The 72089-nt window shown below is 37.1% G+C and overlaps 1 protein-coding gene and 2 long non-coding RNA genes across 3 annotated transcripts; all 3 read right to left on the reverse strand.

Moving 5' to 3' along the window:
* Positions 1-22456: 22456 nt before the first annotated feature.
* Positions 22457-23841, reverse strand: LOC145012738 (uncharacterized). Its single transcript, XR_013664654.1, has 2 exons — positions 23568-23841; positions 22457-22619 (listed from the first exon to the last, which is right to left on the reverse strand). It is a non-coding gene; the product is annotated as an uncharacterized LOC145012738 (long non-coding RNA).
* A 5232-nt stretch (positions 23842-29073) lies between these two features.
* Positions 29074-30458, reverse strand: LOC145012737 (uncharacterized). The gene is made up of 2 exons (XR_013664653.1): positions 30185-30458; positions 29074-29236 (listed from the first exon to the last, which is right to left on the reverse strand). It is a non-coding gene; the product is annotated as an uncharacterized LOC145012737 (long non-coding RNA).
* An 8010-nt stretch (positions 30459-38468) lies between these two features.
* LOC145010342 (uncharacterized) lies at positions 38469-38819 on the reverse strand. The gene has a single exon (XM_078968899.1). The coding sequence runs from the start codon at positions 38817-38819 to the stop codon at positions 38469-38471; it is 351 nt and encodes a 116-aa protein (XP_078825025.1).
* Between the last annotated feature and the right edge of the window lie 33270 nt (positions 38820-72089).

Consider the following 72089-nt stretch of genomic DNA (forward strand, 5'->3'; position numbering starts at 1 on the left):
TAATAAGATTATTCAAACCATGCACAGTCGATCATACTTTAGAAGTAGGTATTGAGGCAAAACTGTCATGAATCCGTATGTAGATTGTTTAAAGGCGTTTAGACATAGCACAAGTTTGCTGCAGTATTCATGAGTACTTATGTAAGAAGATTAGAGTAATGGATTAAACTAATGCTCATCTGAGTCACTTCATGGATTTTAACGCTTCATGGATTATGAGACAATAATATCTTATATTCTTGAAACCAAGACATGTGAGCTATAGTTTACAAGTCGGTTGCACATTGACATATGTAAACGCACCGGTAACTTGGTGTTATAAAACATATTGTTGTATCTGATTTGATGACTAAATACAAGAAATCATTTGAGTCGAAGTTTATCCATTCCTTTTACCTAATATGGGATAAAATCAATATTTGTGGGCCCCTCGCTGATTTAGTTATGACACCCTAAGTGCTTGGCCAAGCCTGGACTGATTTTGATTTGTTCAAATTACCCAGTCATCATAAATCGAAATTCAGAAAGCAACATATAAACAGAGAGAATGATTATAATCCATGTCTCAGTTCATATATGATATCTAGAATGGAGAAATATATGATCCCTTACATAGTGGATGTGTCATATGACTAAGTTGGAGCTCGACAACGACTTTTTAGAACTATGATTGCTAGTCGGTATTCTGGAGTTGTATTTGAAATAATAGTTATTAGAATTATCCAAGTGGGAGATTATTGGATTAGGTGTCTAAGCCCATAACTATAATTGATATGTACTCGACCCGAGAGTAGCATGGTCCATTTGGGTTACCTTCACCAGAATAGTTTGATAGGATGGATATTTGAGAAAGAGATTATTTATGATTTATTAATATATTATACGTATAATATATTAATATGAAATCATAATATTTATTTAATATTGATCAAGAATTAACTTGGAATCAATTTAGTGATCAAAAGAGACTAATTAAATTAACCGGGATTGATTATGTAAATAAGTGACTACGTAAATCAACGGTATATATATAGTTTGGGCTATTTATCTATAATGGGATAAGTTTATGTAAGTATCCATAAGAGTTAACCCACATGAGATATGGACCATAACCCAAGTGTATAGATTAGGGTTTACCCATGACTCTTGGAATCCAACACTATATAAATGTTGCCCCTTAGCCAAAATCGCGACCCTATGTGTTTTAAGAGTTCATATAACCGATTTATGTGCTCCATATTATCTCTCAAATTCCTCCTTTGTTCATGGTGTTTGTGAACCATTTGAGGCATCACACATGAGGTGCTAATGTATTGAAAGGCCAAAACTACAACCTACAATAAAGAGGTATTATTCTAACTAGTTTTATGATTCATGTACCAAATTGTATCCTACATGTAGGCTTCATGCTTTGGAAATTTTATTGTATGTATAATTAGAGAAAACATGGATCCAAAGCATTTAGGGTTGCATGTGCACCATAGGAGTGTTATAGTGCTTAAACTCAACATAATGTGTATTAGATCCTTTATTCCTTCACTTGACTCACATACATCAATGAACAAGAAATTAGTCCCAATTTTCCCAAGTACAAAGATTTTGATACATCATATAATTCAAATCACATGATTCCAAGTTTTTGTCCAATTGAAACTTGGGCGATGAAAATCTTTCCTTACTTAGAAAATTACAACATTACCACAATCGATATAACTAAGAATCAAACCATTTTCAACATTGCTATTAATAGAAAGATACAAACAACAATTTTCACAAATGTCATTGCAAGGAAACGTAGATAAGATATTCATTTTATTTATTTATAAAATGCAGAAAACTTGTCCTTACAATGCAACTACAAATGAAAATCATGTTAATAATATTCCTAAGCAATCTATCATAACTCCTAAGGAGCAACTCAAAAATCTGATCATCGAACCATGCGATCGAAACCCATCTCTTCGCGATTACACTCAACTTAATCTTCCTTTAAGCTTCCTTTCTTTTCTTCGATCGTACAAGGAATCACAATGGAATCTTATCACATCATGTATTAAGAATATATAGATAAGAACTTAATAGAGTTAGATAGTAGATTTACCTGACATAGAGTCATACAATTTGAGTTTACTAGAAATTAGATCTTTCAGGTAGATACAGAAGCTCCGCATCCAATGCCCATTCTCTTGGAAATATAAACATATGGAATGTTTGGGAATGACACATAGGACTATCTTAGACTTGTCCTTTCTCTTATGATAAAACTTTTTGACCATGGTTGATTTCTCTCTTTTAGGAGAATAAACCATTTCTGGACTATCCCCTATGCCATTTCCTATGTCCATGGAATTTTTTGATGAAGATCTTTCAATCAATTTTGCTTTACCAGTTTGCCTAATCATTAATGATTCAGCAGCAATTAACAAACATGTTAGATCAATATAGGTCACGTCATGATCTGTCATATAGTAGTCTTTAACAAACTGACTATACGACACAAGTGATTGAAGAACCAAGTCAACAGCCAGCTGCCTCGGGAAAACGAAACCCAACATTCGTAGTCTATCAATGGATGACTTCATCTTCAAGACATGTGCACACACAGACCTTCCATGCTGGTGTTTGCTTGCCAATAGGGCTTGAGTGACCTTGAACTTTTCAAGTCAATGAAATTGTGGGTCAGGGAGAATTATTGGAGGAGGTGGAGGAAGGGAAGTATTATTTCCAGTTTCGCCTTTGCATGTAAAAAGGATTGATCTTTCACCTTGATCAACATGTGGATTATCATCTTCGAATGGAAAGCCTTTTCCAAAGGATTGGGGAAGACCATAGTTGTCAAAACTAGACATCTATAAAGGGGAGAAATTCAAGTTAGTTGATTAAGTCCTTAATATAACACCCAGATGAAATATTAAGGCTTGGACCCAACACAATATTCTACAAATCAAAAGAGGGATGTCATAATCCTATCACAAAATATTTGAAGGTAGGTAAATGATGATTTACCAATTTCCACCATAAAAAACAAAAAAAAAAATATACATGAGGTTTTAGATTAATTGAAATTCCTAGATTCTTTGAGATTCATTGAACTTTTCAATGGCATGTTTAATCTCGGTTATGCCCTTCTAGTTTGTCACTAGGATACCGATGATCACAAGCAAGGTGATAACAACCATGAAAATTAGATTGGTACTCTTGATGTCATTTATCACCTAATCAATGTGACGGTTAATCACCCACTCTCCATTGATCAACGATAATTTACGAGTTAACAATTGTCATCCTTCATTAGTCCTATATTAGTGAGCCGGTTAACCACACATGCTCCACTAACGACTAACAAGGTGCAATGAGCAATTTCATGGGTTAGTATCAAATTCACATTTTTTCTAAAGTAACTAAGATTGAGAATTTATAAAAGGTTCAGTTACTTTGTATTTCATTATACTTTTAATGAGAATGTCCTATCTTACATGTTCGGCTAACGACCCTCCACTAGTGAAGGGTGTAGTGGGTAAGAGTGGATACCTATTGGTGGTCATTTTACAGGCCGGTTCCTAAATTACCCCTTACAGACCAGCTTCGTGAATGAGGCCTACTAATGATAAGACTAACTTTTTACTTATACATATATTAAAAAATTTATTTTATATAGTATAAGGGTGTATTTTATATATTTAAAATACTAAGGTTTAATCTTTTAATAAATTAGACTTTTAATTCAATTCAACTTAAACTATGTATGGACTTATTACTTGTCCTTTAATTAAGACACTTAATTAATTAATTAACAAAATCCACGACGGTGTATTTTTTAAACTTTTAAGAACACAAGGGTTTTAGAATTTAACTTTTCAAAATTAAAACTTTTTAATCCAATTTTAAATTCCAAAACTTGAGTGCAGGTTTTGAAACTTTCAAATCCTTGTAGATTATATTTAAAATAATTAAAATAATCATATAATTTTACCATTATCTAAATCGGCCTAATATAATTTAATTTGGCAATATAAATACAATTCAAAATTTACAAATAATTAGTTTATCATATAATCTAGTAATTATCTTAAAATTTGACCATTATATTTAAATTAGATTAGGTTATCCATTACATATCAAAAAATCGAATTTTTAATTAGTAAAATAACTTATGGTAATTATCCAAAAATCATTTAAGCCAAAATCCCAAAAATTTGTGATCTAATTTGACTTCACATCATGAGAACCATCTGAATCACGTTGTGAGAGGCATTACGTCGTGGTCCAATATGACCACATCGTGATGATCATGCAGAACCAAAAAACAATTTTCTTTTTGCTTTGAATAATTCATTAGTACATCAAATATAGCAGAAAAACACCCTAGGCTATGATAGCACTGATGACTTTCGAGCACTACAACATTCCTATGGTGTACATGCAACCCTAATGCTTTGGATCTAGTTTTTTTCTCTAGTTATGCATGCAAATAATCATCCAAAGCATAAACCCAAAGTCTAGAATACATAATTTCGAAATTGATAACTAAAACCAAGTTACATAAATACCTTTCCTTGTAGGTAATTGATCTTGAGATTCAAGAGCTTAGTGCCTCAATTCCATCATCTCTAATGAGTCACAATCACCAACTAGTAATAGAGAATTATGAGAGAGAGGTTAGAGAGGCCTAAAATCGGCAAGGGTTTCTTCATGGAATCATAGGTACGAGTTTATGAGCCATGGGGTTCCTTTTACAGTTGAGGCTCATAGGGTTTTCAATATGGAAATCCTAATTTCCTTGCTAAGGCCGTAAACAACCTATGGATCCCCACACAGAAGCCTTGGATGAAATTCTACGGGCTCCCCATAGATTTTCATCCATCTTATGCCAGTAGGATCCATTACCCGAAATTACAACTATTTCTGATTTACATAAGTAGTCCCCATTAATTTTATCAGTCTCTTTTGATCACTAAATTAATTTCTGATCAATACTAATTAAATAATATGATTTCACAATTAATATATTATTCTTATAATATATTAATAAATCATAATCAACCTCCTTGTCCATAATTCATCTTATCAAATTGGTATGCTGAAGGCAACCCAAAAGGACCATGCTCGGAATCAAATCAAGTACATACCAAATATAGTTATGGACTTAGACACCTGATCCAACACACCCCTACATTGTATACCCCATAACATGACCAATTTCAATAAATTCGTTCATTTTTCAAGTATAGAGAAACCAACAGGTAGAACTTTAGACAAATGAAAAAATCAATGTACCAGAGGAAGCCGTTAATACTACAATAATGGCCACTGGAGGCTGATTTTTGGTTTTGTGCGTGAGTATGAGATTCACCTAAACCAAACCTAACATCATCAGGCATTTGAAGGTGAACAAGCATAGAATCTTCACCATCCTTCTGCGACACCTTATAAATCACAGCAACACCCGCCTCCTCGATATCCTGAACAATAGCCTCCTGATTGACATGAGGTATAAAACCAGGCAAAAAAAAGGAGTGACTTTGCGAGTGCTTTGTGGTTCACTAGTAGCACAAAATCCAACTTTACCCTTGGTATTTTCTATTAGATCTCTTAGCTAGAAAGGGTCATCAGAGAGAGATTTATTATCATCCTTCGTTGATTGGAAATTTTCATTCTCAACCACTTTAGCATACCAATCTAACTTTACCCCCGGTATTCCACATGTGCTTCTCCACCGAATCCTCTCCTTCACCTTTTGTTATTATGACAATCATCCTCATCAAACTTTGCCAAACTAGATTGCTCATAGATTTCATCATCATATAAAAAACTTAAATCCAATTTGTAACTTTCTTAGCCTGTAACATGAGTACACTCCATTCAATAACAATCTTCACAAGTGCAAAGATTAAAAAATAAATATTAGTTTTAATGCATAATCGCGTATTGTAAAGAATATAGCCCTTTACCTCCTCAATAAATGTCACACCCACGAACCAGACACCGGAAACATCTGAGGGCTCGCGTGACTTAAATTGAAGATCATCACAATGAATATACATGAATCATAACATAAACATCACCATGCATCAATACATTAAAACTGACATTGTTCACATCAAGTACATTGTTTAAACATTACATATCCATAACATAAATTGTTTGATAGTTTTCCAAAAGCATAATACCCTAACATAATTGGTATTACTCATCAGCTTACTTGTTACCTGAGAATATAAGTTATTTTGAAAAACAAAAAAAAAAAAAAAAACTTCAACATATTGAATGTTGGTGAGTTCATATGCATGGTTGTTATGAAAACGTTTTATGTAGTTTATAAAACCCAGAAAATCTGATATTTTCTGAAAAAGACAATTGTTTATACCAAAGTGTGAAGATCCATAGGTTTATGCATGAATGATTTCAAAGCGTGTATAAATGAAAACTTTTGCATTATAGTTATTGAAAAGTACAAATGAATGGTGTTGATTTCCTCGAAAAACCCGATGTTTTCCGATAAAAAAATATAATTGTTTCAAATTGTTATACTGTCACAATGAATGATTATGATTTTTCCTTGATTACTCAGATAACATTAGATTTGTTTATGTGTGTTGCTATAACCATGCATGATAATGACTAGTTCGTCTATCTTGACATTCTAACGAATGACGGAATTGATCTTAAGAATTTGTCACCCTAGACTCGCCGAGTCTAACTGTAGCGAACAGTTGAGGTGTAGGGGAGTCACCCCCGTATAGATCTATACACAAGCTCTCGCTCTCCCTCTAGAAGACTTTGATTATAACTATAGACTACAGACGACCCATAGAGGTTCCGCCCGCTATTACTCATTGAATCTAACATGAATTTGATTACCATTGATTAACGACCTGTATATGTTTACTGAATTGAAGGTAGGCCTAATAAACGAGGAGAAGAGGATTACAAAGTCCTACTAATCCCATGTATTATTTATGGCTATTAGGTATACAAAGGGCACGTTGGCCCATTTCACATTTGATTTACTTGAACCTTACTAGCAATACTAATGGGCCACTAAGTCCCAGTAGCACTTGAATGCCATTGAGGGTCCCTTAAATATGAAATTGGGTCATAGAAGGCCCAATAACATTTATTATTATCCTTTGGGCTCAAAAGTCATGTTAATGGGTCACAAAGGCCCAACAAGCATGATTGGAACTTTCAAGCCCAAAGATTTGAATATTTATTTGTTTTAGGTATTGTATAATTGTCGGAAAGGTTGATTTTTAGATTCGTAACGGCACGAGGCCGATCGGTTGTTTATAACGATATTTAGAATTATATGTATATTTGTGTTTCTATGTTCGTAAGTTGTAAGTTGGTGTTTTTGACTCAATATCTTAAAAATAAAGTATTTGACTCAAAAATATTGGTTTGAACCCTTTCAACCCTTCTTTAGTAAAAATGACAATTTTAGTCCTTTATAAAAAAAGATATTTTGAGCCCTTAAACCATTTTCTTGACACTTTTGACCCATAGACTTGTTCAAGTGACGTTTTTAGCTTAAAATTTATTCTTTGGCAGTTTCAGCCCCTCCAAAAATTTTTTTTTCAGCTAAAGCCCAAACTTTTTGCAACTTTTACATTTTTGGTCCAAAATCCAAAAACTTTACATTTTTTATCCTTGTTTCGAAAAATATCATTTTAACCCCTGAATTAGTTTTGTTTACCCTTTTTCCCCTTGTTTTGATAATTTTACCATTTCAACCCTTTGAAAAACACCTTTTTCACAATTTTGGGCATAAAGGCCGAAAAGCCCAAAGTGTAGACCATTAGGCTAAAATTTACACTTTTAGTCCTTTAAAATCAAGATTGTTATCTTAACTCGTATTTTAACTAATTTGACCTTTTTGACCCTTATAAATCCGTAAATGGCATTTATTTCCCATCTTTTGCTTATTTGTCAAAAATGGTTCATAATTTGGATTTGTGTTTTGTTTTGCATATTTTGAACTTGTATAATACTTTGGTCTTGATAATAACATGTTTTAAGATGTCTTACAACATATATTTCCTAATTATGGTTAAGGATTTTGGCTAGATCATGATTTTTCACACATATTTATCAAATACATTCAAGAAATCACACATATCATACAAAAACACATAGATCTACATATTTTACTTGTATTCTCCCCATAAATCTTGTAAAAACTGAAAATAGAGGGGTATAAACTCACCTTTTCTTGTGGATCTCGGTTTTGAAAAAGAAATGAAAGAAAATTGTGAGATCTTTCGGCCTAACTAGCTTCTTGGAAGACCTTTGGCTTAGATGTGTTCTAAGAAACAAGATCACAAATTTTGCATGAGTTAAGGGAGATTTTTGAGGTAATCAAGAAGTTAAAGTATAGATCAAACAACAACTTACCAAGGATTAGTGATATTATGAAAAGATCTTCTTGTAGCCCTTGTGATTCTCGAAATTTTGGAGCAAAAGTGAAGGAGTTCTAGAGAGAGTTTGAAGAAATTTTGCAATGGGGATGGTGTGTGTGTGTGTCTCGGCCGAAATAAAAGGAGGGGAGAGAGGAGAGAGTGATTTGAGTTGACATGTATGGGAAAATGAGAAGAGTGCATGGATACCCCATGTATAATTGTGAAGTGGTACCATTAAGTCAACTCTTTTCCCCTTTTTTGTAGTTGGGCCGAGAGAGGGAGAAGAAAGAAAAGAATTTGGGCCTTTTTGTGCTTAAGTCCATATTATGACCCATTTTGTTGATTTTTCGGCCCAATTGGTCTTTGGAGATGGTTCATGGCCCAAAATAAATTAAAGTATGAGTTTCATGGCCCGTTTGGGCTAGTTAGATTTGTTATGGCCCAATAAGGCTCATTAGAGATAAACTAGTCCCTTTTAGATCCATTATGGCCCAAAATGTTAAGTTTAATGAATATGGGTCCAATTAGGGCCCATTTAAGAGTTCTAAGCCTAAAATAGTCAAATTGGAAGCTTATTGGCCCATTAGGCCCAATAAGGAATTCGTAGTCCATAATGGACCTAAACCGGGATTTCTAGGGTTTCCAATTCTTTGTTTACTATTTGAAGTGTTTGTATAGAGTGGTTGATGAAATTTTCTTGTCATTGAATAAGAATCATACATGCTTTCAAATTTTTATCACCATGTTACCATTGTTCAATGTTTACAAAGCATCAAAATTCCTAGTTATGACAATAAACAATACATCGCCCCACGTCTAAGCAATGATGGAGAAGGTTTTCTTCATCCAGATAAAAGTCAGAACCCTTTCAAGTTCAATCCATTCCACACGCTCCTTTACAAAAAAAGTCACAAATCCAAGCAAGAACCTATGAGAACAAATATTTAACACCTCCATGAGAAATGAACTGATCATGTGCTTGCATGGTTGGAAATTCCAATGAAACCCAAAATCCACCAAGATAGCTTAGAGATACATCCCAGAAACCTTCACTTTGGCATAGTTTCTTCAAGTTAGGGAATGAACAAAATTCTCGAAAACAACCCAACAAAGTGAATGAGAAATCCTTAACCAATAAACAACTATCATCAATGATAAAGGCAGGAGAATCATGAGGACACGAATTTAGCGAAGGCACTAGAGCAGGTTGTTTTGTAACAGGAGCAGGTTTCTTGGATTGTTTATAAATAGAAGCATAAGAAACATTAGCAGCAACATGGGGTTGAGAGAAAGGATTAGACCTGGGTCGTTCACCTAAAGGCGTTGTCATCACATGCTTAGCATTAACCCTAACCCAATTTCCCACCTTGCGATTAAACCTAGTCGGGTTTGCACCCAACTTTAATCAACCAAACCAAATAGTATAAATGTTGTTAACCAAGTATTGTAGGAAATTCACTCGTATAAATCAAACAAATACAAAGGGCTTAAAATATTTAGATAATCGATTAGGTATGTAAACATCCACCACAGTTCCATATTTCCTACATGCATCATAAAGGTCACGAACAGTAGTGCGGCAAGGAAATTACAGATTAAAATTGACCGAGAAAGCCTCAGAATAAGGGTTGCGTTTGAGAAAGGACACCACCCACTCGTTGGTAAAAAGAACATAGCAACAAAAGGAATAGAGGACGCCAGTGTTTGAGCCCACCAGAGAAGAAACCTCGAGGGAATTGTTCACAAATTAGATTTTGTGGGAAAAATTTTATACAGTTTCAAATAAAAAATTGTCAACATAGAAAAAAAATTGAAAAAATGATGTTCGATTTGGAACAAAAAAAAAATGGAGTGTCAAAATTGAAAGAAAAAATCAAACATAGTGTCAAAATCGAAAAAAATGAAAACTTAGTATCTTTTATTGAAAAATAATTCAATTTTGACATGTCAGCATATCATATCAGCATTCCACATCATCAAAACTTACATGTCATCATCTCACGTCAGTAGTTAACAGGGTTGACTGGTCAAGCGATCAGAATTGTAAAAAAGTGGAAAATACAGTGTCAAATTGAGACGAAAAAAACATAGTGTTAAATTAGAATTTTAGTGTAAACTTAATGTCTGTTGTGTTATTTACCCATTAATTTAAAGTGACTTCATAAAGGGTTCAACTTTAGTACGAGTGATATCTGAAATTAAAAACAGTTTAAGAATATATTTATGGGAAATATGCGAAAAAGTCTCAATATTTTAGGTCAGTTTACGATTTAGTCCCAAACTAAATTTTGTTTACAAAATATGAAAGATTACTGACTAAAACTTCGGATTAACCCTTCATGGTCGGTTTCACAGATTTAGTCGATATCTCGTCTTTTTTCGTTAATTAATCCAAATGTTGGGGTCTTTTCATTAATTAAACAAAATTTTAGGGCTTTTTCATTATTTATTACCAATAAACCAAAATATTTGGATTTTTCTGAAGATTACCTTTAAACTAATATATATTATATGATCTAATTTAATATGTACTATTCCATGTCTTCTTTCTTATGCTCTTTTAGGCTCACCGTGTGTTTTTATCGGTGTCGTTAAACCCAACAACAAAAATTTTACTCACAAGCCTCGTTAACTCCATCAATTTTCCAAAATTATCCATTCACAACTCTAATGTCATCTTTCAATGTCCAAATAAAAACGGAAAAAATCCTTGTTGATTACGTGGATGTCCCTATTACCTAACCATGACTTAAGTAGTGGTTCCAACACTTGGATGTTCCTATTACCTAACCATAAATTGAACCCATACACTAATGACGTTGTCCATAGTGTTGTTAACAATAGAAGACAAATCTCACATGTTCAACCACTGATACATTGGCTCAAGTATTACTTGACCCTTGTTTCCTTATAACACTATAGAAGCCCCAACATAACACGAATCCCACATGGTTCATCTTTTATTGGTTTTTTTTTTTTTTGTCAAAAAGTAAAGCATTTTGGAAGCCTTAAATAGACTAAAGCGTAATAATGACAATTATTGTAATATCACACCAATTGTCATTATTACATTTTAGTCTATTTGGGGCTTCTAAAATGCATTAGTTTTTAGCAAGACAAAAACCAACAAATGATGAACTTTTTGATAAAGATCGGAATACAATCTTATTGATGGATCCAAGATCTCCTTCTCGTCCCAAGCCTTTTTCACCTCAATCTTCTTCCAAAAAATGCACTACAATATGCAATATTAGCCCCTCTTTCTCTCCTAGAAGCATATAGCTCAATTAGGGTTTCTCTCATAGTGTTAAGATGATAAGGGTGGCAGAAATGAAGGTTTAAGGTCCTTTAAATAAAACACAAATCCTGAAAATTAAGATTTTTACACTCAGCTACTACTCGTCGAGTTGGGATCCTCCAACTCATCGAGTAGACTCCAGAAATTACGCGACCATTAACACTATCTACTCGGCGAGTTGGGGCCTCCAACTCATCAAGTTGATCAGACAACAAGAATATAAATTAATTAAATATTATACCTGGGAGTCGGGATGTTACACCTATTGTAAGGAAACAAGGGTGAAGTAAGACTTGAGCCAAGGTATCAGTGGTTAAACCATGTGGGATTCGTATTTTGTTGTTAAGAAAACTATGGTTAATGCCATCAGTGTAGGGGTTCGGAATAAGGTTCGAGTCATAGTTAGGTAATAGGAACATCCGAGTGTTGGAACCGTAGCTCGTAGGTATACCAAATTAATATTTTAATAATTTATGATGGATAGCTTGTTGACATTTTTTTTACAATTAGAGTTAACATTCTTCATGGTTTTCAGTACATACTATCGAGTTGATTGTTATACCTATGTTGAGCTTTTTAAGCTAAATGGTTCATTCTTCATGGTTTTCAAGCCCTATTGTAAGGAAACAAGGGTCATGTAAGACTTGAGCCAAGGTATTAGTGGTTAAACCATGTAGGATTCTTATTTTGTTGTGAACAACACTATGGACAATGCGAGTAGTGTATGGGTTCGAAATAGGATTCAAGTCATAGTTAGGTAATAGGAACATCCAAGTGTTGGAACCACGATTTAAGTCATGGTTAAGTAATAGGGACATCCACGTAATCAACAAGGATTTTCTCCGTTCTTTATTTGGAGATTAAAAGATGATCATAGAGTTGTGAATGGATAATTTTGGAAAAGCGATGGAGTTAACGAGGCTTGTGAGTGAGATTTTTGTTGTTGTGTTTGACGACAGCGCTAAAAATACACAGTGAGTCTAGAAGTGCATAAGAAAGAAAACATGGAATAGTACATATTAAATTAGATCATATAATATATATTAGTTTAAAGGTAATCTTTAGAAAACTTCAAGTATTCTGGTTTATTGGTAATAAATAATGAAAAAACCCTAAAATTTTGATTAATTAATGAAAAAGTCCGAAAATTTGGATTAATTAATGATAGGGATGTCAAAAAGTCCCATGGGACCCCGATCCCATGGCGGCCCCGTCCCGTATGGGGGCATTTGTTGAAAAAAAATCAGGGGTGGAGACAAGGTTAAACCTCGTTTTAATTTCGGGGCGAGGGCGGGGGTTGGTAGTCTCGTCCTGAAACCCTCGTGTGTGCCCCGTTAATAAATAATATAAATTGACATATATTATTATATAAATATAATAAATAATAAAATGATTTTTACAAACAAAAATTTAATAAAAAAATGTTTTTAAGTTGTTTGTAACATGTAAAATTATGTTATAAATATGTATTTGTTACCCAATAAATAGTTTCTTTTAACCAAAAGAAGAACTTCTTTTAGCCCAAATAAGGTTGTCCAAAATCAATCGGGGCGGGGGAACGGGGGCGGGGAGCAGAAGGTGAATTTGGGGGTGGGGGCGGGGGTGGAAAGGATGGAGATTTCGGGGGCAAGGGCCGGAGCGGGGGAACGGGAAAATTTTAGGGACGGGGGCGGGGGAGGGGGATGCAATCCCCGTCCCGTTTGCCCCCGTTGACATCCCTAATTAACGTAAAAAGACGAGATACTGGCTAAATCTGTGAAACCGACCACGAAGGGTTAATCCGAAGTTTTAGCCGACAATCTGTCATTTTTTGTAAACAAAATTTAATTTGGGACTAAATCCTAAACTGACCTAAAATATTGAGATTTTTTCGCAGATTTCCCTACATTTAGTTTATGTTTTATAAAAATTAACTCAAAGTACATATAATATATACAATTTAGTACCTTTTGTAAAAACTAAGAAAGAAAGTGTTCATACATTGTTTTAATAACCGGTTTGAACGAACTGGATCGTAACCGGGATAGAGGTTCAACAAAAATCGGTTTGACGTTAAATTTTAAACCAATTGGAACGGGACAGTTTCTTCAAAATTCGGGTTGAACTGATAGTAAAAAACCGTTTGAACCGGTAGATATTAGACTTGTATAGTTGAAGTTCACACTTAACTTAAAAAGAAAACAACTCATTTCTAAAGCAAATTAAACTATGTTTATTGTGTATATAATTTGAAAGTCAACACGCCACCGTCATATGTAAAAGAAAAATCTGGTGGATTGGTGGTCGACCCGGTTCAACCGACGATCAAATCAGTTGAACCGAAACCGATTAATAGACCGAGTCAATTAAAAAAATAAACACATACAAGAAATAAATGACACAATAATATATGTTAAATTAATAAATATTACGAGTTAAAACTATACTTTATCCGTGTTTTGCTACCTCTATAAATGTGAAGTATATTCATAAACGGTTAATAAACAAATGCATGTTAAGATTCATAGTATATTTTCTAAACATACATCGGGACTTCACATGGATTGTCGATGAATATTAACCATAATTTGATAATACTAATGTCTGACGTGGCGCCACTTAATTAAACAACCACCAACCCTTTGTTATTGTGGAAATTGGAAAACTCCATAATCAAGTTTATAATTATAATAACATTATAAAAGCAAATCTGCGTAATTATAACATATCTTGTTGGGTTGCAAGCAAATACCAAAACAAAGATAAAAAAAACAAGAGTGGTTTGTTAAATGGATTTTCTAATATATGGTTAACAATATATATATATATATATATATATATATATATATATATATATATATATATATATATATATATATATATATATATATATATATATATATATATATATATATATATATATATATATATATGGAAAACGTGAACATACCCATAACGGTATTTAAGCTTAGGTACCCAAACACATCATTATACGTTGTTTTGTGTAATATATTCATTATAATGTTCTTAAACTTCAACCGTTAACTTGATTTAATTTCAAGATTTTTGAAATTTCACTATTATTTTTCTCTTATGTCACATCTTTTTGTCGAACACTTATTAAGTTATATTTATTGTAGTTAAAAATGAAAATTAAGTAAGAGTAAGATAAATGTGTAATAAATAAAAATAATTGAAGTAAATCAATTTAGAAATTAATTTATAAGAATATTGGACAATTATAATGTATTATATGATACAAAATGACGTAGTATGGTGAGTTTGGGTACCTAAGCTTATATACCCTTAAGGGTATATTCACTTTTCCCTATATATATATATATATATATATATATATATATATATATATATATATATATATATATATATATATATATATATATATATATATATATATATATAGGTAGGTTCAATTGAGAAAATAAAAAAGCTTGACATTGGGAGAATCATTCTCAGCCACTCATTTAATCTAAGCATAAAAGACACCGTGACAAACTTGTAAATATCGTAATAACTTTAAATCTCAAATACACATAACTATAGAGAATTCGATAATTGTTCGTTCATCATCAAAAATTTTCCTCCAACCTTCAATAATTATCCAGATTTCTTCAACTAAACCGGAATTTCTTCGTTGTTCATGAAATTGGAATCGGAGTTCTGGACTCGCAATCACAATCGACATTGAGGGACTTAGAATCGGTACTCACAGGTTCCCAATCAGATTTTCGGAAATCAAAATCAAATTGAGAAATCGATCAGAGATAGGATGTCGCATCTAAAGTCGGAATCGGAAGTATATGATGATTTGGAATTGATAACTTGATGTTTTTAACATTTTTAAAATAGTTAACTTTTTTGCACTCCAACTGTTTGATAAAATGCATAAACTAAATTACCAGGTTATATTCACATATGAATATGTTTTCTCACCTGAATCAGTATATGATTATTAAAAACACAAAACAAATATGCAAGTTTGTATGTTATTCATATGTGAATCACATAAAAAAATTCTATATATTTGTGAAAATACCTTCAATATTCATAAGTGAATATACCTTGTAATATTCATATGTGAATATACTATGTAATATTCATAACTGAATATATCATCTAATATTCACAAGTGAATATACTCTGTAATATTCACATGTGATATACCATTTAATACTATGTAATATTCACATATGAAATATCATTTAATACTCACAAGTGAATATACCATCTAATATTTACAAGTGAATATACTATGTTAATATTCACAAGTGAATTCATCGTCCAATATTAAAATATGAATATATTATGTTTATTATATGATATATTCATATATGAATGATACTTAAATTTAAAAAAAAAATCATACTTTATTCATAAGTAAATAACGAATGTACTGTAATAAAACTTGATGCATTGTTATTCATTTATGAATAACGATAGCTGAAAATATATAAAAAAAAAAAATTAAACTTTTTATTTTATCTTAAAACTATATCAATATAGATGTCTATTTGTAGAGAATAAAAAATCATGAATTTTGGTATATTTAAAATCATTTTTTTGATAAAAAATAGCTTATAAAAATTAAAAAAAAAACGAAAAAAACTATGTTTTTGTATATATTAAGCTAATGATTAGTATAATTTAAGGAAATATGTTATGTTGGAAAACACATGTGCATTCGTTTTCCATTTCCGCCGGTACGTTGGAGCCTTTTGCAGCAAAAAAAAATAATTGGCTGAGAATGATTCCCTCATTCTCAACCTTTTTTTTTTCACAATTGTATATATATATATATATATATATATATATATATATATATATATATATATATATATATATATATATAATTTAATGTGAAATATATTAGTTATAAAGAGTTTTTCCATACGTATTAAATTTAATTTTTTCAATGAGACATATTTCTATTATTAACACATTTTATATTTAATTATGATATTATTTTTTATAATTAATATTTGTTATGTATATCATTTGTTAAGTATATTAATGGTTTACCTGAAACTAGTAATTAAAACGAGGACTATTGTAGTCATTTCTCAATTATTAATGAAAGTGACATGTAATTAATAAAACATGAAAGAAAGGTTTGGATGTAAGTTTGTATTGAAATGTTAACGTTCGACTTGCTTGTTGGTGTAATCATGAATGATTCCATCATAATCACCACAAACAAGGATTAATTCCATCGATATATAGATTTATAACTTAAAGCGTGTGATGGCCCATGGTGCTTACTTTGTGGATGTTAGTGTAAAAGTTGACAGTGTCGTCTTTCATGAGCTCTTCGCATCCGAGAGGGAATGGCTTGGCACAACCCCTCGACACCAATACATGGATCAACATACACACTCGTCAAGCTCCACATGTTAAACTCGACACACCAACTTGGTATTTCTTTAAGTCACTCACCCCACTCACCCATACTTTTCCCATATTTTCTTCTTCTTTCTCCCTATTTCTTGTTGTTTCGCATTCAAGTTGTTTGGCCTCACACCTTGAAAAAGTGAGTTGAAGGTGGAGTAGAATGAGGTGGAGCTTAGACATGTCGACATGAATCCACCTTCTTTAAGAATATGTGTGATTCAACAAGCTAACAGGATCACAGGTTTGTATGAACCACTCATACCATTAAATGGTTTAACTTCAAGTATTCGTTTCCCAATTAGTTAACATTTATATACGTCCTTCTAGGTAAGTCCCTACTAGAAAACAGGTTGTTGCGGTATCCCCAAAATTTCAGAACCGATTAAAACCTTTTCTTTACGATTTAAGTTATTATGTTGCGGGAAATCCCAGTTTATTTAAAAGATTTTGAGATAGCGAAAGTTATTTCATTTTATTAAAATACCAATGATGTCACGCTCAATATCCGAACATAATTTACATCATAAATACTAAAAGGGTCCTGAAATACCATTACATGCTCATCTCTTATTTCAGTCAACATCCTAATTAGTTTCTAATAGCCTTAGTTCTGCTACATATAACACAAATAAATTTTGTGAGTCATGTTTGGAAAACAGCTGGAAATGTGTAGGGTTTTCAAGCCAAAAATATTTAAATTAAATTAAATAATAATAACATTCCTTCAATACTTATTTCCACAAAATATGGATATATATATATATATATATATATATATATATATTGTATGATGTAAGACAATCTACTATGCCCACCTGATTCTCACAAATCCTAATTCGACGATCATCTGGAAGAATCACATTACCTGATGAATTGCCTGAACAACTGTTTACCTATACAGCTAGAGGAGTCCTTGGCCGGTGTAAGTCATATTACGATGACCAATATTTAGAGTATTTTATAAATATGGTATCCTATTTTATCTACGTCTGTAGGTTATAAGTCCATACTAGCAATATAATTCACTAAACCACCAAGAATATTCATGTGTTATCATGTACTCTAGTCGATGACCTAGTCACATCTACCAGTTGTCTGATCTGGACCCACCATTTATCATGGAATTTACATCTTCTTATTTTGTTTGCTTCTTTGTAGCTTTCAAATTCGAGGAGCTTGTTCCCGTTGCCGAGGATTCTGAAGAGAAAATTGAGAAGTTCTTTGCTTTGTCAAAAGTTGAGAGATCCTTCCGATTCAATCAAACCATCCCGCAGGAAAGCTCCTTTACCACTGACGTCATGTCGACAGGTAAGGATCCTTGGCTTTTTCTTCTTTGTGGTGAATATCATAATGATCCTCTATATATATATATATATATATATATATATATATATATATATATATATATGTATATATGTATGTATGTATGTATATATATATATATCTATATATATATATATATATATATATATATATATATATATATATATATATATATATATATATATATATAGGATCCAAAGCCACACGCTCCAGTGCTCGCTTCACTCTTGCTGATCTTGATACAACCATGTCGGAGGACCAGCTGGTGGTGAAGAAGGAGAAGAGTTCGTCTTCTCTTCCTCTTAAAAGATCAAATGTTGACTTGACAATGAAGACGCTAGGATCCTAGAAAAAGAAAAAATACTGAGTCCACCTGTTTATCTTTAGAGAGCCTTGGAGCTAAGGAAGCACTCCGGAAGTTGGTCTCTTTCTCCCAAGTAGTAAGTGTTAACTCCATTCTTGTTTCATGTTTCATTTTTTTTTGCTGACTCACTACATCTTTGTTATAGGTCTCTGATCATGATTCCACGGATCTAAGGATCCGGGCGGAGAGGGCTGAGCAAGCCCTTCAGGGATAGTAGAAGATGTGGAAGGCGGCCAATGAGGATTTTTTGAGGAGGGTGGAGTTGCTCAGCAACGAGAAGGATAAGAGCGAGAGGAGAAACATGTACACGAAATGGAGGAAGTGATTTCCGATGTGAAGGTCAGTGTTGCAGTGGCCGTTTAGGAGGCCAAGATCCGTCTTGCGGAGGATCTTGAAAATGCAGGTTCCTGGGAGGTGGACGGTTGGTGCAAGGCACATGCCAAATTGAATGGCAAGCCTGCTATTACCAGCCAGGATCATGTACTGCTGATGACCGGGGGGGAGGAGAAGAAGGTCGATGATGACCATGTTGGATAAGGTGTCTAAGTCCGTAACTATATTTGGTATGAACTTGACCCAACCCGGCATGGTCCATTTGGGTTGCACTTCATCTAGCAATTTGTATGGATATACTTTTGAGAATAAGATGTTTATGATCTATTAATATATTATAAGTTATAATATATTAATATGAAATCATATTATTTAATTAGTGTTGATCAATAATTGATTTTGGAATTAATTTATTGATCAAAAGAGGCTAATTAAATATGGTCTCTTACATATATATGGATTGGGCTAAAATTTATTTGGGATGGTCTAAGAGTATATGGAAGTCCATGGATAGTCCATGGAGCTTTTAACCCATGGATCCTAGGTAAATAAAGATTCATGGGTATTAGGGGGTAACTCTAATCCTCCATACTATATGAAGAGGTCCTTGATTTAGAATTGGTACTAGAGAGTGAGTGAGAAACAAGAGTGGGCCGATTTTAGTGAGCATCATATTCTCTCAAGTATTTCCATGTTTTTTTGGGTGATTTGTGACACCACTTGAGGCATCCACACTATTGGTGCTAGGCTCTAAAACTCCAAGCAATCAACTACAAAAGAAAGGTATGTTATTCTACTTAAAGTTTTGTATTACAAGTACCCCATAACATGCTAGTTAGATTGTAAACCTTGGAAATCAAATTTGCATGTATTTTAGAGATAACATAGATCCAAGATTTCTAGGGTTGCATGTACACCATAGGAGTGTTAGAATTCTCAAAACCCAACAGTGGTATCAGAGGCTAGGTTTGTTTTCTTGATACCTGATGCAAACTTGTTGAAAAACCTCAAAAATCTGCTATCTGTTGAGTGAACTCACCGAACCTATGGGGGGACGCGATGATTCCATGAGTTAATTCATCCTACTCGTCGAGCAGGTTCTTGCACTCGAGGAGTAGGAGGTTCTGAATGTGGTTTTTCGAGTTTTGCTGCTTGAAATAGACTAGAACCATTACCCTCAACTATTTTGGTGTTTTAAAACTTGTTTTAGATGGTGTAATGGTTATGCTAATCCATTTACAATGGGCAATATCAAAATTCCATGCTTTATATGTAAATATGATTATTGAAATTTTGATATGAATGTTCATGTTCTTATGAGTTATTGCTAGATCATAGGAATTCTTTGCTGAATTGTTTAATGATAAGTTCTTGATCAATTATGTGTTTTAATGGAGTCCTTAATTTGTCCTCAAGTTATGGATTACCAAAAGTCACTCTTTTAAATTCTATTTATAAACACATAGGTTACATAAAATGAAAAGTCTCTCCTTTTAATAAACCTTTAACTCATAAGTTATGAAGTTCAAAAGTCTTGAATATTTTCAAAACTTGTCCTCAAGTTTTGAAATTTGTAAAGTCTCACACTTAAATACTTTAATTCCAAATTGAACCTTAGAATTTTAAAAGTTTAAAATTTGACCCTTAGACTTCTATAATATTAAAAGTTTAATTATCATATATATATATATATATATATATATATATATATATATATATATATATATATATATTATATGAATAAGTCATTCTTACCATTACTGGCCTCATTCACGAAGCCGGTCTATAAGGGGGTATAAGGTTACGGCCTATAAAATGTGAGTTTAATGAGTGTCTACTCTTACCCACCGCTTCCTTGACTAGTGAAGGGTCGTTAGCCGAATGGGTAGGATAGCACTTTAATCCTCATTAAAAGTATAATGAAATTATAAAGTAACTAAACCTTTATAAATCCTAATCGTCGTTACTTGAGGAAAATGTGAAATAGGCGCTAACACATGAAATCACACCTTTGTACCTTACCAAGTCGTTAGTGGAGCATGTGTGGTTAACCGGAACACTAACAAGGACTAGTAAGAGTGGCAAAGGGTCACTTAAGTTTTATCATAAATTGGTGGAGCGCATGTGGTTAACCGACACATCGATTGGGTGATAAAATTAAGGGTACCAAGTCAATTTGCATGGTTATTCACACCTTGTTTGTGATCCTCGGCATCCCAGTCACAAACTTGAGAGGGCACAATCGGGATTTAAACATGCTATTGAAAATTCAATGTATCTCAAACGATCTAGGAGTTTCAGATCTAATTGAAACTTAATAATTTATTTTGTTTATAATGGTGGAAATTGGTAAATCATCATTTACCTACCTTTAAATTTTTAATAGCTTGGATTACAACATCCCTATTCCAAGTCATGAAAATACTTTGTAGGGTCCTAGCCTTAATATTTCATTTGGGTGAATTATTAAGGACTCTTTATCGAATTAAAACTTGTCTTTCTTTCAGATGTCTTCCAAAACTATTGCTAGCTCAAACCCTACAGGCTCCGTTTCCCTCATGAACTTGTGAGGGAAAGTTATTTTTGATGGTTCTAATTTCAATAAATGGATTCGGAACATCAGAATGATTACTCGATATGAGGACAAGGAATATGTCCTTGACAAGGATCTTAAGGTTATCAATGAGTCCACTGCTACTCCTAAGGAGATTGTGGAGTTTGTTGCATATGAGAGGGATGCCACTAAAGTGTCCTGCATTATGTTGGCTACTATGACACCCGAACTCCAAAAATCCTATGAAGATTTCTACCCCTATGAGATACACCAGGATCTGATGGAAAGGTACCATTAGAGTGCGTGTCAAGAGAGGTATGAAATCATCTCCTCCATGATAACAGCCGGGATGAAGGATAGTGAACCCATCATCGGTCACTTGCAGAAAATGAAAAGGTTCGTGGACTGATTGCTGAAGCTTAATGTGGACTTCCATGAGGACATGGTGATTGATATCATTCTCCATTCCTTACAAACAAGTTATGATTAGTTTCATATGACTTATCATATGAACAAGGAGGAATTCACACTTAGCAAACTTCAAGGACTTTTAAGGACCAGTGAAAGTGGCCTTAAAGGTAAATCGGTTGTTACTTCTACTCCTACTCCTACAACAGCCCTTGTTCTGGCAATTGGGCAGGGAAAGGGGATGAAGAGGAACACCCCTTTGAAGGGTACTAAGGGAAATTCTCTTGATGGATCCTCTTCAAGTGGGACAAAGTGTCACACCCCCAAACCAGAACGGCGGAAACGTTCGGGGGCGGAGGACGTCATGTTCAATATCATAACAGTTCATAGAAAGGAAAGTACACACCACCATATATAATAAGTTGCTAAATGTTTACATAGTTGTATTCATTACATGTTAAAAATAAAGGTACATAAACTTCAATTAGAATGAAGTAATTAATGCCAGCGCGTTAATCCCAAAAGTTGAATCCCAACCTGCTTAGCGATTTCCTGAGAATACAAGTTATTTCAAAGAAAAAGTGTCAACAATTAAGTTGGTGAGTCCATAAGTTGTTTAGAAAAATTGGATGCCATTCCAAAATAGGTGTATGTTTTCCAGTAAACGTAGTGCTTCAACATGTAAAGAGTTGTGATTTGTGGTGTTGAAAATGAATGCATTAGTTCCAGAAAATCCCATATATGTTTATAAGTTGTAAATGATTGCACCGGAAAAATCCCTTCTTTTCCTATTTTGTTTGTATGCAGGAAACACTTTTATTTTTCCTCGCACATAATACCAGTCTCTAAGACCGAAAATTGTAAGAAACCACGTTTCTCGTAAATGTGTCATAGTTTTATATATAATAAAACTACGTGAAGATCGAACCGGTTGGATGAAGAATAGTTTTAATAACCACTCGTTCATCATAACTTAATATCATAATAATTGTATATCCGATGAGTTTTTATAACCATACTAAACATAATATGCCTGTAACGACGTTCTTCAGGCGTCGCATTGCTATGACAACTGTCACCCCAAAAGACGGACTGTAGCTAACAGTCAGGGTGCGGGATCATGACTTCCCGTATAGATCTATACACATTTGACACGTTCTCGTCGCGGGAGATTCTGGTTATAAACAGGCCTTACTGCAGTACTTTCTAATAAAGAAAAGTAAAGTTGGAAGATGTGCGCGTCTCATGGATTCTCAATTTAGTATATATTAACATGATAGTTTTGTATGCAAAGTTTAACCTTTCACACAATGATTTGATAAACCGAAATCATAAGTTTTTAGAATGTATAAAATGTTTTAACAACGAAGATCATTATACTCCTCGTATAAGTCTAATGCACGATAATAACCGTATGTTTACTTGTATTCCCCCCCTAAAAGAGTTGTAAAAGTATTTAAAGATGTATTTAAAGTGTGTTAAAAAGGGGTATGAACTCACTTGACAACTTGAAGATAGCGAGATGGAAAAACGGTAGAGTTTCGTCTCGGGAAATGGATTTTTCCTCGGAAATCTCGGGATTTCTCGGGAGAAAATCGACCTTCAGATCTTGCACGAAGTGACCAGGGCTTCGTGGTAGTACGAGCACGGAAAATGAGGAAATACGCAAGAAAAATGAGAGAGAATGAGCCCCCTTTTCGGAAGCCTTCGCATGCCCTTTTATAGGGAGGCTGGTCAGCCTTGGTACGCGAGTCTGATGGGACGGGTTCCTGGGTTCGCGGGTCGGATGGGACGTGTCGCTGGCACGCGGGTCGGATGGGACGTGTCGCTGGCACGCGGGTCGGATGGGACGTGTCCCTGGGTTCGTGCACTTCGCATTTTCATTCTTACACCCTTCGCATCCCTTCGCATTTATCACCTTCGCATTTATCACCTTCGCATTTATCTCTTTAGAATTTCTACAATTTCATCATTTATGACTCCCATTTGCGAAGTTGAGTATTGATTTCCAAAAATGCGAAACTTCAGGGACAATATTTGAAATCTTATGTTTTCTTCCCCAATTCGCATTCTACTGTGAAATACTTCGCATCTTCATTCTTACACCCTTCGCATCCCTTCGCATTTATCACTTTCGCATTTATCACCTTCGCATTTATCACTTCGCATTTATCTCTTTAGAATTTCTACAATTTCATCATTTATGACTCCCATTTGCGAAGTTGAGTATTGATTTCCAAAAATGCGAAACTTCAGGGACAATATTTGAAATCTTCTGTTTTCTTCCCCAATTCGCATTCTACTGTGAAATACTTCGCATCTTCATTCTTACACCCTTCGCATCCCTTCGCATTTATCACTTTCGCATTTATCACCTTCGCATTTATCACCTTCGCATTTATCTCTTTAGAATTTCTACAATTTCATCATTTATGACTCCCATTTGCGAATATTAACCCAATTGACTTCAAATGATGTCCGACTTGAGCGTTCTTTTCATGTATGGTTACGGTTTGACGATATCTATGACTTTCATTTAGACACCTAAGGTCAAAAAGTGTTTTGTTGAAACTTTGCGTTTTTACGTAACTTCGTATTGCCGGTTTTTGTCGGGAAACTTAGAATGGTCATAACTTCTTCGTTATAACTCGGATTTTAGTGTTCTTTATATGTATGAAAACCTTGTTACAATATCTACCACTTAGTATACTTAATTATGGTTTTATAAAATTTTAAATTTTGACCTAATTTTTGCTGTTGTTACATTATCCCCTCGTTAGAGAGAATTTCGTCCCGAAATTCGCATTTTGACTGGGACTCCAATTTTTGCAGGCAGGCGTGAGTGCTTATGGTCCATTTGTTCCTCTTGTTCCTTTATGAATCTAGATCCTAATGTGTGTATTTCAGCGGACTTTCATTACTCCACCTATCACTTCGACCGATCGGGATCGTGCGGTTTTGGTTTTATTTACTTATGTTCTTCTAACTGTTAGCATATTCACTCGATGAATTAGGGCAGCTATGTTTTGAAATTCATGGTTGGATTCACTGCTAGTTTTTGAGCTTGGATTTGACTTGTTGTAAGCGTGGTATTTCTAAATGATATGTTGGGTGTTTTGTGGACTGTGAAATTAATACACCTTGTACCCTACAAGTAGTGCCTCCAGATCTTCAGAGCGATTATCATTGCTCCTGACTCAAGATCATGTGTTGTATAGTTAGCTCCCTGTGTCTTAAGTTGTTTTGAGGTATAGGTAGTGACCTTTCCTCTTGTATAAGAACAAAACCAATTCGTACTGATTATGAAGTCAAAACCTTGTGGTTGATTAGGTGACGTGAAGATCTAAACTAAAGTATGATTGCTCATGACCTAAGGAAAAATGGTAGGTACTTTTGTTCTATCTGACTTTCTTGTCCCAATCGACAGAAAGGATACGCATTGGGCTTCTAAGTTTACTCGCATGGCAGCATGATCACTCGTAGTCTTCTTAAGTAGTCTCCATCTTGAAGTTCATCTTAGAACTCATACCTGGTTCATCAATTTCAGTTTTGCGTATACGAGTCGTATATAATTAAGATTGAAAAGGTAGTCGAATAAATGATTCTTCTTTAAGCTCACATCCCAACGAGGAAAAGAAGTTAGAGTGGAATCATCAATTCTAAACCTGTAGAACCTTGATTATATACTACCCTTATGTATACATTCTTCAACAATAGATCAACCGTATGGGTCTTTGGATTGAACTTGACGTGTTGTACGAGTGGTACTTCGGGGCGGTTTGTTGAATTTTTCTTCGGAAAGGATGAGAAACAATAACTAAGAGGTACTCCTGGAAAAGTGATCTAGAAGATAGGGACGTACGTGTGAAGTTGTTTTCGCGTCGATCAAATGGAATCTGATTGTATGATAATGTCGGAATCATACAAAAACTTTATAGACATTAGAATTAAACATAAGACGTTTACAGACAAAACACAACCGTGCAACCACGAACAGAGTTACAGTACTTTAGGTTTACCACTAGACTATTGCTGCGAATAAGATATACTACAAAAGACAAGTATACGCAGCACGAGAATTCATTTACTGACAGGATCTCGCAAAAGGTAAGACTCTAGTTGCACTAGTCCTAGATAGTTTATACGTCTGTTACAACGAAACACCTTAATTATATTAACGTGGTTCTTGAGCAGGCTCTCCTGCAGCTGTGATTCTGAGAATCTTCCCGTCTGCGCCAGAGTTCTGCGTTATCGGGCAATCCTTCTGGAGGTGTCCAATTTCACCGCATTGGTGACATATATGGACAGTACCCATATTGGTGGTGGAAGTGAAACGTCGGGTAGGAGTTATGGGAACGTAGGTTCTTTCCTTTTTCGAGCAATCTCTTTTATAGTGCCCATACTCACCACAGTGATGGCAAGTCGGATTTCCATCGGCGTTGGGCGGGTTGTTGATCGGTTTTGATAGACTCTTGCGGTAACGTTTGGTGTGCCTCTTTTTGTTGCAGTTTGAGCACTGCTTCCCCCGACAAGGTCCAAAGTGGTGATAATTACATTTGATGCAATTTGGGAGGTTTCCAGCATATTTTCGGGCTGGGTTAGGGACAACTGGTGTTTCTGAAGGGACGGTAGTAGGAGGTATAGATACCGTAGTTGTGGAGGTCGTTACTCGTGGTTGTTTCTTGTTCGTCCCTTTACGCGATTTGTCCTTCATCCTATCCCAAAACTTTCGTTTGTTTCTCTTTGTCTTGGAAATTGGGGTGTCATGGTAGCTTGTCGTTCGCTGTGGTACTTGATTGTTACTTGGATTGGAACTGTTGTTACTAATCCCGCTACCATTCGCATTGTTAGCATGAAGGTGGGTCAGAAAAGCTGACACAGCAGCCGAGACTGCAGCTTGAACGGTAGTTGCATCGATCTGGAGGGTTGGTGCTTGGTTGATGGGTTGTTCGTTTTTCTTTGGCGACATGATTCTGTAACATAAAAGGGTAAAGATTTGTAAGCGATTCTGGTTGACCCTGATGTACTTAGATTGTTCATGTTAAGAGTACCACGATGTTCTCAAAAGTTTGACCTACATCTCTATGATGCAGTCCTAGTACAGAATGAGAGTATGTTCGCGAAGGTTTGACCTACATCCCTATGATGCAGTCCTAGTAATGAATAGAGGTAAGTTCGTAGAATGTTCTCAAGACGTTTGTTGTACAAGTTGAGGTATCGTGGGTTGGTGAATAACGAGATCCAACCACTGAAAGAGACTTGGAAGTGTCTCTTGAAATAAATTACCTTAGTCCAATGACTTGACTAAAGTATGATTCAGATAGACTCCAATGAAAGTAAGATAAAAGTACTTGTATGAGGAATGATGCCAAAAGTTAGCCGGCTGTCAATATTTTTGATATTCACGATGTTAAAGATTCGGGAAAATGACCTTGTAAAGGTCTTACATCATATCCATAGAAGATAGTTCCTGACAGCATAAAGACCTAGCTAAAGTACTTACGGAACAAGATAATTTCATAGAAAATGCCACATCGGGCATAAACAGAAGAACACGATTTCTTTTTATAAGGGAAATAAAGTAAAGCGTCCACTACGGCGACGGTCATCCCTCTGGTGAACTCTTAGTTCAACCAATTGACGTTCCATGTCAAGTAGGTGTCTTTCGCACACCATCTGGCGTACTTGGAGCTCTTAGCCTTCGGCTCGTGATCCAGCTAGTGTTTGCAACAGGATTTCATGGTTTCTCTCTGATCTCTCGTGGGCATCTTCTAGATGAATGGTGTGGAGGGTATGCATCCTCGCATCGGTGACAACTTCGGCAATCTGATGTTGGGCTGACCTGCCTTGAATCTCATTTTGGGCCACTCTGCGGACCAAGATTGGCAAGACTATATCTGCTAAGTCCTCATTGCTCAAGTCGTAAAAACTTCGGTCGCCATTAAATAGCATAGGCTGATCTTGTCCTTGGCTCTATGGTTCCAAGCATTCCACCGAATCAGGCGTCGGGCCATGAAGAGTCGGACGAGGGTTAGGAATTGGAAAGGGAGCTGCTCGGGGTAGGTTCTCAAACTCTAGTTCGGATTTAGCATCGTAAGAAAAGCCTTCATCACGGTGGTCATCCCATAGGATGATCGTTCTATGGTTCTTCTCCAAACCAACCAGCTATAACTTCATTCGAAAGATACTGGTTGTCAAGGGGATGGAGTCCAACTGTGATTTCTATGCGAGAATTTAGGGTAAGTGGAAAATTATTAGACGAACTATCTAGATAATTATGTAGAAAACCTTCATCAGTTACATCGCTATTTGTGAAGTGCATACCAGCTATGTGTAATCTAAATATGATAGACCTTCGAATAAGTAACCTTAATTCCAAATTCACACAGAATAGGGGTAAGGCAAAATTATCATAGATTCTAAGTCTATAACATCCTAATTACATGCAGCCTTAGTGTATCCACTTAGCAACTATCAATTTAGTAATGAAGATCCCGTTTTAATTCTCAAGTATAAAGTAATCATAGTAACACCAAAATACACCTATAGTATTTTTAAATTTATTGTTAGGTTCTATTGTTCTCTTTGTGGTAGGGTTGGTAAGGTTTTAGCATTGTTGCAACCACACACTTAAACTTAGGCACATGCTAGTCAACTCTCGGATAATATAGGCGATCAGGCTATATCTTCCCAGTTTTGACCATATGTCTCTAAGCCCACTTGTGTTGTCCAACAATCGTAATTCTTTTGTATTGTCCTAGTGACACTGATTTTAGTATGAATGCAGCACGTATACCTACTTAAATATTTTACTATTTAAAGTATAGACTCTTGGTCAGAGTATTTTTAATCCCTTATGTATTTATAGTTAGTATATCTTTTATGGGTTGATATACTTAATTCACTATAAACAATGCTCTGATACCAATCTGTCACACCCCCAAACCAGAACGGCGGAAACGTTCGGGGGCGAAGGACGTCATGTTCAATATCATAACAGTTCATAGAAAGGAAAGTACACACCACCATATATAATAAGTTGCTAAATGTTTACATAGTTGTATTCATTACATGTTAAAAATAAAGGTACATAAACTTCAATTAGAATGAAGTAATTAATGCCAGCGCGTTAATCCCAAAAGTTGAATCCCAACCTGCTTAGCGATTTCCTGAGAATACAAGTTATTTCAAAGAAAAAGTGTCAACAATTAAGTTGGTGAGTCCATAAGTTGTTTAGAAAAATTGGATGCCATTCCAAAATAGGTGTATGTTTTCCAGTAAACGTAGTGCTTCAACATGTAAAGAGTTGTGATTTGTGGTGTTGAAAATGAATGCATTAGTTCCAGAAAATCCCATATATGTTTATAAGTTGTAAATGATTGCACCGGAAAAATCCCTTCTTTTCCTATTTTGTTTGTATGCAGGAAACACTTTTATTTTTCCTCGCACATAATACCAGTCTCTAAGACCGAAAATTGTAAGAAACCACGTTTCTCGTAAATGTGTCATAGTTTTATATATAATAAAACTACGTGAAGATCGAACCGGTTGGATGAAGAATAGTTTTAATAACCACTCGTTCATCATAACTTAATATCATAATAATTGTATATCCGATGAGTTTTTATAACCATACTAAACATAATATGCCTGTAACGACGTTCTTCAGGCGTCGCATTGCTATGACAACTGTCACCCCAAAAGACGGACTGTAGCTAACAGTCAGGGTGCGGGATCATGACTTCCCGTATAGATCTATACACATTTGACACGTTCTCGTCGCGGGAGATTCTGGTTATAAACAGGCCTTACTGCAGTACTTTCTAATAAAGAAAAGTAAAGTTGGAAGATGTGCGCGTCTCATGGATTCTCAATTTAGTATATATTAACATGATAGTTTTGTATGCAAAGTTTAACCTTTCACACAATGATTTGATAAACCGAAATCATAAGTTTTTAGAATGTATAAAATGTTTTAACAACGAAGATCATTATACTCCTCGTATAAGTCTAATGCACGATAATAACCGTATGTTTACTTGTATTCCCCCCCTAAAAGAGTTGTAAAAGTATTTAAAGATGTATTTAAAGTGTGTTAAAAAGGGGTATGAACTCACTTGACAACTTGAAGATAGCGAGATGGAAAAACGGTAGAGTTTCGTCTCGGGAAATGGATTTTTCCTCGGAAATCTCGGGATTTCTCGGGAGAAAATCGACCTTCAGATCTTGCACGAAGTGACCAGGGCTTCGTGGTAGTACGAGCACGGAAAATGAGGAAATACGCAAGAAAAATGAGAGAGAATGAGCCCCCTTTTCGGAAGCCTTCGCATGCCCTTTTATAGGGAGGCTGGTCAGCCTTGGTACGCGAGTCTGATGGGACGGGTTCCTGGGTTCGCGGGTCGGATGGGACGTGTCGCTGGCACGCGGGTCGGATGGGACGTGTCGCTGGCACGCGGGTCGGATGGGACGTGTCCCTGGGTTCGTGCACTTCGCATTTTCATTCTTACACCCTTCGCATCCCTTCGCATTTATCACCTTCGCATTTATCACCTTCGCATTTATCTCTTTAGAATTTCTACAATTTCATCATTTATGACTCCCATTTGCGAAGTTGAGTATTGATTTCCAAAAATGCGAAACTTCAGGGACAATATTTGAAATCTTATGTTTTCTTCCCCAATTCGCATTCTACTGTGAAATACTTCGCATCTTCATTCTTACACCCTTCGCATCCCTTCGCATTTATCACTTTCGCATTTATCACCTTCGCATTTATCACTTCGCATTTATCTCTTTAGAATTTCTACAATTTCATCATTTATGACTCCCATTTGCGAAGTTGAGTATTGATTTCCAAAAATGCGAAACTTCAGGGACAATATTTGAAATCTTCTGTTTTCTTCCCCAATTCGCATTCTACTGTGAAATACTTCGCATCTTCATTCTTACACCCTTCGCATCCCTTCGCATTTATCACTTTCGCATTTATCACCTTCGCATTTATCACCTTCGCATTTATCTCTTTAGAATTTCTACAATTTCATCATTTATGACTCCCATTTGCGAATATTAACCCAATTGACTTCAAATGATGTCCGACTTGAGCGTTCTTTTCATGTATGGTTACGGTTTGACGATATCTATGACTTTCATTTAGACACCTAAGGTCAAAAAGTGTTTTGTTGAAACTTTGCGTTTTTACGTAACTTCGTATTGCCGGTTTTTGTCGGGAAACTTAGAATGGTCATAACTTCTTCGTTATAACTCGGATTTTAGTGTTCTTTATATGTATGAAAACCTTGTTACAATATCTACCACTTAGTATACTTAATTATGGTTTTATAAAATTTTAAATTTTGACCTAATTTTTGCTGTTGTTACACAAAGCAAGGTCCCATTCCTCCTTATTTAAACCCAAAGGAAGCACAATGCTTCTATTTCTACGAAAAGGGGCAGTGGAAGCGAAGCTACCCTAAGTACTTGCAGGATGTAAAGGATGGGAAAGTTAAACCCACCCATATAGGTATCTATACCATATTGTCTAAAAACTCATTGCATACTAACTCTTTGGTGCTTGATACATGTTGTGGTATTCACATTTGTACAGATTTGTAGGGCCTAAGAAGTAGTGAAGAAGTGGAGCACGAGAAGATCAACTTAATCATGGGCAATAGGAAAGCATCACATGTGACCAAGATTGGAGTTTATTCTTTAATGCTTAATAATGGTTTAACTTTAGATTTGAATAAATGTTGTTATTCGTCAGAAATGCCGAGAAATATTATTTCCCTTCATAGTTTGTACAAGCAAGGATTCACATTTTCATTCGATAATAAAATTGGTGCTATTGATGCTTTTTATAATGATGTGTTTTATTTTAAAGCATTACATTGTGATGGTGTATATGAAACTGTGTCGATTGTAGATAACTTAGGAAATTGTGTATTTCATATTGATTATTTGATTACCTTGGATAAAGCATCCTTGTGGCATTATCATCTTGGACATGTCAACAAGAAGGGCATATGATAACTCCAAAAGGATGGAGTTTTGGAATTATTTGACCAAAAATCAGACGATAGTTGCGAGTCTTGTTTACTTTTAAAAATGACAAAGTCACCCTTCACTAGTACTTGTGAGAGGGGTGAAGGTTTGTCGGACCTCATACACATAGATGTGTGTGGACCCTTCAAAACCGCCACTAGGGATTCTAATAGCTACTATGTGACTTTTACTGATGATTATAGTAGATATGGATACATCTACTTAATCAAGCACAAGTCAGAAACCTTTGAAAAGTTCAAAGAGTTTAAGCAGGAAGTGGTGAATCAACTGGGCAGGAACATCAAGATGCTCCGATTCGATCATGGAGGAAAGTATCTTAGTATTGAGTTCCTTGACTATCTTAAGGAATGTGGGATTGTCTCACAATTGACACCTCCTAGGTCACCACAGTTGAATAGTATGGCTGAGAGGCGCAATCAAACCTTGTTGGACATGGTTCATTCCATGATGAGTCAATCTTCTTTACAAATATCATTATGGGGGTATGCCTTAGAGACTGCCGCCCATATCCTTAATCTAGTCCCTTCCAAAAAGGTTTCCAGAATACCTCATGATATGTTGACTGGGAAAGTTCCCAATCTAGACCACATCAAGATTTGGGGTTGCGAGGCTATCGTGAGGTGCGAGTCTCACGACAAGCTCGAACCTCGAAGTGAGACGTGTATTTTCATCGGCTACACACAGAATTCCTTTGGATACCTCTTCTACAGACCCAATGAGAATGTGGTCTTTATGGCAAGGAGAGGAGTCTTTCATGAGAAAAAATTTATAAACCAAGGAGACGGTGGTAGGCAACTTGAACTTAAAGAGATTCAAGAGTCAAGCAGTGAAGGAACTTCAAACATTAGTGACCAACTTGAGGAGGAAACTCCTGTTGAGCCAATAGATGAATCCGTACCTCCAAGGTGTTCCATTAGAGTTAGGAATACACCTAATTTTTATGATGGTTATCACATCACTAATGAAGGTGATACATTTATCAGTAACAGTACACTGATACATTTGGATGAACCTAATAATTACAAGGAAGCCATGGCAGGCCCCGAGAGTACTAAATGGAAGGAGGCTATGGACAGCAAGATTCAGTACCTATATGCCAATCAAGTTTGGAACTTGGTTGACAATGTACCAGGTCGTAAGACAGTTTGGTGCAAATGGATCTTTAAGAAGAAGACCGACATGGATGGGAAGGTTCACACTTAAAAAGCGCGAATGGTGGCGAAGGGCTTTCCTCAAACTTTAGGAGTTGACTATGATGAGACCTTCTCACCAGTAGCGAAGATTAAGTCTATTAGGATTATGCTAGCCATAGTTGCATTTCATGATTAAGAAATATGGAAAATGGATGTCAAAACCGCTTTCCTTAATGGAAAGTTGGCTAAGGATGTTTACATGAATCAACCAGAGGGATTTGTCGATGTAAAGTAACCTAATAGAGTGTGTAAGCTTGAGAAATCCCTTTATGGATTGAAACAAGCATCTCACTGACAATATCTTTGCTTCAATGATAAAGTCAAAGAGTTTGGCTTTTCGAGGAGCGAGGATGAGTCTTGTGTATATGTTAGGGATAGTGGGAGTATAGTTAGTTTTTGGTAGTGTATGTGGATGACATACTACTCATAGGAAATGATATCCCAATTTTGTAGGAGGTTAAATTTTGGCTTCAGAAGAGTTTTGATATGAAGGACCTTGGAGAAGCTACCTATATCCTAGGGATTAGAATACTGAGAGACAGGAGTAAAAGACTAATTGGACTTAGTCGGAGTACCTACTTGGATAAGGTGTTGAAGAAGTTCAACATGGAGAATTCCAAGAAAGGAGACTTACCAATCTAGCACAATGCTAGGCTGAGTAAGACTTAGAGTCCGAATATAGAGGTTGAGATATTTGATATGAATCGATTACTATATGCTTCCGCTGTTGGCTCGATCATGTATGTTATGACTTGTACTTGTCTTGATGTATCCTTTGCTTTGAGCATGGTCAGCAGATATCAAGGAAACCCTGGAAAGGCTCATTGGGCTGCGGTAAAGAATATTATCAAGTACCTATGGAGGACTAAGGACTGGGTTCTTATCCTCAGTGGGAATAATAACTTGAGAGGAGTAGGGTATAACGATGCTAGTGTTCATATTGATAGGGATAATTTCCGCTCTCAGTCATGCAAGGTCTTTACCCTAAATGGAGGAGCAATTACTTGGAAAAGTTCCAAGAAGGAGACAATAGCTGATTCTACTTGTGAATAAGAGTACATAGCAGCAAGTGAAGCGGCAAAGGAGGCGATATGGCTGAAGAACTTCATTGGAGACCTTGGAGTTGTTCCACCTATAGAGGATCATATGGAGATTTTATGTGACAGAAATAGTTCGTTTGCCTTAGCTAAGGAACCAAGAAATCATGGTAGATCCAGACACATTGACAGTAAATATAACTTCATAAGACACAACATATAAGAAGGACTCCTCGTAGCAAAGAGGGTATTATTAGAAGAGAACCTTGCAGATCCCCTCACCAAGGGACTGACTAGGGTTAGAAATTTGCATCATGCGACGAGCATCAGGGTGAGAGACGATATTAGTTTTAATAATTAGATAGCTATTTCTGAAACTTGTAGAATGTAATTGACATTTTATGATTAAATTAAATTTGTCATTTATTTATAAGAAAGGTGTTACTATCTTATGTTAATCGTTTACTATTGTTTCAATTTTGCATGTTTTGACTTCCATAATAATTATTTTATTCAAAACTCTCCACAGTCGGTCATATATTGGAAATAGGTATTGAATTAAGACTATCATGAATTTGGCTTTTAAGATTTGTCTAAGGTGCATTAGACATGACATTCATTGCTACAACATTCAAGAGTGCTCATAAGGCCTGAGGATAGGATGAAACCCATGCTCACTTGTATCAGTTCATGGAATTTATCTCGAGTGATCTTGAGACGGTAATATTATATATATGTTCAAACCTAGAAATATATGTTGTTGAAAGACCCTGTACAGTGGTTTGGTCTAGGCATCGTAGTTGATAGTAGTGGGTGTGTAGAAAGATTATTTTGTTTTGAGTTTACGGTCAAGGTGTGTTTACGGCCGTAAACACATTCCGGTTGTAAGTTGAGTCTATAAATAGCACATTGTGTCAGACTTTATTGGTTGTTGATGCCTTCGTATTTTCCCAAGTTGTATCAGACGTTTTATAGGTTTAAAGCGTATGCAAGATTGGTTTTTGTTTTATATTTACTTATTAATTCGTGTTTGCATCTGTGATTCTCTTTGATCATTGGTAGATCTGTTTTTCGGGACTTTACAATTGTTAACTATGAGTTGGTTATCCATTGATTGCATTTAAACACATCAGTAACTTGATATCATAAAACGTGCTTTTGTGCATAATTTAACAAGTAGTTAGTACAAGCATATGAGTCAAAGTTTATCTATTCCTTCTAGAAATAGATGCGATATCTGGGCCCCTCGATGATTTGGTTATGACTCATGTGTCGGGCCCAGTCAGAACCTAATTGATGTGTTCAATTTAGGATTATATCAAACAGATCAGAGATCAGGAAACAACTGTTGGACAATAAGTACACCATTGTTCGATGTATTTGTTCGGCTAATATCTTGAGAACAGATGATTATATGATCACTTATCTAAAATGGCGCTTCATAGTTTAACAAAGTTTTAAAGAACTACGATTGTTGGTTGGTTCCTGAAGTAATACTTGCAACTATTGTTATCAGACTTATCCATGTGGCAGACTATTGGATAAAGTGTCTATGTCCGTAACTATATTTGGTATGAACTTGACCCGACCCTTCATGGTCCATTTGGGTTACGCTTCATTTAACAATTTGTATGAATATACTTTTGAGAATAAGATGTCTATGATCTATTAATATATTATAAGTTATAATATATTAATAAGAAATCATATTATTTAATTAGTGTGGATCAAGAATTGATTTTAGAATTAATTTAGTGATTAAAAGAGGCTAATTAAAGATGGACTCTTACATATATATGGATTAGGCTAAGATATTTTTGGGATGGGCTAATAGTATACGCAAGTCCATCGATAGTCCATGGAGCTTTTAACCCATGGATCCTAGGTAAATGAAGAGTCATAGATATTACGGGGTAACCCTAATCCTCCATAATATATAAAGTGGTCCTTGGTTCAAGAATTGGCACTAGAGAGTGTGTGAGAAACAAGAGTAGGCCGATTTTAGTGAGCATCATATTCTCTTAATTGTTTCCAAGTTGTTTTGGGTGATTTGTGACACCACTTGAGGCATCTACCCTATTGGTGCTTGGCTCTAAAACTCCAAGCAATCAACTACAAAAGAAAGGTATGTTATTCTACTTAAAGTTTTGTATTACAAGTACCATAACCTGCTAGTTAGGTTGTATTCCTTGGAAATCAAATTTGCATGTATTTTAGAGAAAACATAGATCCAAGGTTTTTAGGGTTGCATGACACCATAGGAGTGTTAGAATGCTCAAAACCCAATAGACTAGGCTCAGTTCTAGGCCTTTTAGGTGATTAGGGTAGTGTAGTTTTTTGATGTAACCATTTGACTCGTGTAGGGTTGTAAGCCGTTTATTTTAAATACAATGGTTAATCTTTCCTTTATCTTTCTATGCTTACTGTACACTATGATACTAAGATCTTTACATAGCTAGGATCCTAAAACAATGAATAATTTTCAAGATAAAGTTCTCTAGATAAAATGTTTTGATAAGGATTGAATTAGTCAAACAACTAAAAATAATTAGAACTAACTTTGTTAATTAATTTAAAAGCTTCTTTAGATGTTTGATGACTGACTTGTAACACATAAGAGTTTCAAATAATAATATAAAAGAATTTGTTAAGAACTAATTTTGGTAAATCAAAATGTTTTAAAACTTATTTAAAGATATCAACATAAAATAGTAGATGACTCCAAAGTGATGACATTAATCAACAATTCATTTAGGATCCTAAAAAGTTTAGGATCCTTATTTTTACTTAAAAATTTTCAATGTTAAGAATACGGAAAGATGGAGCATGATTGTCTTCGAGTTTTTCCTTAAGCTTCATAAATCTTTCAATCTTAGAGTTTACTGAGGGTAAATCTCAACTTAGGAAGAACTTAGGATCGTTGTTGACTTCTAATCATAGGATTCTTCACTGATGAGGATCCTTATCGACGAGGATCCTTAATGATGAGCATCCTTAATGATGAGGATCCTTAAGGACGAGGACCTTAATGATGAGATTATACGGGGGTGTTCCCTTCTTAGGATAACATGTTTAGGTTATAGACATTAACAAAATTATTTTGCAACACTATAGGTTCAATGGATAAGATTTTAATGTTATATACTGGAAGGATCCCAACTACTTATATAATTCATGGGAAAGACCCTTACTTATGATAACATGAAAATGCTATGGTTCGTGTGTTCTCTGGGGAAAATTCCCAACGTGTGATAACATGAAGATGTTATAGACCATATGTGGTTTCTAGGGTAGGATCCTAATATTTGACTACATGAAAATGTTATAAACGTTAAGGATCTTAACTTATGCTCAAAGATAAGAGGGTTGACAAGTCACTGAATCGTGAAATGATCCATTATCTGTATCCCATAGTTAGATATTGTGCGTCCAACCGAGGTGTATAAAACTTAGTTCGTGTGAAATAGGTAATTAGCTCTTTAAACCTTAGAGGGGATTAAGTACCCTTAATCGTAAGAAAGATGATTAGTATTTAGCTTGTGTATATGGTAGTTTAAAGATCACATCGCTAAATATAATGGACTTTCTCAAGTGTTAATATGTTGATATCTTCGTATGTCAAGATCCTTATGTTTCAAGATCTTCAACCTTGATGATCCTTATATTTCAGGATCATTGCTTATGGAGATCCTTAGTTGTACGTTGTTCTGCATAGCAAACGTAAGATAGGGGTGGGCGTTGGTCTTACTAACTTCCCTTTGATGCTTAAGTTAGTAAAGTATTCATGGAGAAAATAAGTAATCACGAAAAGTTTAAGGTAACGAATATGTGTACGTTGGTTTTGTTGTGGATGAATCGACCCTACTTACATGTAGTATGTTTTGAGGTGTATAGCATTCTAGGATCTTGGCAGAACGTCTCTTTCGACTGTTGCTAGCTAATATGCTCCTTTTCCTGCTTCAGCATCTATGAGATATGGTCCTTCCCATTTAGGAGCTAATTTTCCTGAACTATGATCCTTGGAGTTTTGGAATTTTTTCTTAATACCATGTCTCCTATTTGAAACTTTTGATTTTTATGTTCTTATTGTAAGCCATCGTGATCCTTTATTTTTGAGCAGCAATGTGTAATTTGGAAAGATCTCTGAGTTCGTCAATAGTGTCAAGATCCTGTGCTAAGATCTTGTCATTATTTTCTTGATCTTGCAGTAAGTATCTTGCCATCAGGATCACTACTTCGGTGGGGATCATTGTTTCCATCCCAAACACCAAAGAGTGAGGGGTCTGACATGTGGCTATTTTAGAATTAGTCATATATGCTTGTAAGACCAAAGGAAGCTCTTCTTCCCATCTTTCCTTCTTCTTATCCAATCTTTTCTTTAACTTGTTTACTATGAATTTATTGTTGGATTCTGCTTGACCAATCGCTTGGGGATGAACAGGAATGGAAGTTATCATTTTGATTCCCTAACTTGTGTAGAAGGCTATTGTTCTTCTACTTATGAATTGGGATCCATTGTCGCATATAATTTCATCCAAGATCTCGAACCTGGTCAAGATATTACATTTAATAAATGTGACTACTTCTTTGTCTCTTACCTGAATGAAGGCTTCAGCTTCGATCCACTTGGAGAAGTAATTGATCATCACTAGCATCAAGACATTTCCACTTAGGGCTACATGTAATTTTCCGACTGTATCCATTCCCCATTTCATGAATGGCCATGGAGAGATAATAGGATGTAGAGGTTCTTCCGGTTGATGCAGGATGCTGCTATGTATCTTGCAAGCATAACACTTTCGAGCATGTAGAAAAGAATCTCTCTTCATGGTTGGATAGTAGTATCCTATCATCTAAGGTACTGACCTACCATAGACTTTTTATAGAGTTTAACTTGAATATCACGAATCTTGAGACTCTTGTTCTCAATGTTGTTTTGCTTTTTTTCTTTTGCTAGGATCGTGCAATTTTGGAGATACCCCATAATGGGTTAGGTCCATGATCGTGGACTCCTTTGAGGATCCTATTCGCTGAGGTCCCTTTAATGAGGGATCCTAGGTTCAGGATCTTCGTGTGACAACCTGAAATTTCTAGCTTTCATTCTTGACTGTTATTAGAGTTAACTTCGTTTTGCTATTTTATAATGAAGTTTTGGGTCTAAAAGAGTGCTTAAAGCTTAGTAGAATTGAGATACGTGTCGGAGGATGGGTTAGTTTGGTTGTAGCATTGGCAAAACGGGCCAAACACACCAAAACTAGTGTGTGCGGCCGCACACTAGTGTGTACGTCCAGCCAGCTGCACACAGGCCAACCACACACACCATCCTATATATACTATCATTGGTCATTTTGATCATTTCTTACACTTCTACAAAGCTAGGACTCGAAAATCCTCTCAAGTATCATCCGGAAAGGTAACATCCTTCACCAAGAAGACCAAGAAGACCAAGAACACCATGTTTTCTGGCAGCACACGCCTTCTGGCAGTACACCTGGCCGCACACAAGGCTGCACACACATGATGGCAGCACACCTGGCCGTACACATGGCCGCACACACACATATAATGTGTATTTTGGCCACACACATTCTTGTATAGGCTTATAACCCGTTATACAATCATATATGGTTGTAACACTTCAAAATAAGTTTTTACTAGTCCCTAAAGTGGTCCCAATTCGTTAATTAGTTGTTCATAACACTAATTATGTTCATATATGTATCAATATATGCTAAATAGGATTCGCGTGTGTACTCAAGTCACCACTTGATACTGAGCAATAGATCCAACATTGTCATCAGAACCACTCACTACAAGTGAGTTCATACCCCTAAATTAACCTTTGAAATGTTTTAAATTCTTTTATGAGGGGGGGGGGTACAAGTTGAACAATTACAGTTATTATATCAAACACATGTGATTAATGACTACCAAGCAAATGGTTTTTCTTACTTTCCAGACTATTTATCAAACTGTTTAACCTCAAATTGTCTTACAAACTCCTTTAATTGTCAAATACTTTTACTTCAACTCTTTTAAACTTATATTCTGTGTATCTGTATAAATATAGTTTTATAAGTAGGATTGAAAGGACTTAAGACTGCTAGCCTACCCTACTTCCTGTTCTTGTTTGATGTGGTCTTAGGGTATCAAGGTAAGTTATCCAAAGGTCGTTTGAATCCTAGTTATATATTATGTATATGTATATAGATATAATAGGTTATTTCTTTCATTCAATTCCATGCCCTTGGATAGCAAGGGTATACAGACATGTTCATACTTTACTAGTAAGCTACCATAGGGGTAGTTTAGGAAGATACTATTACTAGAACAATGAAACATAGAAAGAGTCAGTTCATCCATGAGTCAGTACATACTATCATGAGAATCAAACATGAAATAGAGTGAAGAGAAACAAACAATAGACACTATGGCGAGAAACAAACATACAGGCTAGACAGAGAAAGAACGCACAATACAGCTAACACACATAGACATTACATATACATTAACACAGTTATGTGGGCCATTAAATAGGGTGTGGCACTACCTGCCATGACTGGTTTTATATCAGAATCTCCTTCATTGGGGAGCGTATGAGTTTGTGTATAGATCTACACTGGATTGACTATTCTACACCTTGTTGGTCGCTTCAATGGGACTTGCAAGTCTATGGGTGCCAAACGTCATTTTACGGCATCTTACATTGTCGTTTTACTATTGAATCGGTAGAAAGATACAGGCCGATCACATGTTACCTTAAAATTTACAATTGCTTAAGGTACTTAGTACAGTAGTAGTTACTTAATACAATACTACAGTACTATAATATTTCCCCATTGCATTCACTTCGTGAACTTGCACACGATGCACGGTGATGTAAAAACTATATTTTTGGTTAATGATAGTCGGTGCTGGGAAAATACACACTCTTACATGAGACACACACATAGATACTAGATGCCTTGGTAGAAGGCTACTTTTAGTAGAAAACATAGGGTTTTCTAGGAGAGTTCAAACAAATACAAACAATACAAAACTTAACAGAACATATACATTACAAAAAATCTTTCAAAGGATTTCATACAAACTCAGAAACTAATATGCTTATGATCTCACCAGCTTTAAAGCTGATACTCACTTTCAAAATAACTTGTATTCTTAGGTCACCATTGGACAGGTACAGGTGCCGGATTTGGAGAAGAAGGAGCTTATTCAAGACTCCTCTTTTATTTTGATGTGTATAATTTTTGGTGTCTATATAACTTGTCAGAACACACTTGTATAAAATTATACTATTAATGCAATGGATGATGTTGTTACTTGTTTACTACTTTACATTGTTGTGATACTGTACATGACATCCTCCACCCTAGAACGTTTCCGCTGTTCACCGGTTTTGGGGGTATGACAGATTGGTATCAGAGCATTGTTTATAGTGAATCAAGTGTATCAACCCATAAAAGATATACGAACTATAAACACAAGCGGGATTAAAATACTCTGATAAAGAGTTTATACTTTTAAATAATAAAATATTTAATTAAGTATACATACTTGCATTCATACTAAAATCAGTGTCACTAGCAGCACGAGAGTATTACGATTGTTGGACATCACAAGTAGACTTAGAGACATATGGTCAACCCTAGGAAGATGTAGCCTGATCAACTACATTATCCGAGGAGTGATTAGCATGTGCCTAAGAATGGTTGTGAAGTTGCAACAAGTCTAAAAACTTACCAACACTACTACAACGAGAACAGTAGAACAGAACGCTAAACTTAAAATACTATAGTAGTATTTTGTGTTACAATAATCACTTATCTGAGAATTAAATATCTTTATTTGTATGTCAATAGTTTCTTAGTGGATACATTACGGGTATATTTTCCTAGGATGTCATAGCCTTAGAATCTGTAAATCTTTTCTTTACTTCCTATTCTTGTTTGATTGTGGGCTTAAAGTTAGGATTCACTTATTCGAAGGGCTATCCTGTCATGAGTACATATAGCTGGTATGCGCTAAACAAGTATTGGAGTAACTGATAAAGATCATCTAATAATTATTGAGTTAGTTTGTCTATTACTTATTTCCTTATCCCTATTCTCGCATAGATTAAATGGTTGGATTCTATATCCCCGGAGACTCGTACTTCCCCAACCACGACAATGCAAGATGGTTAGAGGATGAACCAGAAGATGACCACCCAATTCCTTTGGACGATCATGAAGCTGAAGGCTTTTCTGATGGTTCTGACTCGGAGCCCGAAGTCAACAACCTACCTCAAGTAGGCCAAGCCCCGAATAGTAATCCCTGACCTGCATTTCAAGACCCACACCTCTGTGGGCAAACAACTTGAATACTTGGAGCCATGAACATGGTCAACCCATTCCATACAATGGAGACAGAAGTTTCTACAACCTCACTGATGGAGGTTCTGCTAACAAAGTCCTACCCATCATAGTTAGAAGGATGTCTCGGAACACGATACTGGGCCAATCATCTATTAATCGAATCTTGGAGATTGATGCCAACACTGGTGTTAACACTGTACACATTCACCAACTAGAGTCTACACAAGAAAGGGCTCAGGTCAGCAATGCAATGCTTTAGAGGGAGCTTGCTGAAACACGAGCAGAAGTCAGGGAACTTCGAACTCAGCAGGTAAGATCGGATAGGCGTATAAGGGACATCGAGCGTCTTCTATCGGATTCGAGAACTCACTCTAATAGTTCTCGTTGCCGATAGAATCTTATTAACTTTTCTTTTGGATATAACCTTGTTATGTAAAAACTTTAGGCTAATTTCCTATCCTTGTAAATCTTAGACCCGATAGGTCTTGATTAGGTCGTAGTTTGTCAAAATTTTCCCATTATGGTTGATGTAAGGCCTCTTTATCTTGGTCGTTTTTCACAAACTTGTTACATCTACAATTCCAGTAATATTGATAGATACCTAATCGTATTGGAATTATTATCCAAATGTGATCATCTATTTAGTTCCAGATCTATATTCAATCGTATTGTTGATCTATGTAGAGTTAGTCCATGAGTCATGCTCATAAATTCTTCCATTAAATTCTTATCAATGTTTGCATCTTCATAAACTTATAGATCAAAGATGCCGCCTCACAGAAATCCAAGGAGAAACCCTAATAACGAAACACCACCTCCTCAGCCACCTACTCCTCAGTTCGACACGACAACCTTGAATGCTGTTGTAGCTGCACTTGTGGCTACATCCATGGCTAAATACCATTCATCAGGTTCCGCTGGATGAGGAACCCCTGTTCAGTCTATTCAGGTTGAAGCTCCTGTGAACTTGAGAGAGTGCTCCTATAAGGACTTCACGAACTACAAACTGGCACACCCCAAAACCAAGAACGGCGGAAACGTTCTGGGGAGGAGGACGTCATGTAAAGTATCACAACACAGTAAATGTAAATAAGCAAACAACATCATCCATTGTATTAAATATATAATTTTAATACAAGCATGTTCTGTACAGTTTTAGACACCAAAAATATAATGTGAATCAAAATAATATGATGAGTCTTGAATGCGCTCCATCTTCTCAAAAGCTGGCATCGGTACCTGTCTACTGATGACCTGAGAATACAAGTTATTTTGAAAGAGTTTATCAACATTAAGCTGGTGAGTTCATAAGCGTTTTAGTGTCGGTGTTTGTTATTAAAAACGTTTCAACCTGTCGCTAGTACAAGTTGTAAAATGTATGTAAGTGTTTGTAAAAGTTTGAATCTCTCAGAAAAACCTATATTTTCTATTAAAGTAGCCTTCTACCAAGGCTTAACTGTTTTGTATGCTCGTTTGATGTAAAAGTGTGTAATTTCCCAAGTGTAACTATCTTTTAACAAAATATAGTTTGTACATTAAAGTTTAAGTGAGGTTATCACTAAAAATGTAATGGGTAAATCATTGTAGTACTGTAGTTTTGTTTTATAGGAACTACTGCTGTACTAACTACCTTAAACCGGATTTATATTAAGGTATAATGTAATAATTGCACCATACTATCGACTGATAAAAACGACATAATGAACGGTCGTAATAACGGAATGACGTTTGGCACCCGCAGACCTGCAGGTCCGGCTGTAGCTAGCAGCAAGTTGTAGGATAGTCAATCCAGTATAGATCTATACGCAAACTCACGCTCTCCCTCCAAGAGAATTCTGGCTACAACTCGGGCCATGACATTTAAGGCATGCTCCGATACAGTGGATCACAATTGTTATCGTATTCTTGTATATGTAATGAAATGTTTCTCGTTCTAGTATAGTTGTATATGTTCTCATAGTATAGTTGTATATGTTCTCTTCCTAGTATAGTTGTATATGTTCTCATAGTATAGTTGTATATGTTCTCTTCCTAGTATAGACTCATTGATATAGCAGTTGTAATAGTATGATCCTGTGTTACCCTGATGGTAACTTACTAATGGTGTGTCTAGTACGTATGAATATGGAAGTACTTTTATGTCTATATATGTATATTTGATATATAATTAATATGGAAACGACCTTCGGATGGTCACCCGAAATTCCACTAGACCACATCCAAATTGAGGAAAAGGAACTAGGGCAGGTGGCTTTCCTAAGCCCTTTAAACATTATTTATACATCTATACATATATGGGCATGCAATTTATAAGTAGTAAAACAAAGTTTAAATAAAAGCATTTGATAAGTAAAAGAGTTTGTAAAACATTTTGAAGTAAAACAGTTTGAACAGTGATAAAATCATTGGTTTCCTAGTTACTAATCACATGTGATTGAAGCAATAACTATAAGTATTTAACTTGTATGCCCCCCCCCCCCCCCCATAAAGTATTTAAACATTTAAAATCATTTCAAAGGTTGATTTAAGGGGTATGAACTCACTTGAAAGTTTTAACATAGCGAGATGGAAAACCGGGCAGAGTTTCGTCTTGGGAAACGGATTTTTTTCTCGGGATTCTCGGGAGTAAAATCGACCCTCGGGACTTGAGCAAAAAGACCAGAGCTTCGGGTTTGAACAGGCACTGAAATCGAGGCAAGATCATGAGAGAAAGAGAGAGAATGAGCAAAATTTCCGGAAAGCCTCGCATCCCGTTTATAGGGGTGCTGAACCGCCTTGTTACGCTGGGCATACGAGGGTACGCAGCGCGTACTGGGACGTCATCGCTTACGTACTTCGGATGGGAGGGCGGGTCGGATAGCTTCGCATAGGGGCGACGTGGACGGGCCGAGACCAAGGCCCTCGGGTACGCAGGGCGTACGGGGTTACGCGGCGCATACCTCGGATGAGGATGCCGACTCTTCCTTCGGATATTACGGGATTTTTGAATTATATATATATATATATATATATATATATATATATATATATATATATATATATATATATATATAATTTATTTAATAAACTTCAAAAAAAATCATATCTTCTTCATACAAACTCCGTTTTCGATGGTCTTTATATCCACGCGTAGGTGAGACTACACTCTACAACTATCATTTAGACTCCGTTGGCAAATTCCGAAATTATTTTTATTATTTATTTATAAAATGACGTGATTAAGGAATTTCTTTAAAAATTCATAACTTCTTTATCTGTCATCGGTTTTTGCCAGACTTTTTACCGCTGAAATACCATTGACGAGACCTTCGATTCTCGTTTAGGTCATTCCGGCCAAAAGTCGCTCGATCTCCGATTCGAGTTTTTAGCTGTCTGTTGCTAAGCTGAACTTGGAAAAATCATAACTTCAATATACGAAGTCGGATTTGGGCGTTCTTTTTACGTACGATCATGGTTTGATGACATTTAAACATAGAAGAAATTTAAATAGGAACTTTTTGGACTTTTTAATATCGAAGTTAATTTTATTAACTCAAAAGTGGTTACAATACTTGACTTTTTAGGTCACTACAAAGAGTTGAAATATCGGGTTGTCACATCATCACCCTGTTAGAGGGAATTTCATCTCGAAATTTAAAGTAAGAAAACACTTGTGGATTAGGGAAACAGATGTGGGTACATGCGTTGCATCTGATCTTCGCGTTCCATGGTGAATTCAGGTCCTCGCTTTGCATTCCAGCGGAGCTTCATGATAGGGATGCGACTTTGCTTGGTTTGCTTGACCTCTCGGTCCATGATTTCTACTGGTTCCTCCACGAAGTTGAGGCTCTCGTTGATCTCGATCTCGTCGAGTGGGATTACAAGAGTCTCTTCGGATAGACACTTTTTCGAGTTAGATATGTGGAATGTAGGATGTACGTTACGAAGTGCGCCTGGTAGGTCGAGTTTGTAAGCTACGGGGCCGACTCTTGCAAGAATCTCGAAAGGCCCTATGTACCTCGGATTAAGCTTCCCACGCTCGCCGAAGCGTATCAAGCCCTTCCAGGGTGAGACTTTGAGAAGGACTCGGTCTCCCACCTGAAATTCCAAAGGTTTCCTTCGTTTATCAGTGTAGCTCTTCTGTCGGTCTCTAGAGGCTTTCAATCATTCACGGATCTGAATGATTTTCTCTATCGTTTCCCAAATGATCTCCAGACCGGTGAGAGTACTGTCGGAAGCTTGCCCCCTGGCTAATTGGGTATCACCCATCTCAGCCCAGCACAGAGGGGATCTGCACTTTCGGTCGTAGAGAGGTTCAAATGGAACAGCCTTGATGCTCGTGTGATAACTGTTATTATAGGAAAACTCGACAAGGGGTAAATGAGTATCCCATGCCTTCCCAAAGTCAATCACGCAGGCTCGCAACATATCTTCCAGTGTTTGGATGGTCCTTTCACTCTGTCCGTCGGTCTGAGGATGGTAGGTTGTGCTCATGTCCAGCCTTGTTCCTAGGGAATGTTGTAGTGATCGCCAAAATCTTGAGGTGAACCTACTATCTCTATCGGAGATAATGGACATAGGTACACCATGTAGCCGTACGATTTCCCTAATGTATGTTCTCGTAAGTTTCTCCATCTTGTCGGTTTCTTTGATAGGCAGGAAGTATGCAGACTTGGTCAATCTATCAACGATGACCCATATGGTGTCAAGTCCACTCGTTGTCTTGGGCAACTTGATTATGAAATCCATAGTGATCCGCTCCCACTTCCATTCCGGGATCTCTGGTTGTTGCAATAAACCAGAGGGCTTCTGGTACTCGACCTTAACCTTTGCGCAAGTAAGGCATTTACTCACGAAGGTAGCAATCTCTGCTTTCATATTAGGCCACCAGTATAGCTTTTTAAGATCCGGATACATCTTATCTGAACCTGGGTGGACGGAATACCGAGTGTTGAGCGCCTCGGTCATGACCAAGTCTCAGAAACCACCGTGTTTCGGTGTCCAGATCCGGTTCATGAAATATAATGCTCCGTCACCCTTGGCTTCTAAATTCTTGTCCATTCCTCTAAGGCATTCATTCGTCACATTTTCAGGTTTCATGGCTTCAAGTTGAGCCTCCTGAATTTGCTTAGACAAGTGTGAATGGATGGTTATTGACAATGACTTGACTTTGCGACCAGAATATTCCTTCCGACTTAGGGCGTCTGCTACTACGTTGGCTTTACCCGGATGAAAACGAATATCGCATTCGTAATCACTGAGTAGCTCGACCCACCGTCGTTGTCTCATGTTGAGCTCCTTTTGATCGAAAATGCGTTGTAAACTCTTGTGGTCGGTAAAGATAGTGCTCTTCGTTCCATACAAGTAATGTCTCCAGATCTTCAGAGCAAACACCATTGCCCCTAGTTCAAGATCGTGGGTCATGTAGTTAACCTCGTGTGTCTTCAACTGTCTCGAGGCGTAGGCGATGACCATACCTCGCTGCATCAGGACACATCCGAGCCCTTGATTCAATGCATCGCAATAGATTACGAAGTCTTCTATTCCTTCGGGAAGGGATAGTATTGGTGCGGTGCACAAGGCTCGTTTGAGCGTTTGAAACGCTCTTTCTTGTTTCTCTTCCCAGTCAAAGGCCATGCCTTTCTGGGTTAGGGTTGTAAGAGGTTTCGCTATTCGAGAGAAGTTCTGAATGAATCTGCGGTAGTAGCCAGCGAGACCTAGAAATTGACGAATTTCTGTAGGCGTCTTAGGTGCTGACCAGTTCTCAATGGCTTTAATTTTGGATGGGTCCACGTGGATTCCCTCTTCACTTACCACGTGTCCTAAGAATTCGACTCTCCGGATCCAAAATTCACATTTCGAGAACTTCGCATAAAGATTCTCTTTTCGTAATGTCTCTAGAACTTGTCGTAGGTGATCGCCATGCTCTTTCTTACTTCGGGAGTAGATCAGGATGTCGTCAATGAAAACGATGATGAACTGATCCAAGTAAGGTCGGCATACTCTATTCATTAGATCCATGAAGACTGTGGGCGCATTGGTTAATCCGAATGGCATCACCATGAAATCGTAATGTCCGTAATGAGTTCGGAAGGCTATCTTCGGCACATCCTCCTCTAGCACTCGTAACTGGTGATATCCGGATCTCAGATCAATCTTAGAAAAATAGTTCGCCCCTTGCAGTTGGTCGAATAGATCATCTATGCGAGGCAGAGGGTAACGATTCTTGACCGTCAGTTTGTTGAGTTCTCTGTAGTCAATACACATACGGAATGATCCGTCTTTCTTCTTAACGAACAAAACCGGTGCTCCCCAAGGTGAGAAACTCGGTTTTATAAAGCCCTTGCTGAGCAGTTCGTTAAGTTGACCAGAGAGTTCCTGCATCTCAACTGGTGCTAAGCGGTAGGGCAACTTGGCTACTGGGGTAGCTCCTGGGACTAAGTCGATTCTGAACTCGACCTGTCGTTGCGGAGGTAACCCGAGTAGTTCTTCTGGGAAAATGTCGGGGAAGTCGCTCACTACAGGGATGTTCTTTAGTTCTTTCGTTTCGAGGCTCGTGTCGACGATGTGAGCAAGGAATGCATGGTATTCCTTACACAGATACTTCTGTGCTTGAATACTTGATATGATGCGAAGATTTGCACCGGGTTTGTCGCCATAGACTATAAGAGTTTCGTTAGACAGAAGGTTTAGACGGACTGCTTTCTCGTAGCACATGATGTCGGCGCGATGAAGGCTTAACCAATCCATGCCAATGATAACGTCGAAACTTTTTATTGAGACTGGCATTAGGTCGATTGGGAATGAATGGTTATCTAGAGTTAGGGTACAACCTAAGTATATGCTACACGTACATTTAGTTTTTCCATTAGCCATTTCTACTGTGAATAGTTCTTTGAGTGCGTGCGATGGTTGATTAAGCATGCGAGCAAATTTCTAGTTTACGAAGCTTTGTTCCGCTCCACTATCGAATAGAATGCATGCATAGGAGTTATCGAGGAGGAACGTACCAGTCACCACTGTCGGGTCAGCAATTGCTTCCCCGTGGCCTATAGCTAGTACCCTTCCTGCTCCACAGCATTCTTTGCTTTGGGGCAGTCCCTCTTATAGTGGCCTGCTTCGCCACATCCATAGCAGGTCGGGCTCACGCCAGAGCCAGGGACTTGGTTGATAGGTCGTGCCGGGAACTTACAGAAACGGACGGTGTGTCCTTTCCTGTTGCAGTTAGTGTTGGGTTATGAGCATTCTAACACTCCTAAGTGTACATGCAACCCTAAATACCTTGGATCTATGTTTTCTCTATTATACATGCAAATATGAACATCCAAGGTATTATCCTAATCTAGCATACAAAAATATCAATATAACAAGATAGAATACATACCTCTTTAATGGTGCTTGTCTTCATGAAGCTTGAGTGCTTAGTGCCTCAAGTGTGACACCTCAAATGGTTCACACAACACCAAATACACTTGGAATAACTTGAGAGGATTCTACACTTCATAAAATCGGTTAGCCCTCTCTAGAATAATCTAGTCACCAATTTTGGGAAGAATAATATCTTTATATAGTGTTACAATTAGGGTAAACCCTAATTGTCATGACTTTCCATTTCCTTGGATCCATGGGTTCAAATACACCATGGAGCATCCATGGAGCATCATATGGGTTTTGGCCCAACTAGATAATCCATGGAGCATTAGCCCACTATATAAGTATGGATGATTTACACAATCAACCCATATATTTAATTAGTCTTCTTTTGATCACTTAATTAATCCTAGATTAATTCTTGATCAATACTAATTAAATAATCTTATTATTCTTATTATTAATATACTAGAACTTATAATATATTAATAACCATAAGCGTCTTATTTCTCTCATTATAGTCTATCCAAGTGCATGATGCCATGCAACCCAAATGGACCATGCCGGGTCGGGTCAAGTCTTACCAATTATAGTTATGGACTTAGACATTAATCCAACAGTCTCCCACTTGGATAAGTCTAAAACTATTATTGCGTATGACTTCAGGAACCAACTAGCAATCGTAGCTCTCAAAAGCTTCTGTCGAACTCTGACCTTGTAGATGAACTCTGATTTTTTGTCAACGACTTGTCCATTAGATAAGGGATCATATATTCCTCCATTCTAGATATCATATAGACTGAGACATGGATTATAATCATTCTCTCTGTCCATTTTTTGTTTCCCGATTTCCGATTTATGACGACTGACTAATTGAACAAATCAAATCAGTCCTGGCCCGGCCGAGCACTTCCAATTGTCATCATCAAATCATCGAGGGGCCCACAGATATCGCTTTCATCCCGAAGGTAAAAGGAATGGATAAACTTCGACCCATATGGCTTGTTCTACTACTTGTTGAATCATACACAAAGGCACGTTTTATAGCACCGAGTTACCAAATGCAGTTTCGTGCAATCAATGTACAACCAACTCATAGTAACAACTCATATCTCTAGGTTTGAAGAATATAAGATATTATCGTCTCATGATCACTCGTGATAAAATCCATGAAGTGATTCCAATGAGCGCGGGTTGAATCCAATACTCAGAACTTATGAGCACTCATGAGTGTTGTAGCCCTTTGTCCAACGACTTAGACCTCTACAAGCCAACCCATGACAGTCTTAATTCATATCTACTTCCAACATATGACCGACTGTGGATGGTTTGAATAACTTATTCATTCCGGAAGAATAACCTAGTTTATTCGGGAAGTCAAAACATGCAAAGTGAAACACAATAATAATTGAATCCAATATGGTCTCACAACTTATGAATATAAATAAAACTCCTTTTATTTATCACCATATGATTACACATTATTCATTGTATATTGTTTCAGCTATCAACATTATTCTTGAATTTAAAACAATAGTTGTCCCATGCTCCAAGCACGCACACTATGTTTTCTAAACAATACACCAAGTATGCATAATATGTTTGTCTATGATCTTTATTTTGTGAACTAGATCAATTGAACATAACTTCAATGATTCTCTTTTCACACTCCCAAATCGTTACTGTAAATGCAAGAATTCCAAATTCATGGCATTTACTGAAATCTGTTAGATTCTAAACTTATATGCATTGATCCTCTTGTAATGATTATGCACAAAGTTAGAAAGACTTGGCAAAAATCATTACAGAGTATTCCAAAGGAGATCAAATCCTTGGAAACATTCTTCTTGCATTAAGTTTCCTTAATCTTACACAGATTGAAAATTCTAACTTTGAAACATTTCCAGATTCCATTTCGACTATTACTTCTGAACAAGAGTTGCATCCTTACAGATTATGTCAATATGGTCCTTCCAGAATTATCACTATACTTCCAATTGTCCTTGAGAAACCAATCTTTGGTAAACCTTAGATTGTCCTCGACAATTGTTTAATCCTTTTTAGTCATATCCAGTTCTAAACCTTTTCCATTCTTAACGCCCCAGGCATTTGGAAAATTTTAGAAAGGATGAAAATAGCACATGTAATCGATCCTATATCCGAAGCATATGGGACACGATTCATGATGTCTTACATAAAGACTAAACCAGTCTTTTGCTATAACATTTCCATTTTCTATTTGCCAAGTTCTCATAATTCAGATTATGAAAAGGAATGCCGTAATCATAATCGAATTTAAGAACGCAAATAATGGACCCATATACAGAATTTCCTTATGTTGAGCCATTCCAACATGAAATTCATATATATCCTTGACTAAATGATTAAAACCTCACGATCTAAGCTTATAGATTTGAGATGAAGTATAATTTCCTCTCCCTTAATTATAGCAAAACAACTTTTTCCCAATTGAAACCTTTTGTTTTCTATAATTAACATTGCTAGCTTGCAATACTTATCGTAATTATCATGCTCCCACTAACATGATGATTATTAGCATAACAGTTATGCTCCCACTAGCTTTGACATGTACTCAGAAATCACTGGACTTCTAGAAATCAATACTTTATTGACTTTCTTACCAAAGTTCAGATTTCTGATACTAGATTGTTTTGATAAGACTTTATCAAAAACATACACCTTCTCTTAGATAGCTCATGGGTGTGTCAAAACAATTTTAAGAACTATGAAAAGGGATGCCGTAATCATAGTCTTGATCGTTTTGACCTTTGCCATTTCTCACAAGTCCAAGTTAGTGTGCCGGTAAACCACACATACTCCACTAACGACTTTGAGATCACAATTGTTATCTAGCTAAAATCTACTTAGTGGAAGTGTTTCCTCACCATCATTTTCATGAATCGGAGAGAAACCTTATGACACTTAGATTTAATGGTGTATGAGTTCCTACCCATATGAATTTGTCAAAACCATAATCACAAGACAAGGATAATGACAAATCCAAAACCATATGGATTGAACTCAATCTTAATTTCTTGCCACCTGGTAGCTCAAGGGCCTACCATTGCTTCCAAGTTGTTGTGCAACACATTGAGAACTCTAAGAACTCATATGCAAAGTCCACTTTAACTGGAATGGGCACATAATATGTCAACACGATAGGTTATAAACCTTAAGTCGTGTGCTAGTGAAGAACTTTAGGTTTTATTCTTGATTAGTTCTTGAGACTTTCAAGACCTTTAAGACTCCCACTGTCCTCTTGACCTATAAGACTTCCTTATCAAACATCCAAGAGATAGTGTGGATTCTAATCAAGACAAACACTTCACACAATTGGCCTTAGTTGGTCTTTGTTTTATCCAAAACATCACAACTTACCAATTTCAAATGTACAAGAGTAGAAACTTTTACTCTTACATTTGATAAGTGTTTTAAACCTTCTTAAAGACATGTCACTCAAATTACAATCTTGGAGTATGACTCTAAGACTTGTATTGGAACGAAGTATGACTCATCTTCTTGATTTAACCATTTCAACAATTCAAGATCCCTTCTTCTTAGTCATAAGAATGCACTAAGACTTCCTTAGAGAACTAATTTTGATATGGTTTCTTAATCATTAAGATGATCACAAAGCTGATACTAAAGTACTCTCCCATCTTTTCAGATTTGAGAAACTTTTATCCTTCTGCCTAATTTGATTCTTCTTATTCGCTCTGCCTTACATTTGGAACCTTTTCCAATGTCTCAGAGTTACACTTAAGCTTGTAAGTATAATCATATTTACTGAGCTTTAGTAAACTATGACGAATAGGCTTACATCTTTTGTGGTGGACTTAATCAGTGCTCATGACTATGTGCTCGATCCCTTAGTCCATTACTTGACTCACACATCCATGTGAACAAGTAATTAGTCTTAATTTTTCCAATACTTGAAAGTTCTCATTCATCATGCTATACAACTTGCATGATTCCAAGTCCCGGTCCAATTGAGACTTTGGATGATGAGAATCTTTCCTTGTTTGGTAAATTTAGACATTACCACAAATGAAGGAATCAATTTCATACTTCCACTCTTGCTATTCATGGAATCATATAAGCAACAATTTTTCCTCAAATGCCATTGTAAGGATATTTTTTTAAAATAAATAAAATCAAAAACTTTCTTTTATTTTAAAACTATGCGGAAAAACTTATCCTTACAACCCATATGAAAAACTTGTTGTTATCTATTCCTTAGCAATATCTCATAACTCCTAAGAAGTAGCTCAAGAATCCGATCTTCAAACTACGCGATAGAAATCCATCTATGCGATCAGATTCAGCATATTCTTTCTTTAAGTTCCTTTACTTTTCTTTGATTCTTAAAACATCACCATGTGACCCAGTCACATCATGTATAAAGAATCTCAGAATAGAAACTTAACAGAGTTAGAGTAGTGGACTTTTACCTGAAGTAGAGTCAATCTTATTGACTTTAACATCCTTAGGTAAACTTGGCAGCTTCGCAACTAATGACCCTTCCTTTGGCAATATAAACATATGGACCCTTTGATAATGGTACACGGGACTATCACAGACTTAGCTTTTCTCTTTACCATTTGTTCAACCGAGTTGACTATGGCCGATCCCTTTCCATTGGGAAGAGAATGCTTTTCCTGTATTTCCTGTGTCACATTGTCAATGTCCATCAAGTTTCAGGAAGTTGATCTTAACAATAGATAAGATCATTAAGGGTCTTGTCATAGTCTATTTCATAGGTGTCCCAAAGGAACTCACTATGTGACTTAGAAAGTAATTGAACCACCAACTTTCTCAAGACTTTGACACCCAACTCTCCCGGCTAGTCAATATGTGACTACATCTCCAAGATATGATCACACCTAGACCTTTACTTGCCAATAGGGCTCGAGTGACTTTAAACTTTTAAAGAACTTGTGGGGTAGGGAGAATAATTGGAGGAGGAGAAAGAAGTATGATATCCATAGGACATCATCTTCATTTAGGAAAGCTTGTTTCAAGAGATTTGGGAAGATCATAAATGTCTAAAACAGACATGTTATGGGAGATATTCAAGATAGTTGATCTTTGAGTCCTTAATATGACACCCAATATGAAAATATTAAGGCTAGGACCCAACAAACTATTTAATAACTTAGAAGAGGTATGCCGTAATCCAAGCTATAAAACAATTTGAAGGTGGGTGAATGACGATTCACCAATTTCCACCAAGATAAACGAAATGTATTATTAGGTTTTAATTGGTTTTTGAAACTCCTAGATCTTTTGAGATTCATTGAATTGTTCAATGGCATGTTTCAATCTCGAGTGTGCCCTTCAGGTTTTGTGACTGGGATGCCGAGGATCACAAAACAAGGTGAGAAGTAACCATGCAAATTACTGGGTACCCTTAAGTGTTTATCCCTCAATCGATGTGCCGGTTAACCACACACACTCCATCGATACTATGATAAACATTAAGTTACCCTTTGCCTACCTTGTTAAATACGAGTTAGTGTGCCGGTTAACCACACACGCTCCACTAACCGACTTAAACAAAGTGCAAAGTGTAATTTCATGGATTAGCACCTTATTCACATTTTCCTAAGTAACTAAGATTGGGAATTATTAAGAGTTTAGTTACTTAGTATTTATCATTAATACTTTTAATGAAGGGAGAATTATAGTCATGTCAAACCCGTTCGGCTAATGACCCTCCACCAGTCAAGCAAGCGGTGGGTGAGAGTAGACACCCATTAAGTTGCCATTTTATAGGCAACAACCTTATACCCACCTTATAGACCGGCTTCGTGAATGAGGCGTACTAGCGGTAAGACCGACTTTACTCTTATACATATAAATATTATTAACTTATAATATTATAAAGTATAAGGGTTGAATTTTAACTTTTAAAATTCTAAGGGCTAACTTGGAATTAAAGTATTCATAAGAGAAAACTTTACAAATTCCAAAACTTGAGGGCAAGTTTTGAAACTATTCAAAACTAATTAATTCCATAACTTATGTATTTAAAGTAGTTTTAATCCAAAAACTCTTCAAGTTCCATAACTTGTGGACAAATTATGGAAGACTTTAAACTAATAAAGAATTAATCTTTTCTTTATTTTATAACTTATGGAATTAATTAAGGTTACATATTTTATTTATTTATTTATTAATGAAGTGACTCTTGAACCTCCATAACTTAAGGACAAGACTCTTCATCTTTTTTTGTAACCTTTGCCAACATTATGAGTTTTATGAGTCTTTAATGTGACTCTTCATGTAACTTAAGGATAAGTTACACAAACACATTTTATACTCAACTCTTAGATTAATTTGGATTGAAAACAACTTTTTCACTCAACTTTTTCTATTAATCTAAGCAACTCATAAGAACAAGATAATTCAAATCAAACTTTTTCATGTAATTAGTCTAACCTTTAAACTAATACAAAACATGAATCTATTGACAATTATCTTTGAAAATGGATTAGCATGAACATTACCACATTAAAAAAACAAGTTTATAAGTTAAAAACAACTTAGGGTAATGTTCCTAGTCCATTTCTAGCCAAAAACCTCGAAGATCTGCTGTCTGGGGTCCAACTCGTCAAGTGCATGAACTCAACTCGGCGAGTTGGATGCATTTTGCCTTGGACTCGTCGAGTCCCTTTATGGACTCGGCGAGTCAGCTGGGCTGACAGCATCAAAACTCGATTTTTCAGCTTCTATTGCAGGTATAACAAGAAAACAAGCCTAGGCTCTGATACCACTGTTGGGTTATGAGCATTCTAACACTCCTAAGTGTACATGCAACCCTAAATACCTTGGATCTATGTTTTCTCTATTATAAATGCAAATATGAACATCCAAGGTATTATCCTAATCTAGCATACAAAAATATCAATATAACAAGATAGAATACATACCTCTTTAATGGTGCTTGTCTTCATGAAGCTTGAGTGCTTAGTGCCTCAAGTGTGACACCTCAAATGGTTCACACAACACCAAATACACTTGGAATAACTTGAGAGGATTCTACACTTCATAAAATCGGTTAGCCCTCTCTAGAATAATCTAGTCACCAATTTTGGGAAGAATAATATCTTTATATAGTGTTACAATTAGGGTAAACCCTAATTGTCATGACTTTCCATTTCCTTGGATCCATGGGTTCAAATACACCATGGAGCATCCATGGAGCATCATATGGGTTTTGGCCCAACTAGATAATCCATGGAGCATTAGCCCACTATATAAGTATGGATGATTTATACAATCAACCCATATATTTAATTAGTCTTCTTTTGATCACTTAATTAATCCTAGATTAATTCTTGATCAATACTAATTAAATAATCTTATTATTCTTATTATTAATATACTAGAACTTATAATATATTAATAACCATAAGCGTCTTATTTCTCTCATTATAGTCTATCCAAGTGCATGATGCCATGCAACCCAAATGGACCATGTCGGGTCGGGTCAAGTCTTACCAATTATAGTTATGGACTTAGACATTAATCCAACAGTTAGATCACTGCATTTCACGGCAGGGGCCGTTGTGGTGGTAGTTGCATTTGTTGCACTTGGGCGAACTTCCAGCATATCGACCCACCGGAGCAATAGTAGCATCAGCAGGGGTTATTGCGGTATGTATTGCCACAATCTTCTACTTTTTGGCAGCCTGTTGCTTCTTCTTTTCATCCCAGAATTTCCGCTTAGTATCAGCGGGTTTGGAGGGTTCCGGGATGGCTAGGGTGGTTGTGGTTGCAGGGGTTTTGACTCCATGGTCAATGAGTCGTTGTGCCAATCGTTTGGCACTGTCAAAGGTAGCGGGGTTTGATGCTAGAACATTCCCCTGATACGGAGGCACTAGCCCCCATATGTATCTCTCGATCTTCTTCCCCTCGGTGGGAACCATATCGGGGTAGAGGGCTACCAGCTCGCTGAATCAGGCAGTATAAGCGACCACGTCGGTGCCCTTCATCGTCAGGTTCCAAAGTTCCTGCTTCAGTTTCTGGATCTCGCCCCTCGGGCAATATTCCTCAGTCATGAGGTCTTTCATTGTTTCCCAACCTATATCGTTGGCTACAACGAGAGTTAGTGCCTTAACATGGCCGTTCCACCATGTCAGGGCCTTTCCTTCAAAGGTGCATGCGGCGTACTTGACTTTACTCGCCGCAGGGCATGAACAGATTTCAAAGACTGATTCAGTCTTCTCGAGCCATTGCGAGAGGGCAATGACTCCGCCGATGCCGTAAAAAGGCTTTTGTTTGCAATTTGTGAAATCCTTGTATGAGCACTCTCTCGAGCGCACATGGGTTTCAACCGGGGTTGATTCCACAGGGATTCCACCTCTGCTAGCATCAGAAGAGTGATACTGAGCCATGGCAGTTGCCACTGCTGTAGCTACGACAGCATTTAGGGCTACAGTATTGATGACCGGAGGTGGAGGAGGTGGTGGTGCAGGATTATTCCTGGGAGATTTGCGAGGAGGCATCTTTCAGCTATAAGTTTATAAAGATAAGAAAAATGGTAAGAATCAAGTTGTAAGCAACGTGAGAGTGACACATGGACTAACTAACCATAGACCAACAGTTGAATGAGTGTTTGAAATCACAATAAGAAATATTAGTAGGAAAGCACAAGTGTATAAATTCTTCCCACAGATTAGATATATTTCAATAATACTGGTATTACTGATGTAATAAGTTCAGGGAAAATTGACCTAACAGTAGGTCTTACATCATACCATACGGAAACCTAGACAATTCTTAGATTCCTAATTAGAGTACTGAAAGTTAGGAATATTTTACAGATAAGTGCTACTTAGAGCACAGATGTTAAAGGCTAATCCTTAACCCAAAAGATAATGATGTACTAGACATCATCTAACGGCGATGAGTATTCCTCGGGAGAACCCTGAGGTCTCTCATTTGACGGACCACCTCTAGAAGGTGTCGCTCATGAGCCCTTTGACGAGCTCGAAGTTCCATGACATCTGCTTGAGAGGCAACCAGATGTTGCTGTACGGTTTCATTGGTTCTCCGGGTCTGTTCCATGTCTTCTTCGAGACGGCGAATACGGACTGTGTTGACACCAGAGTTGGCATCAATCTCCACGACCCGGTCGATGGCTGCTCGACCTTGCTCGACATTACGAGCTATTCTACGGATAATGACAGGTAGAGCTCGGTTAGCAGAACCACCATCGCTGACGTTGTAAAAGGTTCGGTCCCCAAAGTATGGTAAGGGTTGATCCTGTTCGTCACTCCAGCGATTCAAGTTATCTACCCACAAGGGAGTGGGACCTGGAAAAGTTGGTCGAGGGTTGTTGTTCGGGGGTTGACCTACTGAAGGTAGGTTGTTGACTTCGGGCTCAGAGTCTGATCCATCCGAGAAGCCTTCAGCTTGATGATCATCCAACGGAATTTGGTGTTCATCGTCAGACTCTGCTTCGAGCCATCCTGCATTGCCTTCATTTGGAAAGTACGGGTCGTCGTGATGGAATCCAGCCATTTAAATCTACGCGAGAAGAGATGTATAAAGATATAGTATATATGTAGTTAGTAGTACAAAATACACCTATAGTATTTTAAGTTTAGATTCTACTGATCTTCTTGTGGTATTGTTGGTAAGTTTTTAGACTTGTTAACACATCACAACTATTCTAGGGCATAAGCTAATCACTCCTTTGACCAGCATAGTTGATCAGGCTATGCCATTCCCATGACTGACCATATATCCCCGAGCTTACCTGTGATATTTAACAATCGTAATACTTTTGTTCTTGTCATTATGACACTGATTTTTGTATGAATGCAGACTAGTATACTTATTTAAATATTTTAGTATTTAAAGTATAGACTCTTGGTCAGAGTGTTTTAATCCCAAATAGGTTTATAGTTTAGTATATCTTTTATGGGTTGATATACTTGATTCACTATAAACAATGCTCTGATACCAATCTGTCACACCCAGTAACCAAGAACGGCGGAAACGTTCTAGGGCGGAGGACGTCATATAAAGTATCACAACACAGTAAATGTAAATAAGCAAACAACATCATCCATTTTATTAAATATATAGTTTTAATACAAGCGTGTTCTGTACAGTTTTAGACACCAAAAATATAATGTGAATCAAAATAATATGATGAGTCTTGAATGCGCTCCATCTTCTCAAAAGCTGGCATCGGTACCTATCTACTGATGACCTGAGAATACAAGTTATTTTGAAAGAGTTTATCAGCATTAAGCTGGTGAGTTCATAAGTGTTTTAGTGTCGGTGTTTGTTATTAAAAACATTTGAACCTGTCGCAAGTATAAGTTGTAAAATGTATGTAAGTGTTTGTAAAAGTTTGAATCTCTCAGAAAAACCTATATTTTCTATTAAAGTAGCCTTCTACCAAGGCTTAACTGTTTTGTATGCTCGTTTGATGTAAAAGTGTGTAATTTCCCAAGTGTAACTATCTTTTAACAAAATATAGTTTGTACATTAAAGTTTAAGTGAGGTTATCACTAAAAATGTAATGGGTAAATCATTGTAGTACTGTAGTTTTGTTTTATAGGAACTACTGCTGTACTAACTACCTTAAACCGGATTTATATTAAGGTATAATGTAATAATTGCACCATACTATCGACTGATAACAACGACATAATGAACGGTCGTAATAACGGAATGACGTTTGGCACCCGCAGACCTGCAGGTCCGGCTGTAGCTAGCAGCAAGGTGTAGGATAGTCAATCCAGTATAGATCTATACGCAAACTCATGCTCTCCCTCCAAGAGAATTCTGGCTACAACTCAGGCCATGACATTTATGGCATGCTCCGATACAGTGGATCACAATTGTTATCGTATTCTTGTATACGTAATGAAATGTTTCTCATTCTAGTATAGTTGTATATGTTCTCATAGTATACTTGTATATGTTCTCTTCCTAGTATAGTTGTATATGTTCTCATAGTATAGTTGTATATGTTCTCTACCTAGTATAAACTCATGAATGAACTGACTCATTGATCTAGCAGTTGTAATAGTATGATCTTGTGTTACCCCGATGGTAACTTACTAATGGTGTGTCTAGTACGTATGAATATGGAAGTACTTTTATGTCTATATATGTATATTTGATATATAATTAATATGGAAATGACCTTCGGATGGTCACCCGAAATTCCACCAGACCACATCCAAATCGAGGAAAAGGAAATAGGGCAGGTGGATTTCCTAAGCCCTTTAAACATTATTTATACATCTATACATATATGGGCATGCAATTTATAAGTAGTAAAACAAAGTTTAAATAAAAGCATTTGATAAGTAAAATAGTTTGTAAAACATTTTGAAGTAAAACAGTTTGAACAGTGATAAAATGATTGGTTTCCTAGTTATTAATCACATGTGATTAATGCAATCACATGTGATTGAAACAATAACTATAAGTATTTAACTTGTATCCCCCCATAAAGTATTTAAACATTTAAAATCATTTCAAAGGTTGATTTGAGGGGTATGAACTCACTTGAAAGTTTTAAGATAGCGAGATGGAAAACCGGGCAGAGTTTCGTCTTGGGAAACGGATTTTTTTCTCGGGATCCTCGGGAATCTCGGGAGTAAAATCGACCCTCGGGACTTGAGCAAAAAGACCAGAGCTTCGGGTTTGAACAGGCATGGAAATCGAGGCAAGATCGTGAGAGAAAGAGACAGAATGAGCAAAATTTCCAAAAAGCCTCACATCCCTTTTATAGGGGTGCTGAACCGCCTCGGTACGCTGGGTGTACGAGGGTACGCAGCGCGTACTGGGACGTCACCGCTTACGTACTTCGGATGGGAGGGCGGGTCGGATGGGACGGCGGGTCGGATAGCTTTGCATAGGGGCGACGTGGACGGACCGAGACCAAGGCCCTCGGGTACGCAGGGCGTACGGGGTTATGCGGCGCGTACCTCGAATGAGGACGCTGACTCTTCCTTCGGATATTACCAGATTTTTGAATTAAATATATATATAATTTATTTAATAAACTTCAAAAAAAATCATATCTTCTTCATATGCACTCCGTTTTCGATGGTCTTTATATTCACGCGTAGGTGAGACTACACTCTACAACTTTCGTTTAGACTCCGTTGGCAAATTCCGAAATTATTTTTATTATTTATTTATAAAATGACGTGATTAAGGAATTTCTTTAAAAATTCATAACTTCTTTATCTGTCGTTGGTTTTTGCCAGACTTTTTACCGCTGAAATACCATTGACGAGACCTTCGATTCTCGTTTAGGTCATTCCGGCCAAAAGTCGCTCGATCTCCGATGTGAGTTTTTAGCTGTCTGTTGCTAAGCTGAACTTGGAAAAATCATAACTTCAATTTACGGAGTCGGATTTGGGCTTTCTTTTTACGTACGATCATGGTTTGATGACATTTAAACATAGAAGAAATTTAAATAGGAACTTTTTGGACTTTTTAATATCGAAGTTAATTTTATTAACTCAAAAGTGGTTACAATACTTGACTTTTTAGGTCACTACAAAGAGTTGAAATATCGGGTTGTCTCACAAACCATTGTCCTTCAATGGGACGGGCGGAGTCATTGCCTTCTCATAATGGTTCGAGAAAACCAAATTAGTTTTTGAAATCTGCTCTTGTTCCGAGGATAGCAAGGTGAAGTACGCTGCTTGCACCTTCGAAACTAAAACCCTAACATGGTGGAATAGCCATGTTAAGTCACTATCTATAATAGTGGCTAATGATATGGGTTGGGGATCTTTAAAAGACCTCATGATAGAGGAGTACTGCCCGAGAGGCGAGATCCAAAAGCTGGAGGAAGAGCTATGGGGCCTAATCATGGAGGGCTCCAAAGTAGTCGCCTACACCACCAGGTTTTGTGAACTGGTGGCCCTCTATCCCAACTTGATTCCTTCAGAGGGAAAGAAGATCGTGAGATACATATGGGGACTGGTGCCCCCATACCAGGGAAATGTTTTGGCATCACACCCCACTACCTTTGACAGTGCCAAGCGATTGGCACAGCGGGTCATAGACCACAGGGTTTGTACCCCGGCCGCAACAACCACCCTGGCCATCTCAGAACCTATCAAAACCACTGAGTCCAAGCAGAAATTATGGGATGACAAGAAAAAAGAATAAGGTTGCCAAGAAGAGGCAGGTCGTGGCAGTACATGCTGCGACAACACCTGCGACTACTGCTACTCCGTTAAAGCAGTAATCTGGAAGCCTACCGCTCTGAAACAAATGTAACTACAACCATGAGGGAGCCTGTTGGGAAATGCAGTGTGTAAACTGCAACAGGAAGGGGCACACTGCCCGTTTTTGCAAAGCTCCGGCGAGGCCAATCACCCAAGTCTCCGACGCTAGAGTGGGCCAAACTTGCTATGGATGTGGCGAGTAGGTCACTTCAAAAGAAACTGCCCAAAGGCAGGGTTTGCCGGTGGATCGGTATGAGTACTGGCCATAGATCACGAGGAAGCGGTTACCGACCCCACAGTGGTCACTGGTACGTTCCTCCTCGATAGCTCTTATGCATGCATTCTATTTGATAGTGGAGCGGAAAGGAGTTTTGTGAACCAAAAATTTGCTCATTTACTTAGGAAAAAATCATGAGAACTTATTGAACCATTCACTATAGAAATGGCTAATGGAAAGACCGAGAGCACTAGCAGCATATTCGTAGGGTGTATCCTAACTTTAGATAGCCATTCATTTTCGATCGATCTCATGCCAGTCTCAATTAAAAGTTTCGATGTCATTATCGGCATGGATTGGTTGTGTCATCATCGTGCCGATATCATGTGTTACAAAAAGGTTGTTCGCCTTAATCTCCTGTTTGCCAAAACCCTAGTAATTTATGGAGACAAACCTGGCACGAATCTTCATATCATCTCGAGCATCCAAGCTCAGATATTCTTGCGAAAGGAATGTCGTGCATTCCTCACTCATGTGGTCGATGTGAGCCATGAAACGAAGGACATTCAGAACATCCATGTAGTACGCGACTTTCCCAACATCTTTCCAGAAGAACTCCCAGGATTACCTCTGCAACGTCAAGTCGAGTTCCGAATCGACTAAGTTCCAGGGGCTACCCCAGTAGCCAAATCGCCCTGTCGTCTAGCAGCTATAGAGATGCAAGAACTGGCCGGTCAACTTAACGAACTTCTCAATAAGGGCTTTATAAGACCAAGCTTCTCACCCTGGGGAGCTCCAGTCTTGTTCGTCAAAAAGAAAGATGGATCGTTTCGCATGTGCATCAACTACAGGGAGCTTAACAAGCTGACGGTCAAAAATCGTTATCCGTTACCTCGGATCGACGACTTATTTGATCAACTTCAAGGGGAGAACTTCTTTCAAAAAATTGACTTAAGATCCGGATATCACCAACTACAAGTACTAGGGGAGGATGTTCCGAAGACAGCCTTCCAGACTCGTTATGGGCACTACGAATTCGTAGTAATGCTGTTCGGATTGACACACACGCCCGCAGTATTCATGGATTTGAAGAATATTGTGTGTCATCCTTACCTAGATCAGTTCGTCATCATCTTCATCGATGACATACTTATCTACTCTTGTAGTAAGGAGGAGCATAGTCAACATCTGCGACAAGTCCTCGAAACATTACGTTCGGAGAACCTCTACGCGAAGTTCTCAAAATGCGAATTTTGGATTCGACGAGTCGAATTCTTAGGGCACGTGGTTAGCGAAGAGGGAATACACGTGGACCCTTCCAAAATCAATGCCATTGAGAACTGGTCAGCACCGAAGATGCCTACAGAAATTCGTCAATTTCTAGGTCTCGCTGGCTACTATCATAGGTTCATTCAGAACTTATCCTGCATAGCGAAACCTCTTACAACACTGAACTAGAAAGGCATGGCCTTTGACTGGGAAGAGAAGCAGGAAAGAGCGTTTCAAACACTCAAACGAGCCTTGTGCACCGCATCAATACTATCCCTCCCCAAAGGGATAGAAGACTTCGTAGTCTATTGCGATGCATCAAATCAAGGGCTCGGATGTGCTCTGATGCTGCGGGGTAAGGTCGTCGTCTATGCCTCGAGATAACTAAAGACACATGAGGTCAACTACACAACCCACGATCTTGAAGTAAGAGTAGTTGTGTTCGCTCTGAAGATCTAGAGACACTACCTGTACGGTACGAAGAGCATTATCTTTACAGACCACAAGAGCTTACAACATATATTCGACCAGAAGGAGCTCAACATGAGACAACGTCGGTGGGTCGAGCTACTCAGTGATTACGAATGCGAAATTCTTTATCATCTGGGTAAAGCCAACGTAGTAGCCGACGCCCTGAGTCGGAAGGAATATTCTGGTCGTAGAGTCAAATCATTGACTATGACTATCCATTCACACTTATCCACATGAATACAGGCGGCTCAGCTCGACGCTTTCAAGCCTAAAAACATGGCGAGTGAATCCTTGAGACGAATGGATAAGAACTTGGAGGTTAAGGGTGGTGGAGCTTATTATTTTATGGACAGGATCTAGACCCCGAAACTAGGTGGTTTCAGAGACTCGGTCATGAACGAGGCGCACAACACTCGTTATTCCATCCACCCAGGTTCAGATAAGATGTATCTGGATCTTAAAAAGTTATACTGGTGGCTTAACATGAAAGAAGAGATTGATACCTTCGTGAGTAAATGCTTTACTTGTGAAAAGGTCAAGGTCAAGTACCAGAAACCCTCAGGCCTCCTACAACAGCCGAAGATCCCGGAATGGAATTGGGAGCGGATCACTATGGATTTCATTACCAAGTTTCCCAAGACAACGGGTGGACTTGATACCCTTATGGGTCATCGTCGATAGATTGACCAAGTCTGCACACTTCCTGCCGATGAAAGAAACAGACAAGATGGAGAAACTTACAAGAACTTACATTAGGGAGATATTACAACTGCACGGTGTTCCCATATCCATTATCTCGGAAAGAGATAGTAGGTTCACTTCTAGGTTCTGGCAGTCCCTACATAATTCCCTAGGAACTAGGCTGGACATGAATACAACCTACCATCCGCAGACAGATGGAAAAAGTGAGATTACTATTCAAACCTTGGAGGATATTATGTGAGCCTGTGTGATCAAATTTGGGAAGGCATAGGATACTCATTTACCTCTTGTCGAATTTTCCTACAACAACAGTTATCACGCAAGCATAAAGGCTGCTCCATTCGAGGCCCTCTATGGCCGCAAGTGCAGATCCCCTCTATGCTGGGTGAGGTGGGTGATACCCAGTTAGCTAAAGGACGAGTTCCTGAAAGCACTCTCATAGGTCCGGAGATCATACGGGAAACGACGGAGAAGATCGTTCAGATTCGTGAACGATTGAAAACCTCCAGAGACTGACAAAAAAGCTATGCTGATAAACGTAGAAAACCGTTGGAATTCTAGGTGAGCGACCGTGTTCTATTAAAGGTCTCACCCTGGAAGGGCTTGATACGCTTTGGAAAGCAAAATCCAAGGTACATTGGTCCTTTCGAGATTCTTGCCAGAATCGGCCCAATAGCTTACAAACTCAATCTACCAAGCGAACTTAGTAACATACATTCCACCTTCCACGTATTGAACTTGAAAAAGTGTCTATCCGATGAGACTCTTGTAATCCCACTCGACGAGATCGAGATCAACGAGAGCCTCAACTTCGTGGAAGAACCAGTAGAGATCATGGACCGAGAGGTCAAGAAAACGAAACAAAGCCGTATCCCAATAGTGAAAGTTCGCTGGAACGCCAAGCGAGGACCGAAATTCACTTGGGAGTGAGAGGATCAGATGAAACTGAAATATCCTCGTCTTTTTACTTAGTTATTTGTAACTATTTATTTTCTTAAATTTTAATTTCGGGACGAAATTCCTTCTAAGCAGGGGATGATGTGACAACCCGAAATTTCTAGCTTTCATTCTTCACTGTTATTAAAGTTAGCTTCATTTTGGTTCATTTTGCTATTTTATAATGAAGTTTTGGGTCTAAAAGAGTGCTTAAAGCTTAGTAGAATTGAGATACGTGTCAGAGGATGGGTTAGTTTAGTTGTAGCATTGGAAAAATGGGCCAAACACACCAAAACTGGTGTGTGCGGCCAGCCAGCCGCACACAGGCCAACCATACACACCTCCATCCGCACACACCCTCCAATATATACTATCATTGATCATTTTGATCATTTCTTACACTTCTAAAAAGATAGGAGTCGAAAATCCTCTCAAGTATCATCCGGAAAGGTAACATCCTTCACCAAGAACACCAAGAACACCATGTTTTCTGGTAGCACACGCCTTCTGGCAGCACACACGTATAGTGTTTATTTTGGCCATACACCTTCTTGTATATCCTTATAACCCTTTATACAATCATATATGGTTGTAACACTTCAAAATAAGTTTTTACCAGTCCCTAAAGTGGTGCCAATTCGTTAATTAGTTGTTCGTAACACTAATTATATTCATGTATGTATCAATATATGCTAAATAGGATTCGCGTGTGTACTCAAGTCACCACTTGATACTTAGCAACAGATCAAACATTGTCATCAGAACCAATCACTACAGGTGAGTTCATACCCCTAAATTAACCTTTGAAATGCTTTAAATTCTTTTATGGGGGGGGGGGGGGGGGAATACAAGTTGAACAATTATAGTTATTATATCAATTACATGTGATTAATGACTACCAAGCAAATGGTTTTTCTTACTTTCCAAACTATTTATCAAACTGTTTAACCTCAAATTGTCTTACAAATCCCTTTAATTGTCAAATACTTTTCCTTAAACTCTTTTAAACTTATATTCTGTGTATCTGTATAAATATAGTTATATAAGTAGGACTGAAAGGACTTAGGACTGCTAGCCTACCCTGCTTCCTGTTCTTGTTTGATGTGGTCTTAGGGTATCAAGGTTAGTTGTACGAAGGTCCTTTGAATCCTATTTATATATTATGTATATGTATATAGATATAAAAGGTTATTTCTTTCATTCAATTCCATGCCCTTGGGTAGCAAGGGTATACAGATATGTTCATACTTTACTAGTAAGCTACCATAGGGGTAGTTTAGGAAGATACTATTACTCGAACAATGAAATATACAAAGAGTCAGTTCATCCATGAGTCAGTACATACTATGATGAGAATCAAACATGAAATAGAGTGAGGAGAAACAAATAATAGACACTATGACGAGAAACAAACATATAGGCTAGATAGAGAAAGAAGGCACAATACAGCTAGCACACATAAACATTACATATACATTAACACAATTATGTGAGCCATTAAATAGGGCATGGCACTACCTGCCATGACTGGTTTTGTATCAGAATCTCCTTCATTGGGGAGCGTATGAGTTTGTGTATAGATCAGTACTGGATTGACTATCCTACACCTTCCTGCTCGGTACAGTGGGACTTGCAAGTCTACGGGTGCAGAACGTCATTTTTACGGCATCTTACATTGTCGTTTTACTATTGAGTCGGTAGCAAGATACAGGCTGATCACATGTTATCTTAAAAATTCCAATTGCTTAAGGTACTTAGTACAGTAGTAGTTACTTAATACAACACTACAGTACTATAATATTTCCCCGTTGCATTCACTTCGTGAACATGCACACGATGCACGGTGATGTACAAACTATATTTTTGGTTAATGATAGTTGGAGCTGGGAAAATACACACTCTTACATGAGACACACACATAGATACTAGATGCCTTGGTAGAAGGCTACTTTTAGTAGAAAACATAGGGTTTACTAGGAGAGTGCAAACAAATACAAACAATACAAAACTTAACAGAACTTATACATTACAAAACATCTTTCAAACGATTTCATACAAACTCATACACTAATATGCTTATGATCTCACCAACTTTAAAGCTGATACTCGCTTTCAAAATAACTTGTATTCTCAGGTCACCAGTAGACAAGTACATGTGCCGGATTTGGAGAAGAGGGAGCTTGTTCAAGTCTCCTCTTTTGTTTTGATGTATATAATTTTTGGTGTCTATATAACTTGTCAGAACACACATGTACGAAATTATACTATTAATGCAATGGATGATGTTGTTGCTTGTTTACTACTTTACATTGTTGTGATACTGTACATGACGTCCTCCACCCCAAAACGTGTCCGCCGTTCACCGGTTTTGGGGGTGTGACACTTCGATAGTAGCTATGCTTGTTGGTTGTTCAACGGATTTATCGCAGAGGTTTTCTATGGCTGGTGTTGCTATGTGGGTTATAGGAATTTTTGTTTCTCGTTGGATCCTAAGGGAGGATCCTAAGTTGGCTAATGCATATGATTATGTGTTTTCTTCTTTAGGAACTTGGTTTAGGCTAAAGTTCTCAAAACTAAAAGCTAATTTTTTGGGGATCTCTAGATATAGTGAAAATCTTTCACCTTTTACTACATAAAATCAATTAAAGTGATTAGTTAATAATAAAGAATCAACAAATATCTCTTTATATGAATATATTCTTCTAAATTGATTGTCCCATTTATATTCTCTTAGTTCTTCTTAGGTACTCTTAGAATTTCCTTATAGTCATTGAATGAATTACCCATATATCTAATTGGTATCTTATGATATGTTTACACCATAATAATGTACATAGTCTTGTGCATAACGTGGCCAAAATTATGGATTCATTTGTCAAGAAAACGAAATATAAATCATTTTATCTAACTCAAATATATGTTCTAGGTCCTTTTGAGGTCAGCTCAAACTTAGTGTCCTGTGTCAATTCTAAGATTCCACCAAAGGAATCTTGTATCTTGATTCTGTCAAGATATTGTCAATATATGTAAAAACTTAAAATCTTCAAACATTTATCATTACCTATCTATATAGATTTTATATTCCAAGAATGTATCTTGACTTCCTTATGTTTTTCATCTCAGAACCACTTTTTCAGTGAAGGTGAAATGACCTTGCAAAGTCGGATTGTATTTTCTCATGATCAAGTATGTCTCATTCATACAAAATTAGCAATATCACTATTGCTCCCACTTGTATTTAGTAAACACATATGTTATCTTCCTTTTGACATAAAAGCATACATTGTATTTTCATATTAAAATGATGATTTGTAACACCTGATTCCCGGTACACATTTAGTTTAAGCATTTCTTTATTTTCTCTGGGACTCGACGAGTTGGTGGCCCTGCTCGTCGAGTAAGATCATGACCCACAGGCAATTTAAGTGACCTACTTGACGAGTCGGGAGGTTGACTCGGTGAGTAGGTGTTGTTTGAGGAAAACCCTAAATGTGAGGGTTTGCACCCTATTTAACCTACTTAACTCAGCCTCCCTCGTCCCTATCTCTCCCAAGAAGTTGTATATCAAAACCCTAGCCGTTTTTGAGTGATCCAAGGCTAAGGAAGGAGGAAGATTGGGAATTCGAGTTGGGGCTTATAGATCTAGAGATCTTATTCCATCTTCATCTCAATCAAGGTAAATGCCCCCTGTTTTGGTATTCCTTTTTTGTTGTCCATCTTTAGGGCTTAGGTTTTGGGTGCATTTAGGATTTCCCAAGCCATTTTCAGAATTGAGAAGTGATTCATGGGGTTCTACTTTCAGATCTGGGTCATTGGAGGGGTCTCATGGCATAAAGGTGCCAACTTTATGGCCATGAGAGCCCCATGCACATTGTAGAGCACCTTTTATGGTTTTTGAGCCAAAAACCCCATGCATGTGCACCAAGTTTGGAACTTTACGTATAAAATGGACATTAAGAGGCCAGATCTATGGTTTTGATGTGTTAAGACCCATTTAAATCGATTGTAAAGTAATGGTCAAGGATCGACTCGCCGAGTTGTTCTTCGGGATCAGTGAGTTGAGGTGTAATGAACACCAGATCCATTCTGGGAATGGACCAGTTATTAGGGAAGGAAGTCTCGTAGATGTTTAGGCATGGAAGAGGACCTGAGAGTCATGGGACTCGATGAGTGTATGAACAGACTCGGCGAGTCCAAGACAATCTCCCAACCTTTGAAGATGGACTCGATGAGTTGTTCATACAACTCGGCGAGTCGTAGACTTGACATGTTCTTATGAGGGAGATGAACTCATCAAGTTCAAGGAGGAGCTCAGTGAGTCGGGTGAAGATTGTCCCGATGGTTGGAATGAAGAAGAACTCGTCGATTTCTTGCTAGACTCGATGAGTGGAGTTGTAGTTGGATCAGGTTAGTGGAGTATGGACTCGACGAGTTGGTAGACCAACTCGGCGAGTCAGGTCAACAGGGTGTTGACTTTAACCAGGGTTGACTTTGACTAGTTATGGTATTGACCCTGGTTAGGGTTGTATGTTCTACTGATGACCGGAGGATTGTGGTGTAGGGATTGAGGAGTCTAGGAGAGCCGACCTTCATGCTGATGATAGATCAGACGCTACACGACATCGAGGTGAGTTACCTTCCAGTAGAAGTGGGTCTAAGGCACCTAGGCCAACCCACTAGTAGTTGTTAGTGGGATGGTTATCTTTGTGATAACTGTCTAGTCTGATTGTTGTATATGTGAGTATGCTAAACTGCTACATATGTGATTATGCCAGTTTGCTAATTGCCATGTTATATGAGATAGAATTAGTAGAAGGGGACTAGTCTTTGATTCGGTCGTTAAGACCAATTGGTAGGTCCGACACCCCATATATACCTGACAGTATTATTATGATATGATGTTATATGTTAGTAGTAGGGGTGAAATAGTTCTATGATCAGTTGAAATAGACCGCAGGGTAGGTTAGCACCCCAGAATAGGTTGACATGGGTAGGTCAGCACCCTAGAATAGCTTGATATGGGTAGGTCAGCACCCCAGAATGGCTTGACATGGGTAGGATGGGCGCCCCAGAATTGCCCAATAGTATGTATGATATGTGGTTGTATGGTATGTGGTATGATGGGGGAACTCACTAAGCTTTGTGCTTACAGTTTTAGTTTTGGTTTCAGGTACCTCTTCATCC

Source organism: Lactuca saligna, chromosome 8 (assembly GCF_052625555.1).
Source record: "Lactuca saligna cultivar CGN05327 chromosome 8, ASM5262555v1, whole genome shotgun sequence".
Taxonomy (NCBI): Eukaryota; Viridiplantae; Streptophyta; class Magnoliopsida; order Asterales; family Asteraceae; genus Lactuca; species Lactuca saligna.

Bases quoted from the DNA above. Each gene is read 5' to 3' on its own strand.
- LOC145010342 (XM_078968899.1), bottom strand. From the start codon at position 38,819: ATGATAACTTCCATTCCTGTTCATCCCCAAGCGATTGGTCAAGCAGAA.